Raw genomic sequence first — 72089 nt, 5'->3', positions numbered from 1 at the left:
AGCCCGTGTGCCAGCTCGTGTGCCATACACGACCAGTAGAAATGCCCGTGTGTCTAGGCCATGTCAAAATTGGAGGATATACTGACCTAAATTCGTAGGGTACCCCAGGGAACACACGACCATGTAACATGACTGTGTGTCGCACACGGCTGAGACACACGCCTATGTCTGTGCCCATGGGGACAAAAATAGGCCATTTGAATAGCCAACTTGCCACCCCAATTAGGTCAAAACTACAAACACCGAACTAAGCATATTTGCATACCACTTTCAACCAATCTCAATACCAAAACATACCTTATTCATAACTTACCATAATCAACAAATTCAAATCTCAATTCATCAATCAATTCATACCAAAACTAAACCAAAATCATACCTAAATATATAATCAATAAATCATGTAATCTCATACTTAAAACTTACCAAAATTCTCATCATTTACCATTTATTTTAGCCAACCAAAAACATACCACAATTGAACATTATCATCACATATCATATACCATTATCAAACTATAAGTTCAAACACAAACTAGCCATATCACATGGCTAAATATATATATTCATCAAAAAACATAATCCCACAACTTCTAGCCTATACATGCCATACTTTAATATATACATTTTCAAAATACCAAAGTAAGGTTCGATAGCGTGGTGATCATCCTCGACTATCCCCGAGCTCACAGTAGCTTTGATATCTATAAAACAAAGCAAACACACATAAAGTAAGCTTTCAAAAGCTTAGTAAGACATATACAAATAAACATATCATTCAAAGCAAATAAGTATCACCAAATCATTTATACTTTGTATAACAATGTTAACACAAATCTCATATTCAATTTCTTATCTTCCATTCTCAAATAGGCTATGCAAAGTAAACATACTTGAATTTGATATTATTTTAGAAAGTTATCCATTTCCTCGGAATCCCCATTTGAACCATTCAGAAAAATAAGGATACGCAGATAGATCAAAAAGTAAATACAATGCCAATGTCCCAGACGTGGTCTTACATGTAATCAAACATTGATTCCACTGTCCCAGATAGGGTCTTGCACGAAATCATATACGAAGCCAATGTCCCAGACGTGGTCTTACACACAAAACATATATTAGAAATCCTATGTCATGACATATGTATCCTATCTATTCCTAAGGTTCATATGGGGCTCTTCAGACGTCGAAACTTTGTCGATACTTTCTCGGATAGCATATATTTAGCTTGGACATTCATTCATTACAATTCAATATCAAATGAATAATAATAGTTCAATTTAAACAAGCTTATTTGTATATCGACTTACCTCGTACGAATTCGGATAAACAGAATCGACTATTCAATGACTTTCGATTTTCCTCGATCTAAATCTGTATTCTTTAATTCATTTCAATCACAAATTCATTCAAAACAATCCACATACACACATTTAGGGCAAATTGCAAACTAGTCCTCATATTTTCACATTTTGATACTTTAGTCCCTAATTCACAAAATCACAAAATACACATAATTTGCATATACTCATGTTTGGTTGAATATTCATAGTTCTCATCCAAGTCCACACATTTCATTTATTTCACATTTTAGTCCCTCAAAATAACATTTTTATAATTTAGCCCAAATTACTCAAAATCATCATAAATCCAAAGACAAAACATATAAACCCAACATCAAACTTTTAGATTTCATCAATTAACAACATAAAGCTCATGAATTCATCCATGGCACATTTCAAAATAATTAACAGAATAAGAAATTAAGGCATGGGTTTGCTAATATACGAAGTAACAATTACAAAAACGTAGAAATTATCAAAAATCAGACATTTAATCAAGCTAGATGATGGCCGAATGCTTCAATCACATAAACCATATACTTTTCTCTTCAATTTCGGCAAATATGAAAGCAAATGACTTAATTTATGCTTTTGTTTTATTATAAAACATATCATTAACTAATTTCCAAATTTACCCTTTGTTATAAAATTATTCATTCACCTAACACATGCCCTTTTATGTCATTTAATTCTTTCAATGGTCAAATAACCTCATAAGGACCATAAAATCATAAACCCAAATCAGTTACGCACTTTTAACAAATAGCATACAACTTTTACATTTTACTCGATTAGGTCCTTTTTCAAAATTAAGTACACAAACGATCAAATTTTTAGATGAAACTTTCACATGGTAATTCACACATCATAAACAAGAAAAATAATATTTAAATATTTTTTTGACTCGGATATGTGGTCCCAAAACTACTATTCTGACTTGGGTCTAAACCGGACTATTACAATGCTTCCCTTAGAGATTTTCGTCCCTGAAAATCTTACCGTTAAGCAGATTCAGATATTGTCATCTCATAGTATCTTCAGGCTCCTACGTGCTTCATCAATACCGTGTTGATGCCACATCACTTTACTAATGAATTTTTCTTATTTCGCAGCTCTTTAACCTCTCGAGCTAAGATACGGATCGCTTCTTCTTCATAAGTCATATCAGACTGAATTTCAATGTCAGATGAAGGAATCACATGTGAAGAATTGGATCTGTATTGTCGAAGCATTGATACGTGAAACACATAATGAATCTTGTCTAACTCTGGTGGCAACAACAATCTATACACTACTGGCCCAATACGCTTAGTAATCTCATATGGCCCAATGAACTTTGGACTCAATTTGCCTTTTCTACCGAACTGAAGCACTTTCTTCCATAGAGATACCTTTAAAAACACTGTCGCCGATCTAAAATTCAATGTCTTTTCTTTTCAAATCTGCATATGATTTCTGATGATCAGAAGCTGTTTTCAAACTATCTCGAATCATTTTTACTTTTTGTTCATTTTCTTTTATCAAATCAATTCTGTGAATCTTATTTTCCTCGAGCTCCATCTAATACAAAGGTGTACAACATTTGCGACCATAAAAAGCTTCATAGGGTGCCATTTTAATGCTCGACTAAAAACTGTTATTATAAGCAAATTCAATCAAAGGTAAAGATTGTTCCTACGTACCTTCAAACTCAAGAATGCAACATTTTAACATATCCTCGAGTATCTGAATAATCCGCTCGAATTGACTATCTGTTTGCGGGTGAAAAGCAGTACTGAAGTGCAATTTAGTACCCAGAGCATCTTGTAATTTCTTCTAGAATCCTGATGTGAATATCGGATCTCTGTCTAACACTATAGACAATGGCACACCATGCAATCTCACGATATCAAAAATGTATAACTCAGCTAATTTATCAAGCAAGTAATCAGATCGAACCAAAATAAAATGAGCTAATTTCGTCAATCGATGAACTACAACCCAGATAACATCATTCTTTTTCGAAGACAGGGGTAAACCTGAAACAAAATCTATTGTCACTCGAACCCATTTCCACTCTGGAACCATAATTGGTTGTAACAAACAAGATGGCATTTGATGTTCAACTTTAACTTGCTGACAGATCAAACATTTAGAAACAAAGTCAGAGATATCTCTTTTCATTCCGGACCACTAATAAAACTATTTCAGATCATTATATATTTTTGTACTACCCGGATGCACAGATAATCGACTATTGTGAGCTTCACTCAGAATCATCTGAATTAATTCTAGATTTCTCAGGATGCAAATTCTATCTCGGAATCTCAGACAATCATCTTTATCAACTCTGAATTTTGAATCCGATTTTACATCACACTAAGCTCGTTTATCTAAAATTTCATTATCAATCTTCCAAGCTTTAATAATCTACTGAGCTTCAATAATCTGCTATAAAAACAAAAGTCTTGCTTTCAATTCAGCTACAACTGAACCATCATCGGACAGAACCAATGAGCATTCATCGCATGTAAAGTAAATAATGATTTTCAACTTAAAGCATCTGGGACAACATTTGCCTTACCTGGATGATAATCAATCACAAGTTCGTAGTCCTTTAGCAGTTCTAACCATCTTTTCTGTCATAGAGTTAGATCTTTCTGAGTCATCAGATATTTCAAACTCTTATGATCTGAATATACATGAAATTTATCACTAAACAAATAGTTGCGCCAAATTTTCAGAGCAAACACAATCCCGGCTAATTCAAGGTCATGCTTCAAATAGTTCTTTTCATGCGGTTTCAGTTGTCTCAAAGCATAAGCAATGACTTTACATTCTTGCATCAAAACACATCCTAGGCCAATCAATGAAGCATCACTGTAGATCATAAATTCTTTACCCGATTCGGGTTGTACCAATACCGGAGCATCAGTTAACAAAGTTTTCAACCAATCAAAACTACTCTGACACTTTTTAGACCATTCAAACTTCACATCTTTTTGAAGCAGCTTCGTTAACGAGTTGCAATCATAGAAAAGCCTTTTATGAAACTTCTATAATAACTGAAAAGTCTCAGAAAACAACGAACTTCAGAGATATTCCTCAGAGGTTTCCAATCCAGAATAGCCGAAATCTTGCTCGGATCAACTCGAATACCAGATGCTAATACAATATGACCTAGAAAACCAACTTCTTGCAACCAGAATTCACATTTACTAAACCTCACATATAACTATTTATCTCGTAGAATCTGTAGCATTAATATCAGATGCTCATCATGTTCAGATTCATCACGTGAATAAATCAATATGTCATCAATGAATACAACAACAATTTGATCTAGACACGGTCTAAAAATTCTATTCATCAAATCTATAAAGATAGCAAGTGTGTTAGTCAATCTGAAAGGCATAACTAAGAATTCAAAGTGGTCATACCTTGTTTTTAAAGCAGTTTTCAGAATGTTTGAGTCTTTTACTCGTAACTGATAATAGCCTGATCTCAAATCTATTTTTGAAAACACAACAGCTCCTTTCAGCTGGTCACAAAAATCATCAATACGGGGCAGAGGATACTTATTCTTGATAGTCACTTTGTTTAACTAACAATAATCTATACACATTCCCATTGTACCATCTTTCTTTTTCACAAATAGAACCGGAGCACCCCATGGTGAGAAACTTGGTCTAGCAAACCCTCTATCTGTTAACTCTTACAGCTAAGACTTTAATTCTTTCAATTCGGTAGGAGCCATTCTATACGGAGCTATCGAAATCAGAGTAGTACCAGTACCAATTCAATGCCAAATTCAACTTCTCTAACCAGAGGTAATCCAAGAAGTTCTTTAGAAAATACATCAGGGAATTCACAAACAACAGGCATAGATTCAACTTTCTTTTCTAACACTTTCGAATTGATCACATAAGCAAAGTAGACTCACACCCTTTTCTCACAATAATCAGAGCTTTCGTTTAAAATATTACAGCAGGCAATCCATTAAAATCACTAGATTCAATTCAGATTATTTCATCATTCTTGCATCTCAAATCAATAGTTTTCCGTTTGCAGTATACAACAATATCATCCAACGTTAACCAATCTATACCCAGAATTATATCAAATTCATCGATAATTCTTACAGACTTTTCAACCAAAACAGATCTGCCTAGAAGGTTCAAAACTCTAATTACAAATTCAGTAGACTCTATAGGCAAAGTCTTAATGTTCACTAAGTCCATACATATATACAAATGTGTTGATCTAGGATCCATCAAAGCAATCACAAAAAAATCATAAAGAGTAAATGTAACTGTAATCACATCTGGCGATGAAACTTCCTCACGAGCTCGGATAGCATAGGCTCTGGCAGGTGCATGAGCCTCGGATCTAAAAGCTGTATCTTTTGTCCCTCTCTGACTACAACTTACATTTCCCCTATTTTTGGGAGGTCTACCACGAGAAACATTGCCACTCGATCTCAAATTTTGTTCACTTTCTAGATCGACAAATTCAGGGCAATCACGTATAAAATGGTCTAACAATCCATATCTGAAACAAGCCTGATCATACAGGCTACAATCACCGGGATGTCTTTTACCACAATCCTTACACTTAGGGCAATCAGATTTAGCATTTCCCATTCTGGAAATAGATGTAGCTAGAGCTTTGAAGCTCGAATGCGATCTAGCACAATCTCTATTTGAATATCCCATATTAACCTTTGAACGACTATTATCATCTCTGAATTTCTTTGATGCAGACTGAAATGATTTCCCCAATGATCTCTTTTGTACCTCTCTTGCTTCAAAATCCACTTTTCTTTTCTCTTTTCTGAGATCTTCAGCCATCTCGTTCAACAAGTACAACAAATTCTTTGATTTCCAGAATCCCGACTAGCAGACTGTAACGACCCAAAAATGTAAGCTTGCAATTACGCATTTTATGACACAAATTACATGTTTGCTTAACTGGTTTGGTGATTTGAGTGGTTTTGGAGTGTTAGAGAAGCCTGGGTTCAAGTTTGGGCTTTTGCAAAATTTTTGGTTTTTCCCTTGAACGAATCTGAACATTAGCATATAGGTCTCATAAATAATTGTGGTTGAAATGTGACACAAAATGAGCTTCTGGTCCTGTGGTAAATGACGTGTGGTAGTTGTTGGAGGCCTGAGGTTCAAGTCTTGGCAATATACAATAGCATTTATTTTGTTACTCTTGCTGTGTAAGAAGCAGATGTTGTTTGAAACTCTGCTGAGTGAAATTTGGCTTGGTCAGGGAGTGTTATGTGAAGAGAATCAAGGAGAGGATTAGGGAGAGAATTTTAAAGAGGGATAAGGGGAGAGAAAAGGGGAGTTTGAGGTTTAGTAGGGTTGTACCAAATGTGGGGGTTGCGCACAGGGATTTTCGGATGAGTGACTTCTCCCTATGACTTTCAGTTTTGATTACTCTGTTTGGGGTTCTTTTCACTTTTTCTTTTTTCTCTCGGGTTTGTGCACTTTGTGGTCTTTTCTTTTACTTCTGAAGCAGTGCCGTATTTTGGTAAGTACCAATTAGGTCTTACTGACCTATGATTTTACTCCTTCCATTTAATCTTTTATTCATGGGTTGTCTTCTCCCTCACACTTTTTCTCAAGGGCTTCCCTTGGCCGAATATCTATTGCTTCTTTTCTTCTCTGACCATTTTAGTTTTATCCTGGGGTGACCGAGTTTCTCATTCCTTCGCCTTTTTCTCCTTTCAATGAAACTTAACCTTTGTTGGCCAAATACTGATTTTGCATTGACTTTCTAAGAACTGATTCTTTCTCTTATTCTTACCTGTCGACCTTGGTGGTAAGTATTGTTTATTTTATTTTGGTTTTGTTCATTCCTTCCCTCTTCTATCGTAGCTAAGGTTTCCATATAACACTGTGGTTCTACCGAATATTGTTAGAGGATACGATCGCTATAGCCAAGGGGTTAGGCCAATTGTTCACTCTACAAGTGATCCTCTCACTCATGGTAAGTGCTTAAAGTTCTTAATTTGTTTATGTAGGGTATGGATTTTTATGAATCAGACAACTATTTTGGGCGAAGGTTAAAGCATTAGGGAGATTATGTTGGTTTAGGATTTAGTGGAGGTTCTACGATTGTGCGGTCAGTAAGTAGCGTGAATAGGGTTTAGTATCTCCAATTTTATGGTTTGGACTAACCGTGAGTATGATCAAAGTATGAGGTTATTGTGTTCTCAGAAGCGTTCCAAGTACAAATCCATAGCAGGTGTGTAATTTCACAACCTTTATTGTAAATTGGCAAAAGCCGAAAAGCTGAAAAAGATGGCATTGAGGCCACATGGGCGTGTAATCGCTCGTATGGTGAATCGAGCCCATGAAACATGGGTGTTAGTCTGTAAAAGCTACTATGAACATTCTCATGGGGTTGGTCCGTTCTGGGCCAAAATGGGTCGAAAAAGGCCATGTAGGCCCAATAGGCTTGTGGGCTCCACTTGAATAAATTCTAAAATTTACGGTAATTACTGGACTGGGCTATGTAGTTCGCATGGCCATGTTAACTCTGGGCTCGATGGGCCATAAAGGCGTGTGTGCCCACTTAGGCCTCAAAATGGGTTTTGGGCCCATCTGCATTGTTAGGGCTGTTAAGGTTACACGAGTCACTCAAGGCAACTGTAGACCTTCTGATGGGTCGATATTAGTACCTAGACCCCAAGGCAGGTAAAATGACCAAAATACACCTATAGGGTGAAATGACTATTTTACCCCTCGAGGGTAAATGACAGGTTTGTGTTACGATTTGACTATACTGAGCGTGACATCCTGCATACTTGTATAATTTATGACATGACATTCTGCATGGGGTTGGGATACTGTTATGGAGGAAGTGTACTGTTGTAACACCCCAATCCCGTATCCGTCGCCGGAATATATAAAGGGGCGTTACCAGTCTTGAAACTCATATCAGAACAGTAAGTTTTTTTTTTTGAACATTCCTTTAGATAAGTACTAAGTACAGCCAGGGATAAAATTTAAACTTCTCTAAGTAAACATTCAAAAGATGCCATTTTCGCATGGCTTATATACATTAACCAAAATATTCTTCCGCCACTAGTCTATTTTATACATGCCATAAGATAATCCAAAACATAGCAGTACCAAACAGTGGATAGTGATAGCGTGACTAGTTGCTGACGATCCCCGAGCATATAGCTTCGCAATGAGATCTATAAAATAGAGAAAACAAAATAAACGGAGTAAGCATTATAATGCTTAGTAAGTTTTAAGCAGTGTCAACAGATAACAATCAAATCATAACATAGTTGTTCGTATTTTTTTATTTCCCTCTTTCTTCAGGCATACCATCCCTTTACCGAATATGCACATCTCATCATATACAATAGGCAGATAAACCTTCACATAAAAGTGAGCTCATGTGACATAGATCTATTGTATGATTTCACATAACCTCTCACACTGATCCGATGTCACATAATCATAGGAATAGTCTCCTAGACTGCTCTCGTATGCATCACATAACTACCTTATGATTTAGTTCAAATCAAGCTGTAACACCCCGAACCCGAAACCGACACCGGAGTCGAACACGAGGTGTTAACTGACTTTAACCCCTTATAAAATTTATTTTCCAGACACTGCCCAATCTGTGTACTAGTCGTTTTAAAAATCATATCTTGAGTTTCGTAACTCGAAAATCAGTTTCGTGATTTTTCCCAGAAACTAGACTCATGTGCCCATCTATGTATTTTTTTCTAGAATTTTTTGGTCGGGCCAATTAGTACAGTTTATTAGTCAAAGTCTCCCATATTGCAGGGGTCGACTACACTGACCTTTGTCCATTACGACTTGGATATCTCCCTGCACGGGGCTTCAATACTGATGCCGTTTATTTCTATGAAAACTAGACTCAGAGAGGAATCTGTACATATATGGTACGACCCCTAATTATCTCTGGTTAATTTATAATGAATTTCCAAAGTCGGAGCAGGGAATCCAGAAACCGTTCTGGCCCTGTCCCACAAAAATCTGATTATCTCTTAATATACTGCCCATATGATCTTTTCGTTACTTTCTCATGAAAACAGACTCATCGAGCTTCGATTACATAATTTATTCATCAATTAATTCCACTCCTTCTATTTTTAGTGATTTTTCAATCTCATGACACTGCTGCTGCCAGCATCTGTTACGAAAGTAACTAGGTCCATTTCATGCCTACCCTTGATCCAACTCAATCGAACATTCGTGCCATTTTCGCATGGCTTAAAGTTTACATGCCAAAGTTCAAACACAACGTAATAGCTTATACATGCCAAAATGTTCTTCTAAGCCAACTAAGAAGAAAGTACCAAAACTTGCTATCCGGTGTGATGACTTCGATGACGGCCTGACCCCGCAAAAATAGATGAGTCCAAGCAACCTATAATGGGTGACAAGGAAACACCGAGTGAGTTATAACTCACTAAGTCATAAGCAATGCACTACCATCCATCAATAACATTATCACAAGAGGAAACAAAATGGAACGAGACAATTTACTCCATCCATACCGAACCATACCATAGTTCCTCCAACCTATCGATTCAGTTTCATATCAATTCATGCATTCACATTCCATATACTCATCAATAGGACATTGAGGCATTTTCATAAATCAATTTATTTTCGTTACAATCAAATGACTAAACGGCCTTTCACCCATCCTACGATAAATTTTATGTACGTGACTTCAAGTATATTTGTCACATAGGTTCAAACTTACCGAGCTCAACACCAAGTATAAGCATAGCACCTATTAGCCATGTACTCAAGACACTTACCCGATCCGCTGTCCGCGATCGACTCAATAGTGTCGCACACATAGTGTCCATAATGATTCACGAATGTATATTGAGTCCGCACACTCAGTGCTATATAATCAACTCGCACACTTAGTGCTACGTAATCAAATCGCACACTTAGTGCTACATAGTCAAACTCGCACACTTAGTGCCGCATGGTCAATTCGCACACTTAGTGCATCATATTCATTTCGCACACTTAGTGCAACATAGTCAAATCGCACACTTAGTGCTGTACAATTTAATCCTGCGCACTTAGCGCCAATCTCATGGTCATAAATGGTTATACCCGCACGTTTAGTGCCGAGATCAACAACTCAGTACATCTTACCTCTTTTCTTTCCATTCAACAATTTCATCATCACATACGTACATGCATATATATATGTATATTTATTCATTCCATTCAGCATCAATACATAAACATTATGACCATTTGAAATAACACCAACTACATGCTTAATGACTTACCTCGTGTTGGGTAAGACGGTTCCAACTCGGCTACTCGATGACCTTTTCTTTGCCTTTGCTCGATTCACCTCCTTTAACTCCTTGAGCTTAATCAATAATTTAACTAGTTTAACCACCTTGCCAAATATTTACAATCCAATTTCACATGTATATGTATGTTAGTATATTCGGCTAATAACCTCATGCAACTACCATATCATCAAAATCTAATCACCCATGCACATGCATTAGGTAAGTTACCTTTGCTAATTTTAAACCCAACATCACACAAGCTCTCAAGGGATGGCCGAATGCTTCTTTTGTTACCCAACTAATCATTCGACAATTTCATCCCCTTTGCCACCCTTTTATGCCTAATTATTTAAACCAAGATAAGATCATCAACATGCCTAACCATAGCCGAATGTGCAACATTAATCTATCACCTCTATCTCTTAAATACTATCAAGTTCATTTACTTCTAATTTCTTAAGTTCCACATCTTAATGCCCATTATACATAATCAAATTTAACATCATCTATATATTTACTCATATGGCTGAATATACATACCCCCATATAATATCATTTTCATTCCATTTAACACTTAATTTCCACCACATAATCACTTGGCCGATTTTGCTAGCATACAAGCCTATGACCGAATGTCCTTGACCTCTAGTCACCTAGATTTTTATTCTTTAAGCCTCATCCAACTCATATTTTTCATTGACAACCTCCTTAACTTCAATTTATTCACATCTTTAATCATGCTACATTCGACCATTATTTAACAATAATTCATGCATCCTTTTTATTAAACACTCAAAATCAACCATCTTCATACCTCATCACCAAAGACATCAAAATACCAACCAAGAATGTAACATTCATGGCCGAATATCATCTCCATCAATTAACAAAATTTGAACCATGGCTAGGTAGATTTTCACTTACAACTTAAAATATACATGAATCTCAAAGAATAATATCAAACATACCTTAGTCTAGCAAACCACCATAGCCGATTTTCTCAAGCTTTTTCCCCTTCCTTTCTTTCCTCTATTCGGCCAAGGATGTTCAAGAATGAACACTTTTTTTTTCTTTCTTCAATTCACGGCAACAAGGGGGTGAGACCATGTTATTTTTTTTTCCATCACCCTTCCTTTCATTATTTAATTATCATGCTTATTATTTTATTTTCCTTACCATACATCACTAACACAACATGTTGGTGACATGTTTCCACCCATAGCATGGCCGGCCACTACATATTAGGGAGGGGGAATTTGACATGCAAGTCCCCTTTTTCTTCCACATGCAGTAATAGGTCCTCATGCATTGACCTATCACATTTTAAAATTTTCTCATATAAGTCCTATTGACTAAATTCACATGCAATCGACTAAATCGAAGCTTGAAATTTTCACACATTCATGATTTCATATTCTAGACAATAAACATCACATTCAAACCTTTCGGTGACTCGGTTTAGCGGTCCCGAAACCACTTCCCGACTAGGGTTAATTTTGGGCTGTCACACAAGCTCACATATAAACTTGGAGTACATACCTGTTTAACCTTTCGCATTGAATATATTTATAAGCAATTCTTATTACGAAGTCTTATAGCTTTAACCTCTACTCGGATTATTGGTGAGACCTTTAGCTCAGACGAAATCTCCACATGAAGTTATCGGGTCTTACCCGGACAAAATCTCCACACGTAGTCATCGGGTCTTACCCGGACATAATCTACACACGTAGTCATCGGGTCTTACCCGGACATAATCTCCACACGCAGTCATCAGGTCTTTAGAGCTCGGATATAGTACGAGCACGAAGCTTACGGACATTAATCAGTGATAATATTCTCGCATAAAGCCTGCGGGGTTTTAACCCGGATATAGTACTGACACAAATGCCCTTCAGGACTTATCACATTTATACACTTTCACATCCATCACATTGGCCACTTGGCCCTGTCACATATATACACTTTCACATTCATCACATCGGCCATTAGGCCTTATCACATATATACACTTTCACATTCATCACATCGGCCATTAGGCCTTATCACATATATACACTTTCACATTCATCACATCGGCCATTAGGCCTTATCACATATATCTACACTTTCACATTCATCACATCGGCTATTAGGCCTTATCACATATATACACTTTCACATTCATCACATCGGCCATTAGGCCTTATCACATATATACACTTTCACATTTATTCAAATATACTATTAGGCCTTATCACACATATATATACACTTTCACATTCATCACATCGGCCATTCGGCCTAATCACATATATACACTTTCACATTCATCACATCGGCCATTAGGCCTTATCACACATATATATACACTTTCACATTCATCACATTGGCCATTCGACCTTATCACATATATACACTTTCACATTCATCACATCGGCCATTAGGCCTTATCACATATATACACTTTCACATTTATTCAAATATACTTCACATACCACATATACTATCATGTACAGACTTGGTCTTGGCCGAATCTACATCCATCACTTTCCAATGAATAATTCAATTTTACGCCATACTATCATTTCATATTCGAATACTCATAAGCTTACAATATCACGTTTAGAATTCAAGTATGGGTTTAATCAATAGCTTATGAGCAACTAAAACAAGTTTATCAAGGTTTACAACATAATCTCAAATTCAGCACAAGCTGTTTTTCCTGAGCAATAGTCACTAAATTATTTATAACTGGAGCTACAAAACTCCAAATCACTTTTCGTTAATTTTTCCTGAATATAGACTCGTATATCTTCCATCCATAAAATTTCCAGAATTTTAGGTTTGGCCAATCAATACCAGATTTTTCTTAAAGTTTCCCCTGTTTCACTGTTTGACTAATCTGACCACTCTTCACTACGAATCAAATTTCTCATTTTACTGAATTCAAAATGTGTCGTATTTGATTTCATTTGAAACTAGACTCATTAAGCTTTGATTTCATGTCTCATTCAGACTCTAATTCAAGTCCATAAATTTATGGTGATTTTCTAAAGTCACGTTACTGCTGCTGTCCTAAGCAGACTATTTCAAATTACCCTTAAATTCCCAAGCTCAAACACTTAAGAACTTACCATTTGAGCTTAGAACATATCATGGCCACATCATATCTTATGAAATCAACTCATCATGTCCTATTATAATAGAATTTACTCAACGTTTAAACACTTAAAACTTACCTCGGATGTGGTCGAACAATTTCGGCGGCTATTCGATCACTTTTTCCTTTCCCTTATCCAACTGTGGTCCTCTAAGCTCTTGAGCTAATTCAAACAAATTTAACTTATTAAAGTCTCATTATGCTAGCTTATGGCCGAATATGACAAGGAGTTTGATTGGTCATATGGCCACCTTCTAGCTCAACTACACAATGGTCATATGCATTTTTAATCACATCAAGCAATTTAATACAATTCATTCGAACATCAAAAGAAAACCTCAAGGTACTTAGCCCATATATACTTTAGGCATTAGAGTCACATATATATATGGAATCATGAATCAAACTCAACATTTTAGCTAATATTCCCCCTTGGCCGAATTTTCTAAGCTAAGACAAAAGCATCAATATGCTTGCCTCTAACCGAATACATGCAACACCAATCTTCTTCCTATGGCCGAATATGCATGTCTATGTTGAGGCCGATTATTTACTTAATACCACACATAAATGGCATACATTTTACTAACTAATGCATTACATATTATTTAACCATGTATATCACCAATCAATTTCATCACAATTTCACTTAAGCATAATCTCAATACAATACATCGTGCTCAAATCATTATTCAAGTTCAAATTCGGCCAGCACACATATACATACTAGCAACTATGTATCAACATTGCATTTCATACTATAACCGAATGTATAGCTCATCGAAATATATTTATTCATGTTCCCTTAACACATATTGGTCAACTAGATCATGCATTATTCTTTGGCACATTTGGTCATTAAAGCAATCACCTATTTAACTTTCAAGCATTTTTATACTAACATTTCTCCCAAGGCCGAATTTATATACAACCTTTAGTACTCATTTAAAGTTTATATTTTAAGTAATTAATATACACAATATTAACCAAATATCCATTTACTAAGCATTTTAACAAATTTTCCTTCAACTATCCACACATTCGGCAATCACATAATCAAACACTAAACCTTAACTTCCAAGCCAAAACAACTAGCAAATTCAACACATCCAACATAAATTTCCATGCTAATGACATCAAAACAACTACTAAGAATTTCAAGCTCCTTGGCCGAATTTCAATCTTCCAAAATAACAAAAATTTGAGCCATGAAATAGGTAGAATTCAAACTAACCATTCAATTTATGCATGAATTTCCAAGAGTAGCATTGTACATACCTTGATCTAGCAATCTCCTTAGCCGAAAATTTTAACAACAAAAGGAGATTTCTTCTCCACCCTTTCCTAGCTACGGCAATGGAGGAATAAACCAACTTTGGTTTCTCCTCCCACTAACACATTATTTTTATTACCCATACTCTTTTATTCATCTTTAATTCATTTAATACATTTTTTTATTACATATTTCTCACCACTAATAAATATAATAGTATTAAACCATGCACATAATGCCCATACTTATGAGCTTGGCCGGCCACTACATATTAGGGGGGGAAAATTGACATGCAAGTCCTCCCTTTTGATTACATGCACTATTAGGTCCTTGTAGATTAGCCTATCACATTTCAAAAATGTCACCCATAAGTCCTTTTGACTAAATTCACATGCAATTTACTAAATCGAAGCCTAAAACTTTCACACCTTCATAATCACATATTTTAGACAATAAATATCACATTCAAATAATTTGGTGACTCGGTTTAGCGGTCCCGAAACCGCTTTCCGACTAGGGTCATTTTAGGGCTGTCACAACTCTCCCCCACTTAAGAAATTTTCGTCCCCGAAAATTTCTACCGATGCATAGTTTAGGATAACGTCCTCTTATTGAATTATATCCACAAAGACATTAGCTCATTGATAGCAATTGTAATTCATTATTGATTTCACATCGATCTATAAAATCATTTTCTTATCTTAAAACAAATACATAAACATTTCTACAAGTATGCACATATATCTCATTTTCTTGATTTCATAAGTAATAATCACTTAATTTAATCCACAAATGCATTTCAAACACATATTAAGCACATATTAATATGTATAATTCACATCATCAACCCACGTATTTGTAACCCACATTTTCATTCATGTATAAGCTGTAATCTGACTGAAAGTACACATATACTCAAACATCCCAATAAATATCCTTTATAACTCCATCATATCTCACTATTCAACTTAACCTATTTCCAACAGGAAATCAACTTCCACATACCTGAACATTGAATTCATTTAGCACATTCAATCACCGTCAATGATACCCGTATAGAATCAATTTGGCATCAAGCCTCATATTGTATACCGGCATGGGATTTATTTTAGCACATAACCCATATATCCAAAATTATTAGCATTCATCACAAATTCTTACAGACTTTCAAATGTCGAACTTAATTGAAATAATTTCTTGAATATGATTAACAAAAAAAAATAGGGGTCATTTAGCAATAGCACATATGACTTCATATACCAAGCATTCCATAGACTAAATTCGTAACACATTTATAACATGAATTCATTTCTTAACAACATATCCACCATCTTTTTACTTTCATCTGATTTTCTCATACCTTCCGTACATACCTGTATCACTTATTCTGATCTTACTTAATTTATCATCTTAAATATACCCGTTGAATCATTCGAAATCATTATGGATACTCATTAAGCACATATAGCTCTTACAATGCCATATCCTAGATATGGTCTTACATATTCTCACATATCGAGCCGATGCCATGTCCCAGACATGGTCTTACACACTATCTCAAATCAATGCCTTCGTTCCAAACGAGGTCTTACATGAATTCCACTTCACACACTTAGTGCCCACTGACCGATCTCGCACTCATAGTGCTCGGTTAAAGGAATTCGCACACACACAGTGCCTCTAATCATTCACACACATAGTGCTCTTATTCATTCGTTATTACACATTGAAATGACTTAACCAAGTCTATAAACATCATGTATGTACACTTTTAAACATATCATCTCATTTAAATTTGAATTCGTATAGTAATGAATACTTAAACTTTGCTCAAATTACCAGCACGAAGCCTACTAGGCACAAAGGCCCGAATACACGTCACCAGCATGATTGCTCTTTGGGGTTTAGCACGGATACATCACTAGCACGAATGCTCTTCGGGACTTAGCCCGGATACATCACTAGCACGAATGCTCTTCGAGACTTAGCCCGGATACATCACTAGCACGAATGCTCTTCGGAACTTAGTCTGGATACATCACTAGCACGAATGCTCTTCGGAACTTAGTCCAGATACATCACTAGCACGAATGCTCTTCGGAACTTAGCCCGGATACATCACTAGCACGAATGCTCTTCGGAACTTAGTCCGGATACATCACTAGCACGAATGCTCTTCAGGATTTAGCCTGGACATTTCACTCTCAATTCTCATGTACATATACACATATAGCATTACACATTAGTATATCATTTACATTACTTGAATACAAACACAACATGCTCATCGACCATTCAACTTCCAGTTCCATAGCCACATACAAAAATCACATTTATAGTCATAACACTCTTTCAAAATTGCATCACTTATACCCTTATAATTCAATCCAAATCGTAATTCAAATACGAGTACATGATACGTACCTGATCAACTTAATAATTTAGGCATATCTAAGTGAAGTTATATCGCAAATTCTCACAGTCAGAAGCTTGCTACAGCTCGGTTGGGATCGAGATTCATTACGTTACAGAAAACACATTTTAATAGTCAAAAATCATCACACTATCCTTTTATCACTTTATGGCATGTATAAATAGACTCACGCGTGCTACGTTAGTCCTAGAATCGACTAAACCGTGGCTCTGATACCAATAAAATGTAACACCCCAATCCCGTATCCATCGCCGGAATAGATAAAGGGGTGTTACCAGTCTTGAAACTAATATCAGAACAGTAAGTTTTTTTTTTGAACATTCCTTTAGATAAGTACTAAGCACAGCCAGGGATAAAATTTAAACTTCTCTAAGTAAACATTCAAAAGATGCCATTTTCGCATGGCTTATATACATTAACCAAAATATTCTTCCGCCACTAGTCTATTTTATACATGCCATAAGATAATCCAAAACATAGCAGTACCAAACAGTGGATAGTGATAGCGTGACTAGTTGCTGACGATCCCCGAGCCTGTAGCTTCGCAATGAGATCTATAAAACAGAGAAAACAAAATAAACGGAGTAAGCATTATAATGCTTAGTAAGTTTTAAGCAGTGTCAACAGATAACAATCAAATCATAACATAGTTGTTCGTATTTTTTTATTTCCCTCTTTCTTCAGGCATACCATCCCTTTACCGAATATGCACATCTCATCATATACAATAGGCAGATAAACCTTCACATAAAAGTGAGCTCATGTGACATAGATCTATTGTATGATTTCACATAACCTCTCACACTGATCCGATGTCACATAATCATAGGAATAGTCTCCTAGATTGCTCTCGTATGCATCACATAACTACCTTATGATTTAGTTCAAATCAAGCTCACATATAAACTTGGAGTACATACCTGTTTAACCTTTCGCATTGAATATATTTATAAGCAATTCTTATTACGAAGTCTTATAGCTTTAACCTCTACTCGGATTATTGGTGAGACCTTTAGCTCAGACGAAATCTTCACATGAAGTTATCGGGTCTTACCCGGACAAAATCTCCACACGTAGTCATCGGGTCTTACCCGGACATAATCTCCACACGTAGTCATCGGGTCTTTAGAGCTCGGATATAGTACGAGCACGAAGCTTACGGACATTAATCAGTGATAATATTCTCGCATAAAGCCTGCGGGGTTTTAACCCGGATATAGTACTGACACAAATGCCCTTCGGGACTTATCACATTTATACACTTTCACATCCATCACGTTGGCCACTCGGCCCTGTCACATATATACACTTTCACATTCATCACATCGGCCATTAGGCCTTATCACATATATACACTTTCACATTCATCACATTGGCCATTCGGCCTTATCACATATATACACTTTCACATTCATCACATCGGCCATTAGGCCTTATCACACATATATATACACTTTCACATTCATCACATCGGCCATTCGGCCTTATCACATACATACACTTTCACATTTATCACATCGGCCATTAGGCCTTATCACATATATACACTTTCACATTTATTCAAATATACTTCACATACCACATATACTATCATGTACAGACTTGGTCTTGGCCGAATCTACATCCATCACTTTCCAATGAATAATTCAATTTTACGCCATACAATCATTTCATATTCGAATACTCATAAGCTTACAATATCACGATTTAGAATTCAAGTATGGGTTTAATCAATAGCTTATGAGCAACTAAAACAAGTTTATCAAGGTTTACAACATAATCTCAAATTCAGCACAAGCTGTTTTTCCTGAGCAATAGTCACTAAATTATTTATAACTGGAGCTACAAAACTCCAAATCACTTTCCGTTAATTTTTCCTGAATATAGACTCGTATATCTTCCATCCATAAAATTTCCAGAATTTTAGGTTTGGCCAATCAATACCAGATTTTTCTTAAAGTTTCCCCTGTTTCACTGTTTGACTAATCTGACCACTCTTCACTACGAATCAAATTTCTCATTTTACAGAATTCAAAATGTGTCGTATTTGATTTCATTTGAAACTAGACTCATTAAGCTTTGATTTCATGTCTCATTCAGACTCTAATTCAAGTCCATAAATTTATGGTGATTTTCTAAAGTCACGTTACTGCTGCTGTCCTAAGCAGACTATTTCAAATTACCCTTAAATTCCCAAGCTCAAACACTTAAGAACTTACCATTTGAGCTTAGAACATATCATGGCCACATCATATCTTATGAAATCAACTCATCATGTCCTATTATAATAGAATTTACTCAACGTTTAAACACTTAAAACTTACCTCGGATGTGGTCGAACAATTTCGGCGGCTATTCGATCACTTTTTCCTTTCCCTTATCCAACTGTGGTCCTCTAAGCTCTTGAGCTAATTCAAACAAATTTAACTTATTAAAGTCTCATTATGCTAGCTTATGGCCGAATATGACAAGGAGTTTGATTGGTCATATGGCCACCTTCTAGCTCAACTACACAATGGTCATATGCATTTTTAATCACATCAAGCAATTTAATACAATTCATTCGAACATCAAAAGAAAACCTCAAGGTACTTAGCCCATATATACTTTAGGCATTAGAGTCACATATATATATGGAATCATGAATCAAACTCAACATTTTAGCTAATATTCCCCCTTGTCCGAATTTTCTAAGCCAAGACAAAAGCATCAATATGCTTGCCTCTAACCGAATACATGCAACACCAATCTTCTTCCTATGGCCGAATATGCATGTCTATGTTGAGGCCGATTATTTACTTAATACCACACATAAATGGCATACATTTTACTAACTAATGCATTACATATTATTTAACCATGTATATCACCAATCAATTTCATCACAATTTCACTTAAGCATAATCTCAATACAATACATCGTGCTCAAATCATTATTCAAGTTCAAATTCGGCCAGCACACATATACATACTAGCAACTATGTATTAACATTGCATTTCATACTATAACCGAATGTATAGCTCATCGAAATATATTTATTCATGGTCCCTTAACACATATTGGTCAACTAGATCATGCATTGTTCTTTGGCACATTTGGTCATTAAAGCAATCACCTATTTAACTTTCAAGCATTTTTATACTAACATTTCTCCCAAGGCCGAATTTATATACAACCTTTAGTACTCATTTAAAGTTTATATTTTAAGTAATTAATATACACAATATTAACCAAATATCCATTTACTAAGCATTTTAACAAATTTTCCTTCAACTATCCACACATTCGGCAATCACATAATCAAACACTAAACCTTAACTTCCAAGCCAAAACAACTAGCAAATTCAACACATCCAACATAAATTTCCATGCTAATGACATCAAAACAACTACTAAGAATTTCAAGCTCCTTGGCCGAATTTCAATCTTCCAAAATAACAAAAATTTGAGCCATGAAATAGGTAGAATTCAAACTAACCATTCAATTTATGCATGAATTTCCAAGAGTAGCATTGTACATACCTTGATCTAGCAATCTCCTTAGCCGAAAATTTTAACAACAAAAGGAGATTTCTTCTCCACCCTTTCCTAACTACGGCAGTGGAGGAATAAACCAACTTTGGTTTCTCCTCCCACTAACACATTATTTTTATTACCCATACTCTTTTATTCATCTTTAATTCATTTAATACATTTTTTATTACATATTTCTCACCACTAATAAATATAATAGTATTAAACCATGCACATAATGCCCATACTTATGAGCTTGGTCGGCCACTACATATTAGGGGGGGAAAATTGACATGCAAGTCCTCCCTTTTGATTACATGCACTATTAGGTCCTTGTAGATTAGCCTATCACATTTCAAAAATGTCACCCATAAGTCCTTTTGACTAAATTCACATGCAATTTACTAAATCGAAGCCTAAAACTTTCACACCTTCATAATCACATATTTTAGACAATAAATATCACATTCAAATAATTTGGTGACTCGGTTTAGCGGTCCCGAAACCGCTTTCCGACTAGGGTCATTTTAGGGCTGTCACAACTGTACTAGTGGCTTGGCCACATATATACTAATACTGGCAGCTTTGCTGCGATACTGCTGCTGGCAACTTTGCTGCACTACTAGTACTAGCAGCTTCACTGCGATATTGGTGTGTTGGTTAGGTGGGTCAACTTTGTCCCCACATGGTGTGTTGGTTAGTACAGAGTGGTGTATTGGCTGGTTTGGGTTAGGCTGCATCATTGTACTGAATTGCTACTGTATTAGACTAAGGCTCACCCTGTATTATTTCTGAATAAGGCACCGGCCTAGTGTGACAGCCCAAAATTGACCCTAGTCGGGAAGTGGTTTCGGGACCACAAAACCGAGTCATAAAATAATTGATTTCCATATTCTATGCTTATTATGTGTGTACATGAGTATGTGGAAGTTTCATTCTCCAATTTTGCCAATTGCATGAGAAATTATTAAATAGGGATTGATATGAGACATGGTGAAAATATGATAGGCTAATTTAAAATGGTCTATTAATGCATGTTGTGAAAATGATGGGTTTGCATGTCAAATTACCCAAAATTTGAGCTAGTGGTTGGCCATGCTATGGGTGGAAACATGTTGGGAACATGTTGGCCTAGTGAGGTATGTAGGAAAAAAATAAAATAAGGGGCATGGGCATAAAATAATGAAAAGGAGTATGATGAATACAAAAAAAAATGTGTGTAGTTGTTTTCCCCCCCATTGCCGTGAGCTAAAGAAAAGAAAGGAGAAAATTTTTGTTCATCCTTTCTCATCTTCATTTAGCCGAAACTAGAAAGAAAAAAAACAAAGAAAAAAAAATGCTCATCCTTTGGTTCATCCTTGGCCAAAAATTTTAAGGAGGAAGGAAGAAGAAAGGTTGAAGAGGTTCGGCCATGCATGTAGCTAGGCTAAGGTATGTTTGATGATGTTCCATGAGATGCATGCATGTTTTAGTTGTTAGCTTGAGTTCTACCTAGCCCATGGTCTAAATCTTGCTATGTGATGGAAATGACACTCGGCCATGGATGCATCATTCTTGGTTGATGTTTGATGTTGTGGTGATGAGGCATGAGGATGAGTTAAGATTCGGCCTAGGTGGAGTTTGTGTTAATGCCATTGCATGCTAAATATGAAGCTTGTTAACGATGCATGTGATGGTGGCTTGATGATTCTTGAACCTCCTTTTTAGCATTTTTGAGTGAGCACATATGTGCATTGGTTGCTAAATGGAGAAGAATCGGCTAGCAAGTTGTGTGCTAAGGCCGAATATAACTTTTGCATGTTAATGAGCAATGCATGTGTTAAATTGATGGAAAGGGAGAGGATGCTTTACTAGTGTGTATATGTGTGTATTAGCCAAGTTTTGAACTTGAAACAAAAGGGTGTTTAGTCAATACAAGTGACCATACTTGTAGAATGTATTAAGTGTTGAAATCGGCCCCAAAATAGACATGCATATTCGGCCAAGGGGGAAAAATTAGCTAAAATGTTGAGTTTGATTCATGATTCTGTACATATGTGACTTTAATGTCTAATGTATAAATATGGGCTAAGTGCCTTGTGTTCCTCTTTTCGATGCTCAAATGATTAAATCAATTTATTTGTTTAATTAAGCTGAAGAGCCAAGGGGAACTAAATTCGATAAAGGGAAGGAAAAAGTGGTCGAATAGCTATCGGAATCGTTCGACAACACCCGAGGTAATTTCTTGAGTAAAAGAGCTTAAATTATGATGTGATTAGATCATGTTTTTAGCAAATTAAAATCATGCTCTTTGTGTGGCTATTGAGCCGAATTTGCAAGAATGATGAATGTCTTGTGTTTGTGTTTTGCTAACGAAAATGAAATACGAATGGGCCATGATTTATTGTTAAATGTGCGTGGTTATTTGAATGATGTCCGGGCTAAGTCCCGAAGGCTTGTGCTAAGTGACAATATCCGGACTAAGATCCGAAGGCATTTGTGCGAGATACTAATTCCGGGCTAAGCCCGAAGGCATTTATGCGAGATACTAATTCCGGGCTAAGCCCGAAGGCATTTGTGCGAGTTACTAAATCCGGGTTAAGCCCGAAGGCATTTGTGTGAGTTACTAAATCTGGGTTAAGTCCCGAAGGCATTTGTGCGAATTACTATAACCGGGCTATGTCCCGAAGGCATTTGAACGAGGAGCTATATCCGGTTAAATTCCGAAGGTACGTGATTTGGGAATGAATGAACTTGCTGTAAAATTCCAGTTAATACTCTCGAAACATCCCAACATTGAGGTATGTTTCGTATGTGCTTCAATTTAGTTGAGCCCTTACAAATAAGTATTCGCTCAGTTGATAACGAGCTACCGGCCTTTGGCTGAGTTGATCTTTTGTGTATGTACATAAGGGTTGTAATGTGAAGCAAGTATGATATCGTAAATTTGTGCATATGAAATTATCCGTTTAGCTATATGAATGCTATACTTTTGTTGTGCTGGAATTCCTTGCTCAAAACTTACTAAGCATAAATTGCTTACTCCGTTTCATTGCTCCTCTGTTTTATAGATTTGGTTCTCCAGCTATCGGACTCGGGATCTTGAAGTCAAAGTCGCCCACACTATCAAAGCCCCCCTTTTGGTACAATTTTGGTTGAACTTCGAAATGGCATGTATAGGACTACCCGTTTGTTGTGGGTCGTGGACCCTTTGGACTTGTATAAATTTTGGATAGCCATGCGAAAATGGCTTATATGTGTTTGAGTATATTGTTATAATCATTTGGTGTGGATATGCTTGACAAGGATTGGCCATGGGGATGGTTAATCACTTTCATAAATTGTGCTATTTATGCAAAAAGGGCTAGATGAATCATGGAAACCATGAAATAGGTAAAGTCTACCTTAAAGGCAGATGGTGAGAGCAGCAGTGATGTAGATTTGGAAAATCACTAAAAATAGTAGGAAGGGAATTAAATAGTGAATAAATTATGTAAACAAACCTTGATGAATCTACTTTCATAGGAAAGTAACGAAACAATCATACGGACAGTATGTTAAGAGATATTCAGGTTCTCGTGAGACAGGGCCAGAACGGTTTCTGGATTTCCTGTTCCGAATTTGGAAATTCATTATAAATTAACCAGAGATAATTAGGAGTCATACCATATATGGATTGATTCCTCTCTGAGTCTAGTTTCTATAGAAACAAAGGGCATCAGTATTGAAGCCCTGTACAGGGAGATATCCAAGTCGTAATGCGCAAAGGTCAGGGTAGTCGATCCCTGTAACATGGGAGATTTTGACTAATAAACTGTACTAATTGGCCCGACCAAAAATTCTACAAAAAATATGTAGATGGGCATATGAGTCTAGTTTCAGGTAAAATTTACGGAACTGGATTCCGAGTTGTGAAACTCAAGATATGATTTTTAAAGCGACAAGTACGCAGATTGGCAGTGTCTGGGAAATTTTTTTATAAGGGGCTTAAAGTCTGTTAACACCTCGTGTTCGACTCCGGTGTCGGTCTCGGGTTTGGGGTGTTACATTTGATTGGTATCAGAGCTACGGTTTAGTCGATTCTAGTACTACCGTAATGCGTTGGGTCTAGCTATACATGCCATTTTATGTGATTACTTGATAGTGTGGTGATTTCTGACAATTGTAAATGTGTTTATTTATAGTAATGGATCCTAATCCCGACCGAGAGGTAGCTGATGATCTTGAGAGTGTAGCGCTTGCTCCCGCACAAGGGACAGCGCCGGCGGACTCTCAACCTAATGCTAGTAACCCGAATGAGGAAGCTAGACAAGCTTTCTATAGCGTGATGAATGATTGGTTCAACCAATACATTCGAACTAATACGGCTGTTCCACAACCTCCATTCCCGACTAATACCACCCTCGCACCTACAATACCTCTTGTGACTGACCAAATAAGGTCAAATAAGCCCCCAGTTAACAGAATCCGAAAACATGGGGCTACTGAATTTAAGGCTACGGATAGCGACGATGCCGAGCAAGCTGAATTTTGGTTGGACAACACTATCCGGGTACTCGATGAGCTATCTTGTACACCCGATGAATGCCTAAAGTGTACTATCTCCTTGCTACGCGATTCTGCCTACTATTGGTGGAGTACTCTGACTTCTGTTGTGCCCCGAGAGCAAGTAACTTGGGAGTTTTTCCAAACTGAGTTTCGGAAAAAGTATATCAGTCAGAGATTTGTTGATCAAAAACGGAAGGAATTTCTTGAGCTTAAGCAAGGTTCTATGTCAGTTACTGATTAAGAGCGAAAATTTGTTAGACTTAGTAGATACGCTCGGGAATGTGTTTCGTCCGAGGCTATTATGTGTAAACGCTTCGAGGATGGGCTGAATGAAGATATAAAAATGTTCATTGGCGTTCTTGAAATACGAGAGTTCGTAGTACTTGTCGAGCGAGCTTGTAAAGCAGAAGAGCTTAGAAAAGAAAAATAAAAAGTTGATGAGGGAACTGGAGAGTTTCGTAAAAGATCTTCGGGAAAGTCTCTTCAACAGGCATCGAAGAAATTTCGAGATGATGTGGGCTGGTCGAGAGGCACTTCGGGCCTTTTTAGACGAGATCGTGATCGACCCCCTGTGCGTACACGAGGCACTTCCGTCTCCAGTGTTGGGAATGAACGTCGAGACAAAACGAAATGTCGATATTACGGTAAATGGCATTCGGGGAGTTGTACATTCTGTTCAGACAACCTCGGGCAATCTTTAATGAAGTGGTCAACCGATCCGCACTTGTAACAAGAGCGGATACAGAATGTAAATCAGAGTGGGAAACCGGGCTAAAATGTTGAGTTTGATTCATGATTCCGTACATATGTGACTTTAATGTCTAATGTATAAATATGGGCTAAGTGCCTTGTGTTCCTCTTTTCGATGCTCAAATGATTAAATCAATTTATTTGTTTAATTAAGCTCAAGAGCAAAGGGGAACTAAATCCGATAAAGGGAAGGAAAAAGTGGTCGAATAGCTATCGGAATCGTTCGACAACACCCGAGGTAAGTTCTTGAGTAAAAGAGCTTAAATTATGATGTGATTAGATCATGTTTTGAGCAAATTAAAATCATGCTCTTTGTGTGGCTATTGAGCCGAATTTGCAAGAATGATGAATGTCTTGTGTTTGTGTTTTGCTAACGAAAATGAAATACGAATGGGCCATGATTTATTGTTAAATGTGCGTGGTTATTTGACTGATGTCCGGGCTAAGTCCCGAAGGCTTGTGCTAAGTGACAATATCCGGACTAAGATCCGAAGGCATTTGTACGAGATACTAATTCCGGGCTAAGCCCGAAGGCATTTGTGCGAGATACTAATTCCGGGCTAAGCCCAAAGGCATTTGTGCAAGTTACTAAATCCGGGTTAAGCCCGAAGGCATTTGTGCGAGTTACTAAATCCGGGTTAAGTCCCGAAGGCATTTGTGCGAATTACTATAACCGGGCTATGTCCCGAAGGCATTTGAACGAGGAGCTATATCCGGTTAAATTCCGAAGGTACGTGATTTGGGAATGAATGAACTTGCTGTAAAATTCCAGTTAATACTCTCGAAACATCCCAACGGTATGTTTCGTATGTGCTTGAATTTAGTTGAGCCCTTACAAATAAGTATTCGCTCAGTTGATAAACGAGCTACTGGCCTTTGGCTCAGTTGATCTTTTGTGTATGTACATAAGGGTTGGTAATGTGAAGCAAGTATGATATCGTAAATTTGTGCATATGAAATTATCCGTTTAGCTATATGAATGCTATACTTTTGTTGTGCTGGAATTCCTTGCTCAAAACTTACTAAGCATAAATTGCTTACTCCGTTTCATTGCTCCTCTGTTTTATAGATTTGGTTCTCCAGCTATCGGACTCGGGATCTTGAAGTCAAAGTCGCCCACACTATCAAAGCCCCCCTTTTGGTACAATTTTGGTTGAACTTCGAAATGGCATGTATAGGACTACCCGTTTGTTGTGGGTCCTGGACCCTTTGGACTTGTATAAATTTTGGATAGCCATGCGAAAATGGCTTATATGTGTTTGAGTATATTGTTATAATCATTTGGTGTGGATATGCTTGACAAGGATTGGCCATGGGGATGGTTAATCACTTTCATAAATTGTGCTATTTATGCAAAAATGGCTAGTTGAATCATGGAAACCATGAAATAGGTAAAGTCTACCTTAAAGGCAGATGCTGACAGCAGCAGTGATGTAGATTTCGAAAATCACTAAAAATAGTAGGAAGGGAATTAAATAGTGAATAAATTATTTAAACAAACCTTGATGAATCTACTTTCATAGGAACGTAACGAAACAATTATACGGACAGTATGTTAAGAGATATTCAGGTTCTCGTGAGACAGGGCCAGAACAGTTTCTGGATTTCCTGTTCCGACTTTGGAAATTCATTATAAATTAACCAGAGATAATTAGGAGTCATACCATATATGGATAGATTCCTCTCTGAGTCTAGTTTCTATAGAAATAAATGGCATCAGTATTGAATCCTTGTACAGGGAGATATCCAAGTCGTAATGCGCAAAGGTCAGGGTAGTCGATCCCTGTAACATGGGAGACTTTGACTAATAAACTGTACTAATTGGCCCGACCAAAATTTCTAGAAAAAAATATGTAGATGGGCATATGAGTCTAGTTTCAGGGAAAATTTACAGAACTGGATTCCGAGTTGTGAAACTCAAGATATGATTTTCAAAGCGACTAGTACGCAGATTGGCAGTGTCTGGGAAATTTTTTTATAAGGGGCTTAAAGTCTGTTAACACCTCGTGTTCGACTCCGGTGTCGGTCTAAGGTTTGGGGTGTTACACCTAGACTGTGTTGCTCACAGTTTTTTATCATTAGGATTACATACTAAGTTTTCATAAACTCACCCAACTATTTTTACTGTACAGGTAATCCTTAGGTGGATCAGTGCTACGAGGGACTAGAAGATGTGCTACACTACTGCACCTATTTTATTTTACTTGGCATTTATTTGCTATTAGATTACGTTTTGGATTTTGAATTATGTAATAAGGCCTCTTTAAATTTCTAGCTTTTAATTTGGAATTTTTGCTTATCATGAATTATATCTATTAAAAGTAGAATGCAATTTTTTTCTAAAATGATAATTGTTTTCTAAACACTGCATTTCTGCAACACTCTTAAATTGCTTTCGCAACAAATAGGGTTTTACAAGTAATGATGTTTTAAAGTGAAAAATGAATAGCTAGAATGATTTGAGTTCTAACAAAGAGGCTTTAAAATTTCCAATGGGTTTTTATCAGCTAGAGCAAGTTTTTGAAAAGCACTCTAATATGACACACTAGATTCGGCCTAACGTCTAGGCCGAGTTTAGTGTGTTACATTTAATGCTATCAGAGCCAGGTTGCAAAACTCGGTTACGTAATTGGTTTTGAAAATGTTTAAAATTTTTAAAAAACTGTTCCCAAAATATTTTAGAGGATTCGCAGGTGTGGCACACTGAGTCTCCGGTGCCAAATCCGTAAGTTCCTTGACAACTGATGATTGATCAGACTGAAATACAATACTGAGAATTACTTTAGATATGAGACTGTACTGTGATACTCTAGTTAGAGTAAACTGCAGCTGTAGGAGATTAAAAACTGTAGTGAGACCTCGATCTGCGAAAACCAACTCTAATTACTATTTTTTCATAAGACATCTACTAATCATTGAAACCGTAATTTGATTTGCATAAAATTATTGAATCAAATAATATGAGAATCAATATGAGCACTAGAGGTACTAGTGGAAGGGGTACAAGAGGCCGCGGCAGGGATCGTGGAAGTGCTAGGGCTGGGTCTCCAGCATTGGGCCACATACCTAACATTGAGGCTAGGGAGGCACCAGCTTCACCAGTAACTGAGATGGGATCATATGATCGAGTAGCTAGGGATGATGCACTATCTCAGGCTATGCTCCGAATTCTAGAGAGAGTTGTTGGAACCAATACGAGTGCTGTGGGCCATGGGTCAATTTCGGAATGACTCCAGTCTAATGGGGCAAAATTTTTTAGAGGTATTTTTGGAGTAGCCCCTAATGTGGCTGAATACTGGTTGAAAGCAATAGAGAGATTAATGGATGATCTTGACTGCACTTCTGAGCAAAAACTAAAGGGTGCAGTGGCTTTACTTTGAGACGAAGCCTATCAATAGTGGCTTACCGTGAGAGAGGGTACTCACGCCGACCGATTAAGATGGGATTTCTTTAAGGCAGCATTCCAAGGGAAATATGTGGACTCCCGAAGAAGGAAAATTTTGAGCTTGACCTAGGGGAATAAATCTATGGCAAAATATGAGGCAAAGTTCTTACGACTTGGCCGCTATGCTCGTGGGATAGTGGAAACTGAATATGAATGCTGTGTGCATTTCAAGGATGGCCTTTGAGATGAGTTACGAGTTTGATAGCTCTATAGAAGGAGCGAGATTTTGCTGCCCTTGTAGAAAAGGGGAAGATCACCGAGGATGTAAAGTGCTCTGAGCGCGAGAATCGAGAAAATAATAGGGGCAAAAATAAGAGGGATTCAGGGTCCTCATGTTTGTTTGGTAGGTCTAAAAAAGGGCCAAGTTTGATGGGCCAGTCCGAGCTGGGGTTCCTGTTGTGAGATTGCAGCTTTGTGCAGATTGTGGGAGACATCACTTGGGTGCTGGAAGAAGATCGGAGCGTGTTTCAGATGTGGGTCCATGGAGCATCAAGTTAAGAATTATCCTCAGAGACCTATTTCGATGCAAGCTACAGGACAGGGTTATGTATAGCCACTGAGAGGCCAGGGTTAGGCCAGAGAAGGAAATGGTATGGGGCAAGGTCGTGGAGCACCAGGCAGAGGTGCTGGTAATATTGAGGCAAGGCAGCCAACTCTAGTATACGTTGCATGTCGTCGAGAGGACAGAGTCGCCCCAGATGTTATAACCAATATGTTCCTAATCCATAATGTACCTTATATTGCTTTGATCGATATTAGATCTATGCACTCATACATTGCATGCACTGTGTCTGGAACCTTGGGTACCTGGTGTGTGAGTACTGTTAGCGAGATGATTGTGATTAGTCCACTAGGACAGTTAGTAAGGGTAGATAAGTTGTTTTGGAATGTGCCCCTAGAGGTCCAAGGAGTAATTTTTCCAACGGATTTGATATGGCTACCATTTGGTGAATTCGACCTTATCTTGGGGATCGATTGGTTCGTTAAATACCATGCAAGTTTGGATTGTGTTGCTAAATGTGTGGTGTTAAAGACTGCTAAGGATGTGAAGGTGGTTGTGATTGGGGAATGAAGGGATTATCTATCAAATGTAATATCTGTACTGAGGGCCGAGAAATATGTTCATAATGGTTGTGTGGCATTTTTAGCCTACATTGGTGTATCTGATTCTGAGGGTTCTTCGGTCGAAGGTATTAGAACTGTTAAGGATTTTCCATATGTATTTCCTGACGAGCTTTTTGGATTGCCTCCTCACCATGAGGTTGAATTTGGTATTGAGCTACTACCTAGAATAGCTCCGATGTCCAATGCCCCTTATAGAATGTAATCGAAAGAGCTTGTAGAGTTAAAAGCTCAAATCCAAGAGCTATTAGATCGAGGATTCATCTGACCAAGTGTGTCACCATGGGGAGCACCGGTGTTATTTGTGAAAAAGAAGGATGGCTTTATGTGCATGTGTATTGACTATCGACAATTGAACAAATTAACTATCAAGAATAAGTACCTTTGCCGAGAATAAATGATTATCAGTTTCGAGGAGCCGCGGTGTTTTCCAAGATTGATCTTTGTTCTGGGTACCATCAATTAAGAGTTAAAGAAGCCGATGTCTACAAGACAGCATTTAGGACTCGTTATGGTCACTACGAGTTCCTAATGATGTCGTTTGGGCTAACAAATGCACTAACAGCCTTCATGGATCTGATGAAACGATTGTTCCAGCCCTATCTAGATCGGTTCATGGTGGTATTTATAGATGATATCTTGGTGTATTCAAGAATCGAAGAGGAACATGATGTACATCTCCGAGTTATTCTATAGATTCTGAGGGAGAAGTAGTTATACGCTAAGTTCAGCAAGTGTGAGTTTTGGCTTCAAGAGGTAACTGTTTTAAGACATGTGGTGTCTGCTTAGGGGATTAGGGTTGATCCTCAGAAAGTTGAGACGGTTCTGGATTGGAAGCAACCTAGGTCGGTATCTGAGATTAAAAGTTTTCTGGGTCTGGCAGGGTATTACAGACATTTTTTCGAAGTGTTTTCTTTGATTGCTGCACCTCTGACTAAGTTACTGCGTAAAGGGGTACTGTTTAACTTGACTAATAAGCAGCAAGAGAGTTTTGAGAAACTTAAAAAGGTTCTGAGTGAGGCTCCTATATTGATGTAGCTAGAATCTGTGAAGGAATTCACAGTCTATAGCGACGCATCACACGTCGGTTTAGGATGTGTGTTGATTCAAGAGGGTAAGGTAGTGGCATACGCATCTCGCCAACTTAAGACCCATGAGGCGAATTACCCTACTTGAAATTGGCCGCAGTGGTATTTGCACTGAAGATTTGGAGGCATTATTTGTATGGCGAAAAGTGTATTATTTACACGGATCACAAGAGCCTCAAGTACCATCTTACCCAGAAGGAGTTAAAGCTTAGGCAGCGATAAGGATTATGATTGCTCAATTGAATACCATCGTGGTAAGGCAAATGTGGTAGCCGACGCACTTAGCCATATGGCTATGTCTGATCTAAAGGCGATGTTTGCACGCCTAAGTTTTTTTGATGATGATGGCTTGTTGGCTAAGCTTCAATTTAAACCGACATGGGTTGAGCAGATTAAGGGTAAATAGTTGTTGGATGAGTCACTAATCCCACATTTTCGGTAGATTGAGAATAGGGAAACATCTGATTTTGGGCTGAATAGCAAAGGGGTATTGTGTTTTCGTGAAAGAGTTTGTGTTCCTAGGGATTCTGACTTGAGGCAGTCTATACTGTAGGAAGCGCATAGTAGTCCTTATGCTATGCATCCTGTGGAAGCAAGATGTACCGAGACCTTTATGAACTGTATTAGTGGCTAGGACTCAAGCACCAGGTTACGGGTTTAGTAAGTAAGTATCTAACATGCCAGCAGGTAAAGGCTAAGTGTAACACCCCAAACCTAGCCCAGACGTTACGGTCGAATCCAGCGTGTCACGTTGAAGCGTTATTGAAAAACTCATGTTTTATCGAAAAACCTTCTTAGTGTTTAGAGAGTATTTATAGGTTAAAGTGAATGGAAGCTGAGTACCAGTGTAACACCCCGAACCCGAGACCGTCACCGGAGTCGAACACGAGGTGTTAACAGACTTTTTAAAAATTTTCCAGACACTGCCAATCTGCGTACTAGTCGCTTTAAAAATCATATCTTGAGTTTCACAACTCGAAAATCAGTTTCGTGATTTTTCCCGGAAACTAGACTCATATGCCCATCTACATATTTTTTTCTAGAATTTTTGGTCGTGCCAATTAGTACAGTTTATTAGTCAAAGTCTCCCATGTTACAGGGATCGACAACACTGACCCTTGCGCATTACGAATTGGATATCTCCCTGCACAGAGCTTCAATACTGATGTCGTTTGTTTCTATAGAAACTAGACTCAGAGAGGAATCTGTACATATATAGCATGACTCCTAATTATCTCTGGTTAATTTATAATAAATCTCCAAAGTCGGAACAGGGAATCCAGAAACCGTTCTGGCCCTGTCCCACGAGAACCTCAATAACTCTTAACATACTGTCCATATGATCGTTTCGTTACTTCCCTATGAAAATAGATTCATCAAGGTTCGTTTACATAATTTATTCATTATTTAATTCCAATCATACTATTTTTAGTGATTTTCCAAATCTACATCACTGCTGCTGCCAACATCTGCCTTTAAGGTAGACTTTACCTATTTAATAGTTTCTATGATTCAACTAGCCCCTTTAGCATGAATAGCACAAATTATGATAGTGATTAACCATTCCATACCAAATGATTATAACATTATGCTCAAACATATGTAAGCCATTTTCGCATGGCTATATACATTAACCAAAATATTCTTCCGCCACTAGTCTATTTTATACATGCCATAAGACAATCCAAAACATAGCAGTACCAAACCGTGGATAGTGATAGTGTGACTAGTTGCTGACGATCCCGAGCCTGTAGCTTCGCAATGAGATCTATAAAACAGAGGAAACAGAGTAAACGGAGTAAGCATTACAATGCTTAGTAAGTTTTAAGCAGTGGCAATAGATAACAATCAAATTATAACATAGTTGTTCGTATTCTTATTTCACTCTTCCTTCGGGCATACCATCCCTTTTCCGAATACGCACGTCTCATCATATACAATAGGCAGATAAACTTTCACGTAAAAGTGAGCTCATGTGACATAGATATATCGTATGATTTCCCATCACCTCTCACACTGATCCGATATCACATACTCATAAGAGTAGTCTCATAGATTGCTCTCACATGCATCACATAACTACCTTATGATTTAGTGCAATCAAGCTCACATATAGACTTGGAGTACATACCTGTTTAACCTTTCGCATTGAATATATTTATAAGCAACTCTTATTACGAAGTCTTACCCGGACATAATCTCCACACGCAGTCATCGGGTCTTTAGAGCCCGGATATAATACGAGCACGAAGCTTACGAACATTAATCAGTGATAATATTCTCGCATAAAGCCTGCGGGGTTTTAACCCGGATATAGTACTGACACAAATGCCCTTCGGGACTTATCACATTTATACACTTTCACATCCATCACGTTGGCCACTCGGCCCTGTCACATATATACACTTTCACATTCATCACATCGGCCATTAGGCCTTATCACATATATACACTTTCACATTCATCACATTGGCCATTCGGCCTTATCACATATATACACTTTCACATTCATCACATTGGCCATTCGGCCTTATCACACATATACATGTTTACTTTCATCACATTGGCCATTCGGCCTTATCACACATATACATGTTTACTTTCATCACATTGGCCATTCGGCTTTATCACACATACACACGTTCACTTTCATCACATTGGCCATTCGGCCTTATCACACATACACACGTTCACTTTCATCACATTGGCCATTCGGCCTTATCACACATATACATGTTCACTTTCATCACATTGGCCATTCGGCCCTATTCACACATATACACTTTCACATTTATTCAATTAGACTTCACATACCACATATACTATCATGTCCAGACTTGGGCTTGACCGAATCTACATCCATCACTTTCCAATGAATAATTCAATTTTACGCCATACTATCATTTCATATTCGAATTATCATAAGCTTACAATATCACGATTTAGAATTCAAGTATGGGTTTAATCAATAGCTTATGAGTAACTAAAACAAGTTTTATCCATGTTTACAACAACATCACATATTCACTACGAGCTGTTTTTCCTGAGCAATGGTCACTAAATTGTTTATAAATGGAGCTACAAAACTCCAAATCACTTGCCGTTAATTTTTCCTGAATATAGACTCGTATATCTTCCATCCATGAAATTTCCAGAATTTTAGGTTGGGCCAATCAACACCAGATTTTTCTTAAGTTTTCCCCTGTTTCACTGTTTGACTAATCTGACCACTCTTCACTACGAATCAAATTCCTCATTATCAGAAATTCCTTTGTTTACACGGTTTCTTTTATAAGAAACTAGACTCATTAAGCTTTAATTTCATGTCTCATTCAGCCTCTAATTCAAATCCATGAATTTATGGTGATTTTCTGAATTCATGTTACTGCTGCTGTCCTGAGCAGGTTTATCACAATTTTACTCTTCTAACATATCCTTTCAGCACTTCATAATATCATATCCATTTGGCAACATATCATATCAATAACTTACCTATACTTCATAATAACCATTAGGCTATATGCATAAAGATTTACAATAGAGTTATGATTCTTTTAATATGTGCTTAACATATCATACTCAATCACATTATAGGCATTAATACTTAAAACTTACCTCGATTGCTAATGTACGTCAATTCCGACTATTCGACCAATTTCCCTTTTTTCCACGATCCGACTTCGTTTCCTTGAGTTCTTGAGCTAATGAACCAAATTTAAACTTATCACATCACTATTGTGTAAAACCACATTCGATTATATTATAATTCGGTTTGCAAGAAATACACTTATTCCTTATAACATTTAGCTTCGAGATCACCACCTCAATCATCTCAAGTACCAAACATGCATTAATACTCTCTTTAGTACAATATAAAATAATCGTACACATCTTTAATCACCTTAAACAAATTACTAAGTATTATAGAAAATCAAGGCATACTCATCGTTAGTCTTATTCGGCCATCTCAATACGTTCTAAGTGACCATATGTATATACGTCTATACTAAAGTGCTTTACATTAATAACACCATATCAACAATGTATAATGCCGACCCCTTTAAACCAATTATCCATACAAATATTATTTGTACACATTTCCTTACCTAAATTTCACATTCGGCAACCACTTAATCAACTTAACAAATTTTCTATACTTCAAAACCACAAGTAAATATCATAATTTGTATCATTACATCGATTAAACTAAATCATGCATTAGCTTTTAGCACATTCGGCCATTAAAGAGACAACCCAATTAACATTCAAACCTTTATAAGCTTAGATTTCCCAAGGCTGAATATCACATAAAAACCTTTAATACACATGCAAAGTTTACACTTTAACTAATTATGCATATACTAATAAACCGAATATTATTTAAACAACCATTTGAATAATTCTTTATCACATGTTCACAATCGGCATAACCATGTTACAAATTCAATACATAAAAATCTTCTTATCCAAGGCTATATTTGACCTATATGTATTTTCTTTACAACCATTCATCAACAATTAAGCACATGTTTAATGGCCGAATGCACATACCTCTTACTCATCCTTAACAGATTTTTTTCTTATTATCAAGCTTCCATTTCCACTTAACTACGAACCATTTAAAACAATCAATATTTTACACATTGTCGAATGCATATATATATTCATCCAAACTCATAATTTCACAAGCTTAGCCTCATTTAATGACTACTTGTTCATCAAGACATTAAACACATCATGCATAACATACAAAGCATCCTTAGCCAAAAAAAATACTATCACAAAACTTCCTTGGCCGAATGTCATCTTTTTCCATTAACTAGATTTTGCCATGGGCTTGCTTCAATACTTGAGACCACTCAAATAATATTCAAACTTAATCCTTCATTTCATTTCTCATTTTAGCACATATTTGGCTAATATAAAAATATATGCTATCAATTTAATTACAATTATAAATTTTCAACTCAAACTCATTCTTTACCTCGTCTTTCACCTTAATTCAAATTCGGCAAGTATATAAACATATATTAGCAATTTAATTATAGCATTCCACAATTAAGCACAAGTTTCATACTTCACTTTAATAACCGAATGATATTTTACTCAAACTTGCCCCTCATAGCAAATTTAATTAGTCTATCCTCATCCATAAACACTTATCATCAAAACATCCACAATCTAATCCTTGAAGCCATGACCGAATGCTTTATGAAATAAATTCACAAAAATTAACATATGGGTCATGTTGTGAGCTTCAAAACTAACAACATTTTGCAAATATTAAAAATAAAATACATGAAATCTCACCTTAATTCCCAACACCAAATGACCGAGTGCCTTTGGTGTTCTTTCCTTTATACCCTAGCCGAATGCTCCAATCATCCATCAAAATTACAAATTTTTAGCATGGGCTAAGTAAGAGTCATGATTATTTACCTAAAACAAGATCAAATTTCACAATTTGACATAATATACTAACCTTTTTAATGACTCAAGTGACCAAAAATTCTTCCCCTCCTTTGTTTCTTCTATTCGGCCATGATGAACAACAAAGAAAGGATTTTGTTTTTCCTCCCCTTTCACAAGTCACGGCAATGGGGAGTAAGGGGAGACAACTTTGGTTTCTCCTCCCACTCACCTCATGTTTTATCATTCTTAATTCATTCTTTTATTTTCTAAACTCATAGTGCTAATAAAAGAATTCATATTATCCTCAATGACCCATCCATGGCCGGCCACTACTCATTCATAAGGGATATTTGACATGCAAACCCTTTATTCATATGACATGCACTAATTGAGCCTTATAGATTAACTATCACATTTTAAAAGTGTCACACATAAGTCCCATCGACTAAATTCACATGCAATTTACTAAATCAAAGCTTAAAACTTTCACACATTCATATTCACATATAATAGTCATAAAATATGACGGCTAATTATTTTTATGACTTGATTTTGTGGTCCCGAAACCACTTTTCGACTAGGGTCAAATTAGGGGTGTCACAACTAGGTAGGAAACCGGAAAAGAGGAGGTGAGTCCATCGGACTGCTTAAGTACCAAGCTCCCTTCGGATCCAATCCTAGACATGCACACCACCATTGCCACACATTAACTTAGTGTATGTTCTTAGGAAACCAATTCAATTAAGTCTAGTTTAAGGAAAAATGATTAATTTTGGGAAACGTTTTCGTTGCAGAAGTTTTGCTTTGTTGTCGTGATATTTTAAAACCATTTACTGTTTTTGAAAATGCGCCCTAAAACTAATCAGTTTCAGCGATTAAGATAATATCATACCTATTATAGTAAAACATATTAAAACCATTTAAAATAATTAAAGTGGCCTTATTACAACTTAAAAACCAAATCATAAAAGTAAATGAAAAGATGTCCAATTCACCAAAAGAAAACCAATTTTGCAGAATGAGTGGCCACTTCAAATCCCTCACAGCTCTAAGCCCACTAAGGTTGGGGATTACCTGCGTGGATGAAAATAAGGGGTGAGTTTGGGAAACTCAGTGTGTAAATTAACCCAACCATAGTCTAGATCAGTTCAAACCACAGAAACAGATTAAGCTGGGCCTTAGCCCTACACAGAATTCAGAATGTAGTCCATAGGCCCATAACAGAAATAGAACAGATATATCAAGCATGCAGAAGAACCCAACCCATATCCATCCGTATACACCCCCGTGCCAACCTTACACCATGTGGGGAGACTACTCGACCCACCCATCCGTATACATGTCACAAGTATGCAGCATGGCTACCAGAACAGATATTGTGACAGAGTCCTAGATATAGATAATTGTGGCAGGGCCACCAGAAACAGATATTTGTGGCAGAGCCACCAGAACGCTTCCTCCATCATTATAACCCATATCCCATGCAACAGATATACATGTCATGGCATACAACATAAAGAATCAGAATATCATATAGTTCAGTCAAAATTAACCTTAAGGGTATAATGGACATTTTGCACCTAGGGGTATAATGGTAATTTCCATACTTAGGGTATTTTAGTAAATTTACCTATTTTAGGGTTTACATACATACTACAGCCATTATTGCATCAACAGAAACACTTACCGCGCGTTCTTACAGAATTGGGCCCGTTGGCCCATTATCCCGTTTCGGCTCATTAAGCTCAAATATACCGAAGTGCACAAAATTGCGCTCTGCAATCCTATCACTTGAGATTACTAGGAATAGTAATCCAAACCATCTTACGAGCGCTCGTACGCTCACAAGTCCCCAAAATACTGACCTTTCGGCATTTCAGCATTTCGGCTTTTGCCGATCTAGTCTATGAGTGAGTGTCGTTTACACACCTACTCTGTAATGATATGTTGGTGAGATCCACACACGAGTCGCCTACAATCGAGTTACTAAAACATCAGTCTAAATATCAAAAGCAAGCTACGTACTAGACCCCCTTACCATATTCGACCAACAATGCCTTAAACCCTAAAGTTCTTACCTTTCTGCCAAAATATGGGTTAGATCTAGATGTCCAACTGAGGTAACCTTAAATTCTTTTGCTGTACGTCCCCTTGTCCATGCTAGCACATACAAAGCCAAAAGAAAGAGGGAAAAATGCCCTTAGTCCCAACGTTAGTCACCCTTAAGGGGTTTCGACTTTTTCTTAAACCATGAACAACTAATGAAAGTGATTCAAATACTTACCAATCATTATTCTACCCAAGAGAGTGTTCTTATCTATGCTACTAATCCCGATCTACTGTAGTAAGAAGAGATAGGTTCAAGTAACCAAAGATTCAGCTTTCTACCCCACAAATATGAAGGTTTTCAGCTTTTGAGAGAAAAGGGAAAAGGGGTTCGACTATAGCAGGATTCGGCTTTTGAAAAAATAATGAAGAAAGGAAAATAAGGGAAGAGACAGAGAAAGAAGGGTATGGGTTCGGCTATGGAGAAAAGAAAAGATGAAAGAAAAGAAGATATGAGAAGGGAAGTAGTATTCGGTTATAGAGAAACGGTACAGTGAGGGCTTCCAAGTTTGGATATGGGGGAAAAAAGGATACAGATGACCGAAAGAAAGGGAAGAAGATACAAGAATTTGATTCTTGAAGAGGAGGATTCGGCACAGGTGTAAGGTGTAAGTTCGGCTTCTAGCAAAAGAACAAAAAGAATTCGGTAGCCACCCATCCAAAAGCTGAAATTCCTAACACTAAATGACCTAGCCGAATTTCCTATGCCAAAGACCCTTGGCCGGCCACCTCTTGCTCCTTGATCAGCTCCTAAATTTCCTCCCTTATCTTATCCTTACTCGATCCCCTTACCAGCTTAAACTCTCCCTAACAGAGTTCCCCCCTGAGTTCCATCACATCCCCTTTCTGTATATAAAAATTAATACCATAATTTGCTTACCTTGTGACTTGAACCTTAGCTCTCCCTAGTCCTCCACACGCCACTCCCCCTATACCTTATGTGGCATCACATGCCAATCTACCATAGGTCCCTTGTGCCCTATTTTACCATCTTTAATTTAAAAGCCCTCAACGCTAGTACTTTCTCTTTCCAAAATTGGGAATTCAGAAATTGCCTCGGATTGGATTTACTCTTGGGCCTTTTAAAGGCCCACTAACATACTCAGACCTACTACAGACTGTTAAAATACAGAATTTCTAAAATTCATTGAAAATCAAAGAAATCCTGAAAATCCCGAAAATTGGGGCGTTACACTGAGCATCAGTTACCTTCTAGGTTATTGCAGCCAGTTAAGATTCCTCTCTGGAAATGGGAAAGGGTAAGCATGGACTTTGTTAGTGGGCTGCACTTAACGCTTACTAAGAAAGATTCGATATGGGTCATAGTAGATCAGTTGATCAAGTCTGCCCATTTCATACTACTTCGTACTAATTACTCACTGCAGAAACTGGCTAAGTTATATGTGGCTAAGATTGTAAGACTGCATGTGGTGCCGATTTCCATAATATCTGATCAAGATCCTCATTTCACATCCCAATTTTGAAAGAAGATACACAAATCACAAGGTACAAGGTTGGACTTCAGTATTGCGTTCCACCCTCAAACAGATGGTCAGTCAGAAAAGCTGATTAAGATACTGGAGGACATGTTAAGGAGTTGCGTAATAGACTTCCGAGGTAGTTGGGAAGACTACTTTCCGCTAGCGGAGTTTGCATATAACAATAGCAACCAGTCCAGCATTTAGATGGCACCGTACGAGGCATTATATGGTCGTAGGTGTTGTACTTTTACGTGTTGGACTGAGTTGGGCGAGTGGCGAGTTTTGGGGCCAGAGTTAGTATCTAATACCGAAGATAAGGTAAAACTGATTCGAAACAGGTTGAAAGAAGCATCTGATAGGCAATAGTCTTATGCAGATCTTAAGCGTTGAGAAATTAAGTATTCTGTGAGAGAATTTGTGTTTCTCAAGGTCTCCCCATGGAAGAAGATTTTAAGATTTGGGCAGAAGGGCAAGCTAAGTCGCAGGTTTATTGGGCCTTATAGCGTCTTGAAGCGTATGGGACCGGTTGCTTATCAACTTGAGTTGCCTCCAGAGTTGGGTCGAATCCATGATGTTTTCTACATCTCCATGCTGAGGCGTTACTGCTCTGATCCCACAGATATAGTGCCTGTTAAGGAAATCGAGGTTAGGCCAAGTCTAACCTTCAAGGAGGAACCAGTGCAGATACTAGATCGTGACGTTAAGGGGCTGAGGAGGAAACCTATTCCACTGGTTAAAGTGCTATGGCGCAATCATGGTTCAGAAGAGGCCATGTGGGAACCTAAGGAGGCGCTGCGTCAGCAGTACCCTCACCTACTTTCACCAAGTAAATTTTGAGGTCGAAATTTCTTTTGGGAGTAGAGTTGTAACGCCCAAAAAATGTAAGCTTGTAATATTGGCTTAGTGATTTGAGTGGTTTTGGGAGTGTTAGAGAAGCCTAGGTTGAAGTCTGGGCTTTTGCAAAATTTTTGGTTTTTCCCTTTCATGAATCTGGACATTAGCATGTAGACCTTATAAATAATTGTGGTTGAAATGTGACACAAAAGGAGCTTGTGGTCCTGTGCTAAGTGTCGTGTGGTAGTTGCTAGAGGTCTGAGGTTCAAGTCTTGGCAATATACAAGAGTATTTATTTTGCTACTCTTGCTGTGTAAGAAGAAGATGTTGTTTGAAACTCTGTTGAGTGAAATTTGACTTTATCAGGGAGTGTTATGTAAAAAGAATCAAGGAGAGGATTGGGGAGAGATTTTAGGAGAAGGATAAGGGGAGAGAAAATGGGAGTTTGAGGTTTAGTAGGGTTGTGCCAAATGTGGGGGTTGCGCATAGGGATTTTCGGCTGAGTGACTCCTCCCTAAGACTTTCAGTTTTGATTACTCTGTTTGGGGTTCTTTTTTCTCTTTCTTTTTTCTCTCGAGTTTGTGAAATTTGGGGTCTTTTCTTTTGCTTTTGAAGAAGTGCCGTATTTTGGTAAGTACTTATTAGGTCTTAGTGACCTACGATTTTACTCATTCCATTTAATCTTTTATTCACGGGTTGTCTTCTCCCTTACACTTTTTCTCAAGGGCTTCCCTTCTGGCCGAATATCTATTTCTTCCTTTCTTCTCTGACCATTTTAGTTTTAGCTTGGGGTGACCGAGTTTCTCATTCCTTCTCCCTTTTCTCCTTTCAATGCAACTTAACCTTTGTTGGCTGAATACTGATTTTGCATTGGCTCTCGAGGAACTGATTCTTTCTCTTATTCTTACCTGTCGACCTTGGTGGTAAGTGCTGTTTATTTTATTTCGGTTTTGTTCATTCCTTCCCTTTCTACCCTAACTATGGTTTCCATGTAACACTATGGTTCTACCGAATATTGTTAGGGGATTCGATCGATATAGCCAAGGGGTTAGGACGATTGTTCTCTCTCGACAAGTGATCCTCTCACTCGTGGTAAGCGCTTAAATTTCTCAATTTGTTTATGTAGCATATGGATTCTTATGAATCGGAAAACTATTTTGAGTAAAGGTTAAAGCACTGAGAAGATTGTGTTGGTTCGGGATCTAGTGGAGGTTCTGCGATTGTGCGGTCGGTAAGTAGTGTGAATAAGGTTTAGTACCTCAAATGTTATGGTTTCGACTAACCGTGTGTATGATCTAATGATAGGGTTATTGTGTTCATAGGTGTTTGGTTTTAGAAGCGATCCAAGTACAAATCCATAGCAGGTGTGTAATTTCACCACCTTTACTGTAAATCGGCAAAAGCCAAAAAGCTAAAAAAGATGGCATTGAGGCCACATGGGCGTGCGATCGCTCACGTGGTGAATCGAGCCCACATAACATGGGTGTTAGACCGTAAAGGCGGCCGCGAGCATTCTCATGGGTTTGGTCCGTTCTGGGTTGAAATGGGTCATGTGGGCCCAATGGGCTTGTGGGCTCGACACGAATAAATTCCACAATTTACGATAATTACTGGACTGGGCTGTGTAGTTCGCATGGCCATGGTAACTCTTGGGCTTAATGGTCCACAAGGGTGTGTGGGCCCACTTGGGCCACAAAATGGGCCATGGGCCCATCTGCACTGTTATGACCATTAAGGTTACACAAGTCACTCGAGGCGACTGTAGACCTTCTGATGGGTCGATATGAGTACCTAGACCCTAGGGCAGGTAAAATGACCAAAATACCTTTATAGGGTAAAATGACTATTTTACCCCTCGAGGGTAAATGACATGTTTGTGGTACGATTTGACTGTACTGAGCATGACATCCTGCATACTTGTATGATTTATGACATGACATTTTACATAGGGTTGGGATACTGTTATGGAGGAAGTGTACTGTACTAATGGCTTGGCCACCTATATACTGATACTAGCAGCTTTGCTGCGATACTGCTACTGGCAGCTTTGCTGCACTACTGATACTGGTAGCTTTGTTGCGATATTGGTGTGTTGGCTAGGTGGGCCGACTTTGTCCCCACATGGTGTGTTGGTTGGTACAGAGGTGTGTTGGCTGGTTTGGGTTGGGCTGCATCATTGTACTGAATTGATATTGTATTGGACAAAGGCCCGCCCTATATTATTTCTGAATAGGGTCAGGCCCAGACTTTGTTGCTCACTGTTTGTTATCATTGGGATTACAAATGGAGTTTTCGTAACCTCATCCAACTGTTTTTACTGTACAAGAAATCCGTAAGTGGATTGGTACTGCGAGCGACTCGGAGATGGCCACACTACTGCTCTTGTTTTCTTTTACTTGGCGTTTATTTGCTAGTAGATTATGTTTTAGGCTTTGAATTAGGTAATAAGGCCTCTATAAATTTCTAGCTTTTAATTTTGGATGTTTGCTTATCATGAATTCTATCTGTTAAAAGTAGAATGCGATTTTTTCCAAAATGATAATTGTTTTCTAAACATTGCGTTTCCACAACGCTCTTAAAATGCTTCTGCAACAAACAGGGTTTTACAAGTAATGATGTTTTAAAGTGAATAATGAATAGCTAGAATGATTTGAGTTCTAACAAAGAGGCTTTAAAATTTCCAAACGAGTTTTCATCAGCTAGATCAAGTTTTTGAAAAGCACTCCAATTTGATACACCAGATTTGACCATAACGTCTAGGCTGGGTTTGGGGTGTTACACAGATGAATATCTTCATTTAAACCATCTTCAAATTTTTTGTACATTATTGCTTTCGTAGATACACATTCACGAGCATACTAACTTAGCCTTACAAATTCCCGTTCGTATTCTATGACAGACATACGACCATGTTTAAGTTCGAGAAACTCTTTACGTTTTTTATCAATGAATCTCTGACTAATGTATTTCTTTTGAAATTCAACTTGGAACAAATCCCAGGTGACTCACTCACTTGAAACTACCGATATCAAAGTTTTTCAACAGTGGTACGCCGTATCTCTCAGAAGTAAAACAACACATTTTATGCATTCTTCAGGATTTAATGATAATTCATCAAATACTCATATTGTGTTCTCTAACCAAATTTGGCCCTTTAAGCATCATCATTTGATGTAGCTCAGAACTCTTCGACCCCATACTTTCTAATCTTATCTACCAGAGGCTTACTGAACTGAACCGGATTCACTGATGGCATAGTAGGAGCTTGTGGTGAATTAACTGGGGGTGGAGGTTGTTGAATAGCCGGATTGGTTCTAATATATTGCCTAAACCAATCGTTCATCATCTGATAAAAGGCTTGTCTAGCCTCACCATCACGTCTACTCGTAGTTAGTTGAGAATCAAATGGCGCTATCCTTTGCACGGGAGTAGGTGCATTGCTTTCGACATCGTCCATGATGGCTTGTTCGGATTCATTTGCTATATAAAAACACATTCTAATGTCAGGATTCATCAGACTATCGCAATTCATAAATATGGCATGTATAGCTAGACTCACATATGCTATGGTAGTCCTGAAACAGACTAAACCATGGCTCTGATACTAAAAAAATGTAACACCCCTAACCCGTAACCATCGCTAGAATAGGTTAAGAGGCATTACCAAACTTATAATAACATTCAGAACAATCATTATCAAATAATCATATCATTATTGTAAATGACATTCATTCACTTTCAATAAGAACTTGTATCGAGCATACAAAGCCTAACTCATGCATTTGAGACCAATCTGATAACATATAAAAGTTTCGAAAACTTAGAAAATTTTCAACTTTTAAAAGTTTACACACCCGTGTGAACAGGCTGTGTGCCTTACACGACCTTAGACACGTTCGTGTGTCTAAACCGTGGAAAAACAGGGCATACATACTAACTTATCCACACGGCCACAAGACACACCTGTGTTCCAGGCCATGTGAAAATTAAGGAGGCTACTGACTTGGCCACACGGCCAACCACACGCCCGTGTGCCATACATGACCAGTAGACACGCCCGTGTGTCTAGGCTGTGTCAAAGCTGGAGGGTATACTGACTTAAATTCATAGGGTACCCCAGGGGACACACGGCCGTGTAACATGACCGTGTGTCGTACACGGATGAGACACACACCCGTGTCTCTACCCGTGTAGACAAAAAATAGGCCATTTGAATAGCCAAATTACCACCCCAATTGGGTCAAAACTACAAACACCAAACTAAGCATATTTGCATACCACAATACCAAAACATACCTTATTCATAACTTAACATAATCAACAAATTCCAATTTCAATTCATCAATCAATTCATACCAAAACTTAACTAAAATCATACCTAAATATATAATCAATAAATCATGTATTCTCATACTTAAAACTTACCAAAGTTCTCATCATTTACCTTTTCTTTTAGCCAACCAAAAACATACCACAATTGCACAATATCATCACATATCATATACCATTATCAAACTATAAGTTCAAACAAAAACTAGCCATATCACATGGCTAAATATAGATATATACATCACAAAACATAATCCCACAACTTCTAGCCTATACATACCATAGTTTAACATATATATTTTCAAAGTACCAAAGTAAGGTTTGATAGTGTGGTGATGATCCTCGACTATCCCCAGGCTCACAGTAGCTTCGATATCTATAAAACAAAGCAAACACACACAAAGTAAGCTTTCAAAAGCTTGGTAAGCCATATACAAATAAACATGTCATTCAAAGAAAATAAGTATCATCAAATCATTTATACTTTGTATACCAATGTTAACACAAATCTCATATTCAATTACTTACCTTTCATTCTCAAATAGGCTATACAAAGTAAATATACCTGAATCTGATATGATTTCACAAAGTTATCCATTTCCTCTGAATGCCCGTTTGAACCATTCAGAAACACAAGGATACGTAGATAGATCAGAAAGTAAATACAATGCCAATGTCCCAAACGTGGTCTTACATGTAATAAAAAATCGATGCCACTATCCAGACAGGGTCTTACACGAAACCATATACGAAGCCAATGTCCCAGAATGGTCTTATACGTAAAAAAGAAGTTGATGCCGATGTCCTAGACATGGTCTTACATGCAAAACAGATATCGAAAATCCTATGTCATGACATATGTATCCTATCTATTCCTAAGGTTCATACGGGGCTTTTTCAGGCGTCGGAACTTTGTCGATAACATTCATTCATCACAATTCAATATCAAATAAATAATAATAGTTCAATTTAAACAAGCTTATTTTTATATCGACTTACCTCGTATGGATTCGGATAAACTGAATTGGCTATTCGACGACTTTCGACTTTCGACTTTCCCCGATCTAAATCTGTATTCTTTAATTCTCGATCTAATTCAATTCAAAATTAACCATTTCAATCACAAATTCATTCAAAACAATCTACAAACACACATTTAGGGTAATTTACAAACTAGCCCTTACATTTTGTCATTTTGACACTTTAGTCCCTAATTCACAAAATCACAAAATACACATAATTTGCATATACTCATGCTTGGTCGAATATTCATAGTTCTCATACAAGTCCACACACTTCATTTATTTCACATTTTAGTCCCTCAAAATTACATTTTTACAATTTAGCCCAAATTACTCAAAATCATAAAAAATCCAACATCAAACTTTCATATTTCATCAATTAACAACATAAAGCTCATGAATTCATCCATGGCACATTTCAAAATAATTAACAAAATCAGAAATTAAGGCATGGATTTTGTAACACCCCTATAACCCGTATCCGTCGCCGGAGTGGGTTATGAAGAGTTACCAATCCAAAACACTACATTTGTACATTCACATTTACATAAGTTCATTAGCAATTATATACATAGCCAAACAAAATCAAAGATCGAAATTCAGACTTATACTGACATTCAAAAGTTACCATATTCACATGTCTTATATATAACAACATCTCAAAATATCATTCACTTAAGTCTATTCTATACATGCCATACGAATTCCAAAACATAATAGTACCAAAACAATAGATAGTGTGATGAGTTGCTGACGATCCCCGAGCAAGTGGTTGCAGTCAACGATCTAAAAATAGGGAAACATAAAAAACGGAGTAAGCTTCCATAAGCTTAGTAAGTTTTAAGCAATGCAAACAATTAAATTCAATTATAAATCGATCAATCAAATTCTCAAGTGACATTTCTTAGATATATTGCAATTTGGCCGAATATATATATACAAACATTTAACGTATATTTAGCATATTAACTTCACTTGAATCTGAATTCATATAACATAAGTAAATCAAATATTTTCACATAACTTCACATTTTGGCCAAATGTATCAGGATCATATACATATAGTCTTAATACTTATTCACATATACATCATACTACATACTTGGGATTCAATCCCAATCAAGCTCATATAAGTACAAGATACATACCTGGCCAACTTAAGGTATTATACGATTTCAATTGTCATTTTATCACGAAGTCTCAAAATCTTAGATTTATATCAAATCACTGGAAATTAGCCTGCTAGGTTTAAAACCCGAATTCATCACCGGTATGAAGCCTGCTAGACTTTAAGTCTGAACTCATGCACTGGCATTACGTCTGCTAGGCTCGAAGCCTGATAGTAACTCACCGGCATTATAGCCTACTAGGCTCGAAGCCCGATATTAACTCACCAACATTATAGCCTACTAGGCTTGAAGCCTGATATTAACTCACCGGCATTATAGCCTGCTAAGCTCGAAGGCCCGAATAGTACCGTACGATAATCAAGTTAACAAGTTCAATATAACATAATCATATCAATAAGGTACTAGCATCATTTGAACATATATAATTATACATATCAAACAGTTTTCTTTTATCTTATTTTCACACTTAGCATTCGATAGCTTATGCATAACATTTCGCTCACATTCATTTCAAACTTATCATTCGATTATAAAAGCACATTGCATATTTACCAACATGTTATACTTGCCATTAGGCCATATAAGCATGATACAATACACCATCATTTCATGTTTAACATTCGGCTAAATCCATACCTTACAAGGAATACCTAATTCACATAATATATCAGATTATAATCAATTGTTATTTACGTTTGATTACTTAAAACTTACCTCTGTTGTTGTCGAACGATTACAATGGCTATTCGATTACTTTCTCCTTTCCCCTATCCAACTTTGGTCGTCTAAGCTCTTGAGCTAAATCAAACAAATTTACTTCTCAATCAAACACATACATACGGCAACCATATCCATTTCAAAAACCAATTCATTCGTATCATTTGTCCATATATTAGCTTTTAGCATATTCGGTCATTAGAGCGACCTATTTAACTTTCAAGCATTCATTTCTAATTTTAATTAAACAATGCCGAATGCCATTAACTACTAATGCCACACACACACATATACATAAAATTCATCCATACATAACCTATAGCTCATTCGGCCATTCATCACTCAAACCTATCAAAGCTTCATATCAAACTTCCTTGATCGAATACACATATAAGCACATAATACACATTTAGCATTTTTATTTACTTCATGATACATTCCGTCTTGGCATAATTTCATTAAAAATCCCTATTAGCCACTTCACAAATCAATTATATCATCTACTTAATATTTCATAACTTATCATGCTAGCCGAATATTATTTATTCAAGTTCTTATTCAGCCATAGCACACACAACATGTTAGCTGATTTTCCCACTTAACATCTAATGCACATATATGCTCATTTGTCTAGCTCAACTTCACCTATCTACCATTACTCATAAAAAGAACATGAAACAACAACCATTTCCTTCAATTCAATTCATGATCGAATGCTCACAACAAAACAATTTTCAAAATTTAAACATGGGTTAACTAAGCAATGCTTTGACCATGCTAATTTCGCAAGAGTATCAAGAAAATACATGGAACATACCTTTGAATCATGCTAAGTAAATGACCGAATGTGCTTGAGCTTTTTCCTCTCTTTTTCTCTTAATTTTAGCTATGAAGAACAAATATGAACAAGCTTTGTCCTTTTCATCATTTTGTTATTTTATTTATCTTTATTTTATAATATAAAGCCATTAAATATTATAATGCTAATTTAAAATGCATATATTGTTTATCATCATCATTACGGCCGGCCACTACAAATTAAAGTGGGAAATTTGACATGCAAGTCCACCTATTTTAAACTATAAAATATTTGGCCACTACAAATTGACCTATCACATTTTCAAAATTTCTCACATAAGTCCTATTTAATAATTTCACATACAAATGAAAAAATCAAAGCATGAAATTTTCACACATGCACTTTCACATATAATAAGCATAGAATATAACATTTAATTATTTTTGTGACTAGGTTTTGTGGTCCCGAAACCACTTTTCGACTCGGGTCAAATTAGGGCTGTCACAGATTTGATAGTATACAAAGCAACGATTATAAAAACGTAGAAATTATCAAAAATTGAACAAAAATGGACCTTTAATCAAGCTAGATGTTGGCCGAATGCTTCAAGCACATAAACCCTATGTTTTTCTCTTCAATTTTGGCAAAGATGAAAAAAATTGACTTAATTTATGCTTTTGTTTTATTATAAAACATATCATTAACTAATTTCCAAATTTACCATTTGTTATAAAATTATTCATTCACCTGACACATGCCCTTTTATGTCATTTAATTCTTTTAATGGTCAGATAACCTGATAAGGAGCTCACAATCATAAAGCCAAATCAATTAAGCACTTTTAACAAATAGCATACAACTTTTACATGTTACGCGATTAGGTCCTTTTTTAAAATTAAGTACACAAACGATCAAATTTTCAGACGAAACTTCCACACATGCTAATTCACACATCATAAACAGAAAAAATAATATTTAAATATTTTTCTGACTCGGATATGTGATATTGAAACCACTATTTTGAATAGGGTCTAAACCGGACTGTAATAATTCTCCCTCTTAGAGATTTTTGTCCTCGAAAATCTTACTGTTAAATAGATTTGGATAATGTTGTCTCATAACATCTTCAGACTCCCACGTGCTTCCTCAATACCGTGTCGATGCCACATCACTTATACTAATGAAAATTTCTTATTTCGTAGCTCTTTAACCTCTCGAGCTAAGATACGGATCGGCTTTATCAGACTACATTTCAATCTTAGACGGAGGAATCGCTTGTGAAGGATCGGATCTGTATTGTCGAAGCACTGATACGTGAAACACATCATGAATCTTGTCTAACGCTGGTGGCAACAACAATCTATATGCTGTCGGCCCAATACGTTCAGTAATCTCATACGGCCTAATGATCCTCGGACTCAATTTGCCTTTTCTATTGAACCGAAGCACTTTCTTCCACGGGGATACCTTTAAAAACACTTTATCGCTGATCTCAAATTCAATGTCTTTTCATTTCAAATCTATATATGATTTCTGATGATCAGAAGCTGTTTTCAAACTATCTAGGATCACTTTTACTTTCTCTTCGGTTTCTTTTATCAAATCAATTCCATGATCTTATTTTCACTGAGCTCCGTCCAATACAAAGGTGTACGGCATTTGCAGCCATATAAAGCTTCATATGGTGCCATTTTAATGCTCAACTAAAAACTGTTATTATAAGCAAATTCAATCAAAGGCAAATACTATTCCTACGTACCTTCAAACTCAAGAATGCAACATCTTAACATATCCTCGAGTATCTAAATAATCCGCTCAGATTGACCATCCATTTGATGCTGAAAAGCAGTTCTGAAGTGCAATTTAGTACCCAGAGTATCTTGTAATTTCTTCTAGAATCTTGATGTGAATCTCGGATCTCTGTCTGACACTATAGATAATGGCACAGCATGCAATCTCACGATATCAAAAATGTATAACTCAGCTAATTTATCAAGCGAGTAATCGGATTGAACCAGAATAAAATGAGCTGATTTCATCAATCGATCAACTACAACCCAGATAGCATCTTTCTTTATCGAATACACAGGTAAACCTAAAACAAAATTCATTGTCACTCGATCCCATTTCCACTCTTGAACCATAATCGGTTGTAGCAAACCAGATGGCATTTGATGTTCAGCTTTAACTTACTGACAGATCAAACATTTAAAAACAAAGTGAGAGATATCTCTTTTCATTCCAGACCACCAATAAAACTATTTCAGATCATTATACATTTTTGTACTACCCGGATGCACAGATAATCGACTATTGTAGGTTTCACTCAAAATCATCTAAATTAATTTTTCTCGAGACACAAATTCTATCTCAGAATCTCAGACAATCATCTTTATCAACTTTGAATTCTAAATTCAACTCTACATCACACTAAGCTCTTTTAGCTAAAATTTTATTATCAATCTTCTGAGCTTCAATAATCTGCTGTAAAAACAAAGGTCTTGCTTTCAATTCGGCTAAAACTCAACATCATTGGATAGAAACAAATGAGCATTCATCGTACACAAAGAAAATAATGATTTCTGACTTAAAGCATCTGTGACAACATTTGCCTTACCCGGATGATGATCAATCACAAGTTCATAGTCTTTTAGCAGTTCTAACCATCTTCTCTATCGTAGATTCAGATCTTTCTGAGTTATCAGATATTTCAAACTCTTATGATTCGAATATACATGACATTTCTCATTGAACAGATAGTGGTTCCAAATTTTCAGACCAAACACAATCACGACTAATTCAAGTTCATGCGTCAGATAGTTCTTTTTATGCGGCTTCAGTTGTCCTGAAGCATAAGCAATGACTTTACCTTCTTGTATCAAAATACATCCCAAACCAATCAACAAAGCATCATTTTAGATCACAAATTCTTTACCCAATTCGGGTTGTACCAATACTGGAGCTTCAGTCAATAAAGTTTTCAACTGATCAAAACTACTCTGACACTTTTCAGACCATTCAAACTTCACATCTTTTTGAAGCAACTTTGTTAACGGAGTTGCAATCATAAAAAATCCTTTTATGAACCTTCTATAATAACCGGTAAGTCCCAAAAAACTATGAACTTAGAGACATTTCTTGGAGGTTTCCAATCCAGAATAGCCAAAATCTTACTCGGATCAACTCGACTACCAGATGCGGATACAGTAGGACCTATAAAGCCAACTTCTCGCAACTAAAATTCACATTTACTGAACTTCACATATAACTATTTATCTCATAGAATCTGTAGCACTAATCTTAGATGCTCAGTATGTTCGGATTCATCACGTGAATAAATCAATATGTCATCAATGAATACAACAACAAATTGATCTAGATACGGTCTAAAAATTCTATTCATCAATTCCATAAAGATAGTAGGTGCGGTGCGTTAGTCAATCCGAAAGGCATAACTAAGAATTCATAGTGTCCATACCTCGTTCTAAAAGCAGTTTTCTAAATGTCTGAGTCTTTTACTCGCAACTGATAATAGCCTGATCTCAAATCTATTTTCGAAAACATAGCAGCTCCTTTCAACTGATCAAACAAATCATTAATACGGGGCAGAGGATACTTATTCTTGATAGTCACTTTTTTAACTGACGATAATCTATACACATTCTCATTATATTGTCTTTCTTTTTCACAAATAGAATCTGAGCACCCCAAGGTGAGAAACTCAGTCTAGCAAACCCTCTATCTATTAACTCTTGCAACTGAGACTTTAATACTTTCAATTTGGTCGGAGCCATTCTATACGGAGCTATCGAAATCTGAATAGTACCAGGTACCAATTCAATGCCAAATTCAGCTTCTCTAACCGGAGGTAATCCCAGAAGTTCTTCAGGAAATACATCAGGGAACTCACAGACAACAGGCACAGATTCAACTTTCTTTTCTGACACTTTCGAATCGATCACATAAGCAAAGTAGGCTTCACACCCTTTTCTCACAATACTCAAAGCTTTCATTGAAGATATTACAGTAGGCAATCCATTCAAATCATTAGATTCAATTCGGATTATTTCATCATTCTTGCATCTCAAATCAATAGTTTTCCATTTGCAGTTCACAACAACATCATCCAAAGTTAACCATCCATACCCAGAATTATATCAAATTCATCGAAAGGTAACAACATTAGATCAGCTAGAAAATAAATGTCTCGAAACATTAATGGACAATTCTTGTAGACTTTATCAACCAAAACAGATCTGCCTAAGGGGTACGAAACTCTAATTACAAATTCAGTAGACTCTATAGGCAAAGTCTTATTGTTCACTAAGTTCATACATATATACAAATGTGTTGATCTTGGATCTATCAAAACAATCATAGAAACATCATAAAGAGTAAATGTGCCCATAATCAAATCTGGCAGGTGCACGAGCCTCGGATTTAACAGTTGTATCTTTTTCCCCTCTCTAACTATCACTTACATTTCTCTTATTTCTGGGAGGTCTACCACGAGAAACATTGCCACTCGGTCTCAAATTTTGCACACTTTCTTGCTCGACAGATTCAGGGCAATCACAGATAAAATGGTCTAACGATCCATATCTGAAACAAGCCCGATCATACAGTCTACAATTAATGGGAAGTCTTTTACTACAATGCTTAAACTTAAGGTGATCAGATTTAGCATTTTCAACACTGGCAATAGATGTAGCTGGAGTTTTGAAGTTTGAATGCGATTTAGAAAAATCTCTATTCGAATATCCCACATTAACCTTTGAACGGCTATTATCATCTTTGGATTTCATTGATGCAAATTGAAATAATTTTCTCGATGATCTCTTTCGTACCTCTCTAGCTTCAAAATTAGATTTTCTTTTCTCTTTTTTGAGATCTTCAGCTTTACATGCTCGTTCAACAAGCACAACTATTTTTTTGATTTCTAGAATCCCGACTAACGGACTATAATGCCCAAATAATGTAAGCTTGCAATTATGAATGTTATGACACAAATTACATGTTTGCTTTACTGGCTCAGTGGTTTGAGTGGGTTTGGAAGTGTTAGAGAAGTCTGGGTTCAAGTCTGGGATTTTGCAAAATTTTTGGTTTTTCCCTTTAATGAATCTGGACATTAGCATGTAGACCTTATAAATAATTATGATTAATGTGACACAAAAGGAGCTTGTGGTCCTGTGGTAAGTGGCGTGTGGTAGTTGCTGGAGGTCTGAGGTTCAAGTCTTGGCAATATACAAGAGTATTTATTTTGCTACTCTTACAATGAAAGAAGCAAATGTTTAGTGGAGTTGTACCGAATGTGGGGTTGCGCATAGGGATTTTTGACTGAGTGACTCCTCTCTATGACTTTTGGTTTTGATTACTCTGTTTGGGGTTCTTTTCTCTCTTTCTTTTTTCTCTCAGGTTTGTACAATTTGGGGTTTTTTCTTTTGCTTCTGAAGTAGTACCGTATTTTGGTAAGCACCTATTAGGTCTTAGTGGTCTACGATTTTACTTCTTCCATTTAATCTTTTATTCACGGGTTGCCTTCTCCCTCACACTTTTTCTCAAGGTTCCTTTCTGGCTGAATATCTATTGCTTCCCTTATACTCTGACCATTTTGGTTTTAGCTGGGGTGACCAAGTTTCTCATTTCTTCTCCCTTTTTTTTTTCTTTCAGTGCAACTTAGCCTTTTTTGGCTGAATACTGATTTTGCATTGACTCTCCGGAAGCTGATTCTTTCTCTTATTCTTATCTGTCGACCTTGGTGGTAAGTACTGTTTATTTGATTTTGGTTTTGTTCATTTCTTCCCTCTTCTACTGTAGCTATGGTTTCCATATAACACTATGGTTCTGCCAAATATTGTTAGGGGATTTGATCGCTATAGCCAAGGGGTTAGGCCGATTGTTCTCTCTTGATAAGTGATCCTCTCACTCATGGTAAACGTTTAAAGTCCTCAATTTGTTTATGTAGGGTATGGATTCTAATGAATTGAACAACTATTTTGGGTGAAAGTTAAAGCATTGGGGAGATTGTGTTGGTTCGGGATCTAGTGGAGGTTCTACAATTGTGTGGTCAGTAAGTAGTGTGAGTAGGGTTTAGTTTCTCCAATGTTATGGTTTGGACTAACTGTGTGTATGATCTAATGATGGGGTTATTATGTTCATAGGTGTTTGGTTTTAGAAGCAATCCAAGTAGAAATCCATAGTAGGTGTGTAATTTCACCACCTTTACTGTAAATCGACAAAAGCCAAAAAGCTAAAAAAGACGACATTGAGGCCACATGGGCGTGTGATCGTTCGTATGGTGAATCGAGCCTACGAAACATGGGCGTTAGACTGTAAAGGCCGCCATGAGAATTCTCATGGGTTTGGTCTGTTCAGGGCCGAAATGGGCCATGTAGGCCCAATGGGCTTATGAACTGGACTAGGCTGTATAGTTTGTATAGCCATGGTAACTGTTGGGCTCGATGGGCCACAAGGGCGTGTGGGCCCACTTGAGCCGCAAAATGGGCCTTAGGCCCATCTGCACTGTTAGGACCGTTAAGTTTACACAAGCGGCTCAAGGTGATTGTAGACCTTCTAATTGGTCGTTATGTTCTAATTGGTCGTTATGAGTACCGAGAACCCAAGGCAGGTAAAATGAACAAAATACCCCTATAGGGTAAAATGACTATTTTACCCCTCGAGGGTAAATGATAGGTGTGTGTTAGATTTAACTGTACTGGGCATGACATCCTGTGTACTTGTATGATTTATGACATGACATTCTGCATGGGGTTGGGATACTGTTATAGAGGAAGTGTACTGTACTGGTGGCTTGGCCACATATATACTGGTACTACCAGCTTTGCTACGATATTGGTGTGTTGGCTGGTTTGGGTTGGGTTGCATCACTGTACTGAATTGATACTGTATTGGGCTAAGGCCCACCCTGTAGTATTTCTGAATAGGACTGAGGCCCAGACTGTGTTGCTCACTATTTGTTATCATTGGGATTGCACACTGAATTTTCGTAAACTCACCCAATGGTTTTTACTGTACATGTAATCGTTAGGTGGATCGGTGCGGCAGGGGACTCGGAGACGGCCACACTATTGCTCCTGTTTTCTTTTACTTGGCACTTATTTGCTATTAGGTTATGTTTTGGGTTTTGAATTATGTAATAAGGCCTCTTTAAATTTTTAGCTTTTCATTTGGGATTTTTTCTTATCATGAATTATATCAAGTAAAAGTAAAATACGATTTTTTCCAAAATGATAACTTTTTCTAAACACTGCGCTTCCATAACACTCTTAAAATGCTTCTACAACAAATAGGGTTTTACAAGTAATGATGTTTTAAAGTGAATAACGAATAGCTGGAATGATTTGAGATCTAAAAAGGAGGCTTTAAAATTTCCAAACGAGTTTTCATCAGCTAGATCAAGTTTTCGAAAAGCACTCTAATGTGACACACCAGATTCAGCCATAATATCTAGGTGGGTTTGAGGTGTTACATTTAATGGTATCGGAGCTATGTTGCAAAACTTGGCTGGGGAATGAGTTTTGAAAATGTCTGAAATTTTTAGAAATCTGTTCTTGAAATATTTTGGAGGATTCGTAGGAGTGGCACACCGAGTCTCTGGCGACAAATCCGTAAGTTCCTTGATAACTGATCATTGATCAGACTGAAATACAATACTGAGATTACTTTAGATATGAGACTGTACTGTAATACTCCAGTTAGAGTAAACTGCAATTGTAAGAAATTGAAAATGGTAATGAGACCTCGATTTGCGAAAACCAACTTTGATTACTGTTTTTCATAAGATATCTGATAATAATTGAAACCATAATTTGATTTGCATAAAATTATTGAATCAGATAATATAAGAATTAATATGCGCACTACAGGTACTCATAGAAGGGGTACAAGAGGCCACGGCAGGGGCCGTGGAAGTACTAGGGCTAGGTTTTTGGCATCGGGCCACATACCTAACGTTGAGGCTAGAGAGGCACCAGCTTCATCGGTAATTGAAATGGGATCATATGATAGAGTAGTTGGGGATGATGCACTATCCCGAGCTATGCTCTGAATTCTGAAGAGAGTTGCTAGAACCAATAGGGTACTGTGGGCCATGGGTCGATTTTAGAACGAATCCGGTCTAATAGGGCAGAAATTTTTAGGGGTATTTCTGGAGTAGCCCCTAATGTGGCTAAACACTAGTTGGAAGCCACGAAGAGATTAATGGACAATCTCGACTACACTTCTGAGTAAAAACTAAAGGGTGCAGTGTCTTTACTGCAAGACGAAGCCTATCAGTGGTGGCTTACCGTGAGAGAGGGTACTCAGGCCGACCGGTTAACATGGGATTTCTTTAAGGCGACATTCCATGGGAAACATGTGGATGGAAGTTATGTGGACTACCAAAGAAGAGAATTTTTGAGCTTGACCCAAGGGAATAAATCTGTGGCAGAATATGAGGCAGAGTTTTTATGACTTAGCCGCTATACTTGTGGAATAGTGGCAACTAAATATGAATGCTGTGCACGTTTTGAGGATGGCCTCCGAGATATGTTACGAGTTCTAATAGCTTCACAGGGGGAGCAATATTTTGCTGCCTTTGTAGAAAGGGTGAAGATCGCCGAAGATGTAAAGCGCTCTAAATACGAGAACCAAGGAAAAGATAAGGGCAGAAATAAGAGGGATTCAAGGTCCTAAGGTTCGTTTGGTGGGTCTAAAAAGAGGGCCAAGTTTGATGGGCCGGTCTGAGCTGGGGTTTCTGTTGCTAGATCACAACCTTGTGCAAATTGTGGGAGACATCACTTGGGTGAGTGCTGGAAGAAGATTGGGGTATGTTTCAGATGTGGGTCTATGGAGCATGAAGTTAAGAATTGTCCTTGGAGACCTGTTCAGCTGCAAGCTACAGGACAGAGTTATGTATTGCCAGTGAGAGTTGTTCAGCAGCCACCGAGAGGCCAGGGTCAGGCCAGAGGAGGAAATGGTATGGGGCGGGGTCATGGAGCACCAGGCAGAGGTGCTGGTAATATTAAGGCGAGGCAGCCAACTCTAGTATACGCTGCACATCACTGAGAGGACGGAGACGCCCCAGATGTTATAACTAGTATGTTCCTAATCCATAATGTACCTTATACTACTTTGATCGATATTGGATCTACGCACTCATACATTACATGCAGTGTGTTTGGAACCTTGGTATATTGTGTGTGAGTACTGTTAGTGAGATGACTGTGATAAGTCCACTGGGACAGTCAGTAAGGGTAGATAAGTTGTTCAGGAATGTGCCCCTAGAGGTCCAAGGAGTAATATTTATAGCGGATTTGATGGGACTATCGTTTGGTGAATTCGACCTTTTCTTGGGGATAGATTGGCTGGTTAAATACCGTGCAAGTTTGGATTGTGTTGCTAAGCGTGTGGTGTTGAAGACTATTGAGGATGAGGAGGTGGTTGTGATTAGGGAGCGAAGGGATTATCTATCAAATGTAATCTCTACACTGATGGCTGAGAAATATGTTCGTAAGGGTTGTGAGGCATTTTTAGCCTACATTGGTGTATCTGATTCTGAGGGTTCTTCGGTCGAAGGTATTAGAACTGTTAAGGATTTTCCTGATGTATTTTCTGATGAGCTTTCTGGATTGCCTCTTCACCATGAGGGTGAATTTGGTAGTGAGCTCCTCCCTGGAATAGCTCCGGTGTCCATAGCCCCTTATAGAATGGAATCGAAAGAGCTTGTAGAGTTAAAGGCTCAAATCCAAGAGCTACTGGATCGAAGATTCATCCAACTGAGTGTGTCACCATGGGTAGCATCGGTGTTATTTGTGAAAAATAAAGATGGGTCTATGCGCATGTGCATCGACTATCGACAATTGAACAAACTAACTATCAATAATAAGTACCCTTTACCGAGAATAGATGATTTATTCGATCAGTTTCGAGGAGGCTCGGTGTTTTCCAAGATTGATCTTCATTTTGGGTACCATCAACTGAGAACTAAAGAATTCGATGTCTACAAGACAACATTTAGGACTCGTTATGGTCACTACGAGTTCCTAGTGACGCTGTTTGGGCTAACGAATGCACCAACAGCCTTCATGGATTTGATGAACCAAGTGTTCTAGCCCTATCTAGATTGGTTCATGGTGGTATTTATAGATGATATCTTGGTGTATTCAAGAACCGATGCACCTCTCTGAGTCGTTCTATAGATTCTGAGGGAGAAGGAGTTATACGCTAAATTCAGCAAGTGTGAGTTCTAGCTTTGAGAGCTAACTTTTTTGGGACATGTGGTGTCTGCTGAGGGGATTTGGGTTGATCCTCGAAAAGTTGAAGTTGTTCTGGATTGAAAGCAACCTAGGTCGGTATCTGAGATTAGAAGTTTACTGGGTCTGGCAGGGTATTACAAACGTTCTATCGAAGGGTTTTCTTTGATTGCTTCACCTCTGACTAAGTTACTATGTAAATGGGTACCATTTAACTGGTTCTGACTGATGCCCCAGTCTTGATACAACCAGAATCTGGGAAGGAATTCGCTGTTTATAGTGATGCATCACACGTCGATTTTGGATGTGTGTTGATACAAGAGGGTAAGTTGGTGGCATACGCATCTTGCCAAGTTAAGACCCATGAGGCAAATTACCCTACTCATGACTTGGAATTGGCCGTGGTGGTATTCGCACAAAAGATTTGGAGGCATTATTTGTACGGTGAAAAGTGTATTATTTACACGGATCACAAGAGCCTCAAGTACCTTCTTACCCAGAAGGAGTTAAATCTTAGGTAGCGAAGATGGGCCGAGCTGCTAAAGGATTATGATTGCTCAATTGAATACCATCCTGGTAAGGCAAATGTGGTAGCCGACGCACTGAGCTGTAGGGCTATGTCTGATCTAAGAGCGATGTTTGCAAACTGAAGTTTGTTCGATGATAGTGGCTTATTGGCTGAGCTTCAAGTTAAACTGACATGGGCTGAGCAGATTAAGGGTAAAAAGTTGTTGGATGAGTCACTAATCCCACATTTTCGGCAAATTGAGAATAGGGAAACATCTGATTTTGGGCTAAATAGCAAAGTGATATTGTGTTTCCATGGGAGAGTTTGTGTTCTGAGGGATTCTCTATTGAGGCAGTATATACTGCAGGAAGCGTATAGTAGTCCTTATGCTATGCATCCTGGCAAAAGCAAGATGTACCGAGACCTTCATGAACTGTATTGGTGGCCAGGACTAAAGCGCGAGGTTATGGATGGAGTAAGTAAGTGTCTGACATGCCATCAAGTAAAGGCTGAGCATCAGTTGCCTTCTGGGTTATTGCAGCCAGTTAAGATCCCTCTCTGGAAATGGGAAAGGGTAACCATGGATTTTGTTAGTGGGCTGCCCCTAACGCCTACTAAGAAAGATACGATATGGGTCATAGTAGATCGATTGACCAAGTCTGCCCATTTCATACTGGTCCGTACTGATTACCCGTTGCAGGAACTGGCTAAGTTATATGTGGTTGAGATTGTAAGACTACATGGGGTGCCAGTTTCAATAATATCTGATCAAGATCCTCGTTTCACGTCACTATTTTGGAAGAAGTTACACAAACCACTACGAACAAGGTTGGACTTCAGTACTGCGTTCCACCCTCAAATAGATGGTCAGTCAGAAAAGGTTATTCAGATACTGTAAGACATGTTAAGGAGTTGCGTAATAAACTTTCGAGGTAGTTGGGAAGACTACTTGCCACTAGCGGAGCTTGTGTATAACAATAGCGACCAGTCCAACATTCAAATGGCACTGTACAAGGCACTATATGGTCGTAGGTGTCGTACTTCTACGTGTTGGACTGAGTTAGGCGAGCGGCAAGTTATGGGCCCAGAGCTAGTATCTGATACCGGAGATACGGTAAAACTGATTCGAGATTGGTTGAAAGAAGCATCTGATAGGCAAAAGTCTTATGCAGATCTTAAGCGCTGAGAAATTGAGTATTCTGTGGGGGACTTCATGTTTCTCAAGGTCTTCCCATAGAAGAAGATTTTAAGATTTGGGCAGAAGGGCAAGCTGAGTCCTAAGTTTATTGGGCTTATCGCGTACTGAAGCATGTGGGACCGGTTGCATATCAACTTTAGTTGCCTTCAGAGTTGGACCGAATCCATGATGCTTTCAACGTCTCCATACTGAGGCGTTACCGCTCTGATCCCACACATAAAGTGCCAGTTGAGGAGATCGAGGTTAGGCTAGATCTAACCTTCGAGGAGGAACTAGTACAGATACCGAATTATGACGTTAGGTTGCTGATGAGGAAGTCTATTCCACTGGTTAAAGTGCTATGGCACAATCATGGTTCAGAAGAGGCCACATGGGAACCTGAGGAGGTGATGCATCAGCAGCACCTCACCTATTTTGACCAAGTAAATTTTGAGGTCAAAATTTCTTTTCGGGGGGTACATATATAATGCCCTAAAAATGTAAGCTTGACATTACGCATGTTATGACACAAATTACATGTTTACTTTACTGGCTTAGTGATTTGAGTGGTTTTGGGAGTGTTAGAGCAGCTTGGGTTCATGTCTAGGCTTTTGCAAAATTGTTGATTTTTCCTTTGAATGAATCTGGACATTAGCATGTAGACCTTATAAATAATTGAGGTTGAAATGTGACACAAAAGGAGCTTGTGGTCCTGTGGTAAGTGGCATGTGGTAGTTGCTATAGGTCTGAGGTTCAAGTCTTGGCAATATACAAGAGTATTTATTTTGTTACTCTTGCTGTGTAAGAAGTAGATGTTGTTTAAAACTCTGCTGAGTGAAATTTGACTTGGTCAGGGAGTGTTATGTAAAGAGAATCAAGGAGAGGATTGGGGAGAGATTTTAAGAGAGGGATAAGGGGAAAGAAAAGGGGAGTTTGAGGTTTAGTAGGGTTGTACCGAATATGGAGGTTGTGCATAGGGATTTTCGGCTGAGTGACTCCTCTCTGACTTTTGATTTTAATTACTCCGTTTGGGGTTCTTTTCTCTCTTTCTTTTTTCTTTCTGGTTTCTGTAATTTGGGGTCTTTTCTTTTGCTTCTGAAGCAGTGCTATACTTTTTAAGTACCTATTAGGTCTTAGTGACCTACAATTTTACTCCTTCCATTTAATCTTTTGTTCACGGGTTGTCTTCTCCCTCACACTTTTTCTCAAAGGCCTCCCTTCTGACCATTTCAATTTTAGCCTGAGGCGATAGAGTTTCTCATTCCTTCTCCATTTTCTCCTTTCAGTGCAACTTAACCTTTGTTTGTGAATACTGATTTTGCATTGACTCTCTGGGAACGGATTCTTTCTATTATTCTTATCTGTCGACCTTGGTGGTAAGTACTGTTTATTTGATTTTGGTTTTGTTCATTCCTTTCCTCTTCTACCGTAGTTATGGTTTCCATATAACATTGTAGTTCTATCGAATATTGTTAGGGAATTCAATCGCTATAGCCAAGGGGTTAGGCCGATTGTTCTCTCTCGACATGTGATCCTCTCACTCGTGGTAAGCACTTAAAGTTCTCAACTTGTTCATGTAGGGTATGGATTCTTATAAATCAGACAACTATTTTGGGTAAAGTTTAAAGTATTGGGGAGATTGTGTTGGTTCGGGATCTAGTGGCGGTTCAACGATTGTGCGGTCAGTAAGTAGTGTGAATAGGGTTTAGTACAACCAATGTTATGGTTTGGACTAACCATGTGTGTGATCTAATGATGGGGTTTTTGTGTTCATAGGTTTTTGGTTTTAGAAGCATTCCAAGTACAAATCCATAGCAGGTATGTAATTTCACCACCTTTACTGTAAATCGGCAAAAGCCGAAAAGCCGAAAAAGATGGCATTGAGGCCACATGGGCGTCTGATCGCTCGTGTGGTGAATCGAGCCCACAAGTCATGGGCGTTAGACTGTAAAATCCACCATGAGCATTCTCATGGGTTTGGTCTGTTCTGAGCCAAAATGACCCAAAATGGGCAGTGTGGGTCCAATGGGCTTGTGGGCTCCACAGGCATAAATTTTATAATTTACATTAATTACTAGATTAGGCTGTGTATGTCACATGGTCGTGGTAACTGTTGAGCTTGATGGGCCACAAAGGCGTGTGGGCCCACTTGGGACGCAAAATGGGCCTTTGGCCCATCTGCACTGTTAGGACCGTTAAGGCTACACAAGTCACTTGAGGCGACTGTAGACCTTTTGACGGGTTGATATGAGTACCTAGACCCCAAGGCAGGTAAAATGACCAAAATACCTCCATAGGGTAAAATGACTATGTTACCCCTTGAGGGTAAATGGTAGGTTTGTGTTACGATTTGACTGTACTGAGCATGACATCCTGCATACTTGAATGATTTATGACATGACATTCTGCATGGGGTTGGGATACTATTATGGAGGATGTGTACTCTGTTGGAGGCTTGGCCACATATATACTGATACTGACAACTTTGCTGCGATATTGGTCTGTTCGCTGGGTGGGTCGACTTTGTCCCCACATGGTGTGTTGGTTGGTACGAAGTGGTGTGTTGGCTGGTTTGGGTTAGGTTGCATCATTGTACTGAATTGATACTGTATTGGGCTAACACTCACCCTGTATTATTTTTGAATAGGGCTGAGGCCCAAACTGTGTTGCTCACTATTTATTATCTTTGAGACTACACACTGAGTTTTCATAAACTCACCCAATTTTTTTTACTGTACAGGTAATCCTTAGGTGAATCGGTACTGCGAGGGACTCAAAGATGGCCACACTACTGCTCCTGATTTCTTTTACTTGGCGCTTATTTACTATTAGATTACGTTTTGGGTTTTGAATTATGTAATAAGGCCTCTTTAAATTTCTAGCTTTTAATTTAGGATTTTTTCTTATCATGAATTATATCTGTTAAAAGTAGAACGCGGTTTTTTCCAAAATGATAACTATTTTCTAAGAACTGCGTTCCCACAACACTCTTAAAATGTTTCCACAACAAACAGGGTTTTACAAGTAATGATGTTTTAAAGTGAATAACGAATAGCTAGAATGATTTGAGTTCTAACAAAAAGGCTTTAAAATTTCCAAGCGGGTTTTCATCAGTTAGAGCAAGTTCTCGAAAAGCACTTCAATCTGACACACCAGATTCGTCCATAACGTCTAGGCCGTGTTTCGAGAGTTACATTTAGTGGCATCAGAGCTAGGTTGCAAAACTCGACTGTGTAATGGGTTTTGAAAATGTTTGAAATTTTTAGAAAACTGTTCTTGAAATATTTTGGAGGATTCACAGGTGTGGCACACTGAGGCTCTGGTGCCGAATCCGTAGGTTCCTTGATAACTGATGTTTGATTAGAATGAAATACAATACTGAGATTACTTTAGATATGAAACTGTACTGTGATACTCTAGTTAGAGTAAACTACAACTGTAGGAGATTGAAAACTGTAGTGAGACCTCGATCTGCTAAAACCAACTCTGATTACTATTTTTCATAAGACATCTACTAATAATTGAAACAATAATTTGATTTGCATAAAATTATTGAATCAGATAATACGAGAATTGATATGAGCACTAGAGGTACTTATGGAAGGGGTACAAGAGGCCGCGATAGGGACTGTGGAAGTGCTAGGGTTGGGTCTTCGGCATCGTGCCACATGCCTAACGTTGTGGCTAGGGAGGCACTAGCTTCACCGGTAACTGAGATGGGATCATATGATCGAGCATCTGGGGATGATGCACTATCCCAGGCTATGCTCCAAATCCTGGAGAGAGTTGCTGGAACCAATACGGGTGCGGTGGGCCGTGGGTCAATTTCGAAATGACTCTGGTCTAATGGGGTGAAAAGTTTTAGGGGTATTTCTGGGGTAGCCCCAAATGTGGCTGAGTACTGGTTGGAAGCCATTGAGAGATTAATGGACGATCTCGACTGCACTTCTGAGCAAAAACTAAAGGGTGCTGTGTCTTTACTGCGAGACGAAACCTATCAGTGGTGGTTTACCATGAGAGAGGGTACTCAGGCCGACCAGTTAACATGGGATTTCTTTAAGGTGACATTCCAAGGGAAATATGTGGGCGCAAGTTATGTGGACGCCGAAGAAGGGAATTTTTGAGCTTGACCCAGGGGAAAAATCTATGGCAGAATATGTGGCAAAGTTCTTACGACTTAGCAGCTATGCTCGTGGGATAGTGGCAACTGAATATGAACATTGTGTGCGTTTCGAGGATGGCCTCCGGGATGACTTATGAGTTTTGATAGCTCTGCAGTGGGTGCGAGATTTTGCTGCCCTCATATAAAAGGCGAAGATCATCGAGGATATGAAGCGCTTTGAGTACAAGAACCGAGAAAAGGATAGAGGTAGAAATAAGAGGGATTCGGGGTCCTCAAGTGGGTCTAAAAAGAGGGCCACATTTGATGAGCACTTTTGAGCTAGGGTTCCTGTTGTGAGATCATAGCCTTGTGCAGATTGTGGGAGACATCACTTGGGTGAGTACCAAAAGAAGATTGGGGCATGTTTTAGATGTGGGTCTATGGAGCATCATGTTAAGAATTGTCCTCTGAGACCTACTCAGATGCAAGCTATAGGACAGGGTTATGTACATCCAGCGAGAGGCGTTCAGCAGTCACCAAGAGGCTTAGGTCAGCCTAGAGGAGGAAATGGTATGGGGCGAGGTCGTGGAGCACCAGGCAGAGGTGCTAGTAATACTGAGACGAGGCAGCCAGCTCTAGTATACGCTGTATGTCGCCAAGAGTGCGGAGACGCTCCAAATGTTATTTCCAGTACATTCCTAATCCATAATATACCTTATACTGCTTTGATTGATATTGGATCTACACACTCATACATTGCATGCACTGTGTCTGGAACCTTAGGTATCTTGTGTGTGAGTACTGTTAGTGAGATGACTGTGATAAGTCTACTGGGACAGCCAGTAAGGGTAGATAAGTTGTTCAGGAATATGCCCCTAGAGGTCCAATAAGTAATTTTTCCAGCGGATTTGATGGAGCTATCGTTCAGTGAATTCGACCTTATCTTGGGGATGGATTGGTTAGTTAAATACCGTGCAAGTTTGGATTGTGCTGCTAAGCGTATGGTGTTGAAGACTATTGAGGATGAGGAGGTGGTTGTGATTAAGGAGTGAAGGGATTATCTATCAAATGTAATCTCTTTACAGAGGGCCGAGAAATATGTTTATAAGGGTTATGAGGCATTTTTAGCCTACATTGGTGTATCTGATTCTGAGGGTTCTTCGGTCAAAGGTATTAGAACTGTTAAGGATTTTCCTGATGTATTTCCTAACTAGCTTTCTGGATTGCCTTCTCACTGTGAGGTTGAATTTGGTATTGAGCTCCTACCTGGAAAAGCTCCAGTTTCTATTGCCCTTTCTAGAATGGCACCGAAAGAGCTTGTGAAGTTAAAGGCTCAAATCCAAGAGCTACTGGATCGAGGATTCATCCGACTGAGTGTGTCACGATGAGGAGTATCAATGTTATTTATGAAAAAGAAGGATGGGTCTATACGCATGTGCATCGACTATCGATAATTGAACAAACTAACTATCAAGAACAAGTGCCCTTTACCAAGAATAGATGATTTATTCAACCAGTTTCGAGGAGCCGCGGTGTTTTCAAAGATTGATCTTCGTTCTGGGTACCATCAACTAAGAGTTTAAGAGGCGATGTCTACAAGATAGCATTTAGGACTCGTTATGGTTATTACGAGTTCCTAGTGATGCTGTTTAGGCTAACGAATGCACCAGTAGTCTTCATGGATCTGATGAGGCGAGTGTTCCAGCCCTATCTAGATTGGTTTGTGGTGTTATTTATAGATGATATCTTGGTGTATTCAAGAACCGAAAAGGAACATGAACCACATCTCCGAGTCATTCTACAGATTCTGAAGGAGAAACAGTTATACGCTAAGATCAACAAGTATGAGTTCAGGCTTCGAGAGGTAACTTTTCTGGGACATGTGGTGTTTGCTGAGGGGATTAGGGTTGATCCTCGAAAATTTGTAGCGGTTCTGGACTGGAAGCAACCTAGGTTTGTATCTGAGATTAGAAGTTTTCTAGGTCTCGCAGGGTATTACAGACGTTTTGTCGAAGGTTTTCTTTTATTGCTGCACCTTTGACTAAGTTACTGCGTAAAGGGGTATCGTTTAACTGGACTAATAAGCAGCATGAGAGTTTTGAGAAACTTAAAAAGGTTCTGACTGAGGCCTTTGTCTTGATACAGCCAGAATCTGGGAAGGAATTCACTATCTACAGTGATGCATCACACGTCGATTTGGGATATGTGTTGATGCAAGAGGGTAAGGTGCTGGCATACGCATCTCACCAACTTAAGACCTATGAGGCGAATTACCCTACTCATGACTTGAAATTGGCCATGGTGGTATTCGCACTGAAGATTTGGAGGCATTATTTGTACAGTGAAAAGTGTATTACTTACATGGATTACAAGAGTCTCAAGTACCTTCTTACTCAGAAGGAGTTAAATCTTAGGCAGCGAAGATGGGTTGAGCTGCTTAAGGATTATGATTGCTCATCTGGTAAGGCAAATGTGGTAGTCGACGCGCTGAGCCGTATGTCTATGTCTGATCTAAGGGCGATGTTTGCACGCCTCAGTTTGTTTGATGATGATGGCTTGTTGGCTGAGCTTCAAGTTAAATCGACATGGGCTGAGCAGATTAAGGGTAAACAGTTGTTGGATGAGGCACTAATCCCACATTTTCGACAGATTGAGAATAGGGAAACATCTGATTTTGGGCTGAATAGCGAAGAGGTATTGTGTTTCCGTGAAAGAGTTTTTGTTCCGAGGGATTCTGACTTGAGGCAGTCTATACTGCAGGAAGCGCATAGTAGTCCTTATGCTACGCATCCTGGCAGAAACAAGATGTAGCGAGACCTTCGTGAACTATATTGGTGGCCAGGACTCAAGTGCGAGGTTACATATTTAGTAAGAAGTGTTTGACATGCCAGCAAGTAAAGGCTGAACATTAGTTGCCTTCTAGGTTATTACAGCCAGTTAAGATCCCTCTCTGGAAATGGGAAAGGGTAACCATGGACTTTGTTAGTGGGCTGCCCCTAACACCTTCTAAGATAGATTCGATATGGGCCATAGTAGATCGATTGACCAAGTCTGCCCATTTCATACCGGTCCGTACTGATTACTCGTTGTAGAAACTGGCTAAGTTATATGTCGCTGAGATTGTAAGACTGCATGGGGTACTGATTTCCATAATATCTAGTTGAGATCCTTGTTTCACATCACAATTTTGAAAGAAGTTACACGAAGAACTGGGTACAAGGTTGGACTTCAGTACTACGTTCCACCCTCAGACAGTTGGTCAGTCAAAAAGTGTAACACCCCTATCCCATATCTATCGCCGGATTAGGGTTACAAGGCATTATTTAATTAAAAACACTTTTTCAAACAACCACACATATATATAAGTTACATTCATATAAATAAAGCATAAATTTCATTAAATAATAAACACGATTTCAATAATAATAATATAATGTACAGATCATACTAAAAATATTGCAATATTATCCGAATGCTAAGAAGAAATCAAACTATTTATAACTTATTTTACATTGGCATATCTTAAACACTTGAAAATATTTACATAATACTTTATTCAATAACATATACATACAATGTTGTCAACTTTACCTAATGGTCATATATTTAAATATATAATTATAAATTATCACCAAAATCGAACATAAATAACATCCTTTCCACATACCCAAAATAAGACCAATCAAAACTTATTACATAATTTAATAAACAATCACACATACAACTTAATATATTATGACATGTTCGAATATACTATTATAGATTAGATACATATTGCATACTTACCATAGATTTCAAAGCTACACTTAACAATTGCATTTATACCCAATAATAGACTAAAACCATCATGGAACATTTTTCTAGCTCATTACCTAGTATATCCACTTTTCATTAATTAATATACATACACATCCAAATTTTATATCATGGAACAAGTGTCGAATTACAAATTGTAATTGAGTCAAAACATAAATCTTACATACCATGTTATAAACATATTAAAACATATATTTTTTTTATCAAATTCGAATATAACAAAACAACCTTAGATATCAAATCTCTTACAACACATTACTAAATACAACCACCTAATACACTTATACCTTTATCCATGCATATCATAACCGAACCAGTCACACAAAATCAACCCAAACATTAACATTTTCCAAAACATATAATACCTATCTCAAACAACATTCACTTATAACATCTATCATTATAATCAAATGATTTTAAGCCAAAATCAAACATAACCAAATTATCAATACCAAACTCATTAAACATTATAAATAAGCACGCATGTAAACAAAACTAAGCATAATTACTAAGCCATTTTCGCATGGCTTTATACAAAACCGAAGTTCATCGTTTCAAAACATAATCCAGTCTATACACACCACAAGTTCGAACATATACTTTTAAAAGATACCGAAGGTTGACGATAGTGTGGATGACTTCGATGGTGATCCTCGAGCTCGTAACTTACAACCAAAATCTATAAAATAAAGTAACAAAACACACAGAGTAAGCTAACTTAGCTTAGTAAGCCTTAAGCAAATAAAACAACTCAAATGAATAATCAAAACATTTCAAATAAGCCAAATTGTATCATTAATGTTATATTTTAACACAAATAAGTTACCTTTGTCGAATGCTAATATTTCTCATTTAGCATAATATCATTCAACTTTTCATTCCCAAAATAACATTATACCACGTATGCTTACATTCAAATATATATATACTCATGAATCAAACTCAACTTTATATATATATAACCGAAACATACTTCTCATTTCTACTCACATTCTTCACTTCCTATACCAACATCACTTCTTTAACCGAATTTACAAAATCAAAAATACATCATCATAGAAGTACATACCAATATGGCCGAATATACAAGCTCATTTAGATCAACTTACTTGTTCAATTTCCACATCAATCTTATAAACATAAGCTTGGAAAGAAATCACTAGCATAAAGCCTACTAGGCATAAACCTGAATCACACACCGGCACAAGGCCTGCTAGACTCAAGGTCTGATTCTTATTTATTCACCAGTAATAAGCCTGCTAGGTACAAAGCCCGATCAAATTCACCATCACAAGGCTTGCTTGGCTCAAAGCCCGAATATCACTACTATAAATCCATTCCATAAATAGTTCATATATCGAATCTTCCAAATATTCCATGTAATTCATACAAACTTTTAGAGGTTTTAACTCAGTCGAATAAAACTCAACCACATTAATTCAATGTCAAATCACATTCGGCTACTCTATTATACAACTATAAATTTTGAATCATTATAGTAAACCATTTTATATTCGAAATAAACGATGTTTAATTGCTTAAAGACATACCTCAGATATCGACCGATGCTATAGATCGGCTATTCGACTATTTTTGCTTTTCCCCAATCCAAGTCTGATTTCTTTTGTTTTTGATCTATATAATTTCAAATTAACCTCATTTAAACACAATATTATTCAATTTAATCCAACAACACATAAATGGGCAAATTACCATTTTACCCCTAATATTTCACACTTTTTCAAATTAGTCCTAATTGCATAAAACACAAAATACACAAAATCTCCATTCATCATGCTCAGGCCAAATGTTCATCTAACACATTTCATTTATTTTGCATTTTAGTCCCTCAATTTATTATTTTTGCAATTTAGTCCCAATTACTCAAAATCTTCCAAGACTCCAATACAAAACATGTTAATCTAAAACATATTTTTAATTGTTCATCATCAAACATTGCAAAACACAAATATTCATCAATGGCATAACTCAAAATATGCATCAAAATCGAAAATTTAAGCATGGGTCAGATAGTACTCGGAACAACGATCTTAAAAACATAAAAATCATCAAAAACTGAACGAAAACTAACCTTTAATCAAGCTTCCAAAGTTTTGAATGCTTGAAACTTTCTAAATCTTTATTTTCTTTAAGTTTTGGTCATGCAAAGTGTATGAACACTTTTGTTTTTTTACGTTTTATGTTATTATTACATATTATTCATTTACTTATTTAACCTTGTAAAATTAATAACATAAACATGCATAATAAGGGTACATCCGGCCATCGCTAGTCTAAAGGATTATTTGCAACATAATTGCTTCAACTTACAAAGCCATTAACAATTAGGCCCTTAAGCTTTTAACTGTCAAGTTTTTAATTTACGCGATCAAGCCCTTTTATTTAATTAAGCATACAAACAACCAAATTTTCGTACGAAACTTTCACACAT

General features: G+C 37.6%; 1 protein-coding gene across 1 annotated transcript; it reads left to right on the top strand.

The window, feature by feature from the left end:
- The first annotated feature begins 41154 nt into the window (after positions 1 to 41154).
- Positions 41155 to 41787, top strand: LOC107955742 (uncharacterized). The gene is made up of 2 exons (XM_016891550.1): positions 41155 to 41268; positions 41380 to 41787. Exons 1-2 carry the CDS (start codon positions 41155 to 41157, stop codon positions 41785 to 41787), a joined length of 522 nt encoding a protein of 173 aa, XP_016747039.1.
- The last annotated feature ends 30302 nt before the right edge of the window (positions 41788 to 72089 follow it).

This window comes from Gossypium hirsutum, chromosome A07 (assembly GCF_007990345.1).
Source record: "Gossypium hirsutum isolate 1008001.06 chromosome A07, Gossypium_hirsutum_v2.1, whole genome shotgun sequence".
Lineage (NCBI taxonomy): Eukaryota > Viridiplantae > Streptophyta > Magnoliopsida > Malvales > Malvaceae > Gossypium > Gossypium hirsutum.
This window is presented reverse-complemented; position numbering and strand designations above follow the sequence as displayed.

Coding starts and splice junctions, on each gene's coding strand:
- LOC107955742 (XM_016891550.1), top strand. CDS start 41,155: ATGGCACCGTACGAGGCATTATATGGTCGTAGGTGTTGTACTTTTACG. Junction 41,269..41,379: donor TATCTAATACCGAAGATAAG/GTAAAACTGATT, acceptor GTGTTTCTCAAG/GTCTCCCCATGGAAGAAGAT.